We start from the raw sequence: 72,089 nt of genomic DNA on the forward strand, positions 1-72,089 counted from the left end.
TTCATACACCTATGTATTTTTAATCCTAAATGTTGTTTATAAGCATACAGCACCAAGACGCATATCCTAAATATATCCATATAGTATTGCTCCAGTACTAGAAATTTGTAATGTATACTTTAAACTATACTGCCAACATGGTCATGTCTAAGTACAACGGTGCAGAGCCTTAAACGCACCGATCATAAATGATTAATGATGCCAGATAGCGCAAAACACGTTTTACCCATTGGGGGGGGTCTTAATTGGCATGATTACATGTAAAAATTGGTGGGATGTATTCGCCACCATGCCTGTCGAAAAACTATAACAACCATATAGTAGATGTACAAAGCAAAAGAATATAAGTAGATGCAACATACCAATGTTATTTCAAAATCGGTAATATCGAGAAATCCTTTATCCAAAGCCAACAACTGATATTCCACTCTTGTAGTGCAATGCGGGTCATATAAGAACACTCCTGGATCAGAGTTTGCCAGATATCCAGTTATTTCCTATGTTTATGTCCATTAGGTAGATGTGAGCTACAGAGAAAAGAAACGAGATGAAAATAATAAGTACAAAAAAGGAGACAAGAAGAGGATGGTGAAAGGTCTTATCAGAAAGAGGTGGGTGTAGATTGAGCACACCACAAAACCTGTCATGCACAGTAGCATGAATGGGGATAAGAATATATACAAACGTGCATACCTCGAGTTCCATTATGTCGTCCTCAAGACACGGTTATCCAAATACGCTTCCGTATATATTTGCAAACATTTATTCCAGATCCAAAAATATTATATATTTCAAACATAGCATAAACCCTGAACACCTGGCCTGTAAGTGAAGCCTGAACACTCTGTGTCAACCAACTGGAGCGCTGAGGGCAGATACATGAAAGGTTGTCCTTGGAACCACTCTGACAATGATTGTGGTTGCTGCTTCCCTAAAGCCCACACCCCAGTCAATCAGCAACCCATTTAACTCACTGCCTCATCATAATGTAACAGGCACAAATGTCAGTCAGTCAGAATATCTTTATTCGGCTTATTTAAAAGCCATACAAAGAGGAGAAAAAGATAAAAACATTTCATACAAGGTTTTTTTCCTTTTTTTCATAAAAAACGTTAAATATAAACGACGAGTTTAAAAAGTGTTACAGACAATTAAAAAGTATTACATTCAAACATGAGTATAAGTGATAAAACATTTGCTCTAAGGCGAATCTAGGCAGGCAGCTTTCACCCTTGAAGCGGCTACCAGAAAATTAGCTATGCAAAAGGTAATGTGGGGATTGGGCAGTAATTGTAGAAAGAGCAGAGCCGGTCTCACTTGAGTGAAGCTGGCCTCTTTAAGAATAGGCAACAAATATTTTTTCCTTTGCTCTGAATACAACCCACAAAACATGACAAAATGCATTGTATCTTGTACAGAGAACTGGTCGGAGCTACAGGGCAAGGCTAGTTCCGGCTTCTGCCAGTTTTTAAAGGAGCCTAAATAAAAATGTAACAAATTAAATCTGAATTTAGTTAAAAGGAACCTATGGAAGAGAATTGTGAGCACAAATGAGAGAGGATGCGTAGCAACATACAAGCAGACTATGTTTTATAGAAAGCATAATATGGCCAATATGCTGCTCCATATATACTCACTGTGCTGTGATGTTGTATTGTAAAAGCATAGTACAAACATCACATACCTTTACTCATGATGTAGGTGTATTAATGTCAAAGAACCTAATTATGCTCCATCTCCTTCCTCGTGTAGGATTTTACACTGTGCCTGACCAACCACAAGATGAAGGACCTGGAAATGAGGATTTAGGTGGCAACATGGCTTCCCTAGATGACAATACTTTATCCATCATGTTAAATGACTTAGAAACTCCATCACTGCAGACTGTTACACAAAGTGACGATGCTGGAATCACACTGGATGAAACACAACCCAGTCCACAAAGGACAAGAAGGACAAGAAGGACAGAGAAACAGACATCTAACAAAACATCAGAAGTGGATGAATTTGAGGAATAAACTACACAGATCACAGGATCAAATACAGGAAGCAGTGCAGGAAAGATTCTCAAACCTACATGATGTTGTCTTAGGGTGTGATAGTGATGGAGCAGGGGTTCGAGAAAAGAAACCTGCTCAAATTAATACCCCCATAACACCTACTAACAGTAAATAGTAAATGAAAACGAACGTGCACATTACTCAAACATGAGGAAAATAGCTTTGCGCATGTATGCATTAATGTGAAATAATATATAAAAGAACTAAAATGTATTTGGAGTATGCTTTGAAGAAAAGAAAAAGAAATGCATGATTAGGCCACATGTTCATTTCAAGTTTGTATGTTGCATCTTGCTTGGAGGAAATAAATAATGCCGCTTTTTGCTTAAGGCTTAAGCTAGGTAACTCTAATGAGGAATAGTGCAAGGGAGGGGGGTACAAAAGTGAAAACTACGTTATCATATAATTAATGAATGTTCGTTTCCCATTTGCTACAGTGTGCTGGATGAAACGCCATTTTCCTTAAATTTGACGAAAGAGGGAGGGGGTGAACAAAGGAGTGAATCATATCTATCAGAGGTAAGACAGACACGCTGTGCACAGCAGAAGATATGCACGGGTTCAAGGTCAATGTGATGATTGTCTGCCAAGTGTTGTGACCAACTGTGGGACCAGAGACTGATTCCACAGACGATGTAAATTTTATGAATTAAAATATTTAAATGTATCTTGTGTAGAAAACGTGAGAACGAGTTAGGAACCAAACTGTGAGAAAGGATGGGGAACAACAAAATGACCAAATTGTAAGTGAAGTCACCGTGGTGTGACAGAGCCACCTCCTAAACACTCCAATCATTTGTCTAGTTTCAATACATGTTTCAATCAATGGGGGACGGACATGTAGGTTTTAGGGTATAATTGGGGTGCTTTTAGGGGTGTGGTTTAGACTTGGGGGGAGGAAGAGAAGATGGGTGAATGCGTTGCTGATTGTCGGTTTGCAGAGAGGCCTAGCTATTTCCTATCCCTGTCCTGCTCCTGGGTTCTGAAATCTTTATTCCCTGATTCTATTTCAGGGAACCCCTACCCCCCCATCACCTAGGCCAAGGGGGTGGTTTTCCCACAGACCGTTAGGTTTGTATGTTTCTGACTCATTTATGCAAATTTATTTGCAAACGTATTTTGTTTCTGAAACTTTTGTCTCTTCACCTATCCACTCCGTCATAGGTACATTGATACCTATTATATTGGATGAAACTATTGTCTCTTCATCTATCCCCTCCGTTAGGTGTATTTTGTTTTGCATTTGATTTTGCTGAAACTTTAATAAACTAAACTAATTAATCCATCGACCAAGTAGAAGGAAAGTTGATTTATAAATTAAGTAAGCATTTTTATTGCGTCACACATGGATCTTTGAAGGAAAGTATTGAAGGTAAATAAATTGGTCCCAGCGCATCAGAGATTCTGGGTGAATGTGTATGGGCAATTGTAATTGAATAAATTGCGTATTGATCCCCGTCAAGCCATTGGCCTCGCCCTGGATCAGTTTCTTGGTAAAAGAACACTTTCATTATTGATTAGTTTGGTAATGATTATTGATTTTATGTACTTAACACAAAAAAGTAGTGTCCTGTTCTATGCTGTCAAGAAGTACAGGTACAGAGATACCTGAGGAATGCAGGGAATGGAGCTTAGCCTGAAGTAGGCAGAAGAAGAGTGTGGTAAAGAAGCCACACTGCAGAAGCACTCTGGGGTATATTACCAAGGCGGCGATATGAAATTATCGCCGCTTTTGCAGCTGTTTTCAGCCGAAAAGCGGCGATAATTTCGTCGCCTTATCAGCAAAGACATGCTATCGCGTGTTTTGCTGATTTAGCAAGCCTTTCAACAATGCCCAGCTTTGCATCTCTAATGAGATGCAAAGTGGGCGTTCCCAAGCAAAATAATAGGAGAAATATCACTAAGCGACATTTCTCCTATTATCAAGCTGCACGCTAACAAGCACAGCGTTAGGAAAAGTAGCGCTAACCACAGTTAACGCTACTTTCCTAATGCCTGCTTGTGACCTGACTTAGCCATGTAATCCAAAGGGAGGTGGATTACATGGATAAGATTACCCTGCCTATCAATCAGGGTATTGCCATTTTCAATGGAATATCGCTGGAAAACCAGTGATATTCCATTGAAAACGGCGATAATCCCGGCGATAATCCCCGTGATCGCTGGGATTTTTATCTCCATGCAGTTAAGCGTTGTTAATACAACACTAGCATGGAGATTATCGCCATATATAGGCGGCAATAGATTTTTCATGCTAACTCCGGTCAGCGATGATTATTGTTGCTGCTTGTTATTATGCCCAATGGTCTGTTGTAATAATACCTAAAAGCTACGGAGGGCTGTAGGTGTTATATTAGGTACATTTGGTAAAAAAGTGAAGCGTATGAAATAGCTAGGGGTCCACTTCGGAAACTCTAGCCTTATCCCTAGGGGAGTAACAAGATGTCTTTTCACACCAAAATGTCCTTTTGTGAAACTTTGGCCTTATCCCTAGAGTAGTACCAGTTAGAGAACTGAGATAACGCTGGTCATTATTATTGCGTGCAGTGTATGCAAAATCTCTTTGAAAAGTGATGACTATCTCTTTATTTAGTGGAGCAAAAAAGGAAGCATTGTTTTGTGTTTTTACTAACCGAATTTTGATTAAGAAAAATATTGCCGTAATATTTGTGAAGGGAGGGTCAGTAGCAGGAGTAACACTGACGTCAGAAAAGGCTGCGCTGGCATTGTTCAGGCAGCAGCCGTGTACTGAGCTCTGATTAGTTAGTTGGTGTGAGCTGCGCTAGCATTGGTCAAAATAGTAAATGCGTAGAGAGCCGTGATCGGATGGTTGGTGTGAGTTGCGCTGGTATAGGACGAGAGTTGGCCAATAGAACAAATAGAATTACGGAAGAGTTGTTTTTTTTGTTTTGTTGAAATACATTAGCGTAAAAGGTTAGAAAGATGAAGTTGCTTCAGAAAATAAAGAATTTCTTTAATTAAGATAAACCAATTGTGACAAGAGGAAATTCAGATTTGACCTCCAAAAACACCTGATTCCTATATGTTGTTAGAGCGAGGATATCATACGTGTATGTGGTTAGAGAATTGGATGGAGTATACAACAGATGATGGTGTTATAGATTTCCCACAGCATGATACATTTAATGTAAGAATATTGCAAAATTTAAGAAATCGAATGAATTCATTAGAACCGAATCCCAGATTGACACAGTACGAAGCATTGGAAGAATGAGGTATTTGAAAGAGAGAAATACAGAAGTGGTAACTGAAGTTACAGGAATATGATGTTTAGATACTAGATACTCATTTGAGAGTAGGGAAGAAAAGCTGAAAAGATGGAGGAGAGCTGTGATAATGGAAAGGTTGTACCCAGCTTCAACCGCTGATGAGCAGACTAGAGGCAAATGTAAGGATAAAAAAAAAATATATATAGAACCTCCAGGTTTAACGGATGATGTGAACGATTCTGAGGATGATGAATTACTAGAGGACATTATGAACAAAAGACCTCCGCCTTATAAAGAGAATTTAGGGGAGTTGACTCCAGGTGCACCACCAATAGGAACCCCATTAACTCCACAGATTTCAGATATAGCAAACGTAGTGTGGGAAAATGAATTGAATTTGTTGAATAAGACAAAGGTGGAACAGGTCCAGAAATTGAATCACTTGAGTCGGAATGCAAAAGCATTGATGGTACCAGTAACGGTACACAGACAAAATATCGAGTTTTAAATTTCGATATACAATTATATCGAAGTTTAACATAATATAGAAGGTAAGTAATATCGACAGTCTTAATATCGATATTAGTATGATATTAGTAATATCGAAGTTTTAAATATCGATGTCAATAATATCGAAATAAATAATTTCGATGTTACTAATATCAATTTTTAAATACATTTTGTGTATATTATATTGTATTTATAATGTTTTATTATTTATTTTTAATGTAATTTAATTAAATATTGTCTTTTAGTACTGTAGCGGGTTGTGGGTTTATAGGGGAATAGGGTGGGAAGTAATTTAATTATGTTAAATTAATTATTAATTAGTAGGAATTATTAATTAATTAATTGAGAATTAATTTTTAATTAATTTTAATTAATTGATTAATTGATAAATATGTTCTGTAGCGGGTTATGGGTTTATAGGGGAATAGGGTGGGAAGTAATTTAATAATATTTAATTAATTAATATATGTTTGTAAATATTTTTAATTAATAATTAATTGGTAATTAATTAATATTAATTAGTTAATTAATTAATATAATTTTGTACATATTGTTAATTATTAATTAGTTGGTAATTAATTAATATTAATTAGTTAATTACATTAATTAGAGTAATTTTTTTATATATATACATTTTTGTTATTCTTAATTAATTAATTGGGAAAAAATAATATTAATTATTAAATCTAATTAATTACAGCTAATGTGCTAATATATTTACTTTATTGTTATTGTTAATTAATAATTAATTGGTAATTAAATAATAATAATTAATTTTGGGTAAAGGAGTATTTTTAGGGTTCAGGGTCAGTTTTCAGTTTTTGGGTAAAGGGGTATTTTTAGGGTTCAGGGTCAGTTTTCAGTTCTTGGGTAAAGGGGTGTTTTTAGGGTTCAGGGTCAGTTTTCAGTTTTTGGGTAAAGGGGTATTTTTAGGGTTCAGGGTCAGTTTTCAGTTTTTGGGTAAAGGGGTATTTTTAGGGTTCAGGGTCAGTTTTCAGTTCTTGGGTAAAGGGGTATTTTTTGGGTTCAGGGTCAGTTTGGGGTTTTTGGGGTACAGGCGTAGAGGGTAAAAATAAAATAAATTTAAATTAAATCAATTAAATGAAATTAAAAAAAATAAAATTACATTAAATTATTAAGTGTTTAATTTATTTTAAATGTATATGTATTAGTTTTAATTTTTTAATTATGTTTTAATATTTTTATTTAATATTTGTAAAATTATATGTATTGTAAAATTATTTTTACATTATTATTAATACATTTAAAAAAACGATATTTTTAATTTCGATATTTTTGTACTTACCTTTATGAAGATATGACTTCGATATTTTTGATTTCGATATTTTTGTCCCGATATTTTCGGTCCTGCAGTTCCACTGTATGGAGAAAGACAGAATGTGTCTAAAGTACATACATTCCCTGTTCCAGGAAGTAGTACTAGGATTGGAGTGATAGCGAATGAGAATGGACGGGCTAATGCGAATAATACTTTGTTAGATCTTCTGTTTTTTGAGTTAATAACAGAGACCCCTAGAAGAAGCATACAAATAGAGCCAAGTAGCTGGGAGTTCAGCAGGTCTGTCACACGAAGAATTAAAAAATTGGATAAAAGAAATGACAAAGCCAAAACCTCAACCGCAGAGTATAAATGTGAGTCAGTTGAAAGTGGATTTGGAAGAGATGATTATTGGTACTTTTACCGGGATAAACAGCTGTTGTTTTTATGTAAAAGTATCACTTGGAGAGCGAAGAATCTCTATGAGAAGATATCAGAAGCTGCCAGTGAGTATGGAGTAGACATAAAAAAGTCTAAAGTGTTGCAGAAATCATACTGATTGGCTTTAACTGATAAGGATATAGAGAGTTTGAATGCGTCTGGAAAAAGAATGCAAATAAAAAAAATTATGAATATTTTGAAGAAATGGGGAGATGTAGATCGGTGGAAAAATAGATGGACAAGAAAGAAGGAAGAAACAGCTGGTAAAAGAGCATCTATGTTTCCGTTAAAGGAGACAGAGCAAGTTGAAAGGGTGTGTCCAATGAGAGAAGTTACAGGTTGTGGATATGTTCATGTACCTTGGACTAGACAGGATCTATTGTCTTTTACAAATGTTTTTCCAGGTTAAGAGAGAAACCCATCGAGCGGTACAAACAAGTAGATAGATTTGTGAAAGTTTCAAAGGTTTTCTTAAGTGGATTGTTTGAGATTGTTGCTTCAACCGATTTATGGACAGAATGTAAAATCACTGCTGATCGGCCAAAAGATGAATATCCTAGAGACCCTAAAATAGGTGCACCATCAAATCGATCCCTCCACAAACACACCACCAAAATATGGGACCTCCTTGACAGCACTACCCCGGACATTGTATTCCTCACCGAAAACTGGAACAACATCACCTCAGGACTGGACATCGCCATCGATATTCCCCAAGGATACAAAATCTTTCAGAAGGACCGCCCCACCTGCCCTGGAGGAGGAATCCCCATCGTCCACAAATCCACCCCCTGACTGAGCACACTCCCTGACGTACCCACAGACCTGATGGAACACCAACACTTCAAGATACAGGCCAGCCCTACCACCACCCGCAGAGGAACCCTAATCTCCCGACCCCCCAGATCCCGCAGACCGTTCACCCACTCCATCACGGACTTCATCTCCCCTAAGGCCATCGCGTCCACCAAATGCACCTTGCTGGGAGACTTCAACTTCCACCTCGACAACCAACTAGACCCCAACACCACATCCCTCCTGGACAACCTCCATAACATTGGACTCTGCCAGATTGTGACCGAATCCCACACACTCAGCAGGACACATCTTTGACCCCCTCTTCACAACAGGAAACTCCATCACTTTCAGCCACACCACTGAACTCCCGTGGACAGACCATCGATGTATACACTTCACTTTCAGAACACACACCATCCATAGACTCCAGCACCTGCCACCACAAAGAAACTGGAACAAAATCACCAAAGACCGGCTCACTCTGCAACTCCACCCCAACCATTGTGGAAGACGACGACACCAACATCGCAGCCCGAACTCTGCACAGATAGATCTCTGACAGCACCAACACCATAGCCCTCCTCAAGAAGAACAACAACACACACTGCAAGGCAGCCAAATGGTTTACCACCGGATATTTGAGAGGCCAGACGCACATGCCGCCACCTCAAAAAGGCCCGGAGGAAGCCCACAAAAATGTCAACCCCACCACCAATGCCTATCCAACTTATCATAAATACAAGAAAAACAGCAATCAATGACAGAATCTCTCTGTACACACAACAGCAAAGAGCTCTTCAGCATCATCAAGGAGTGAGTCTATGGACATCCCTCCGTTACAAGAGCTCTGTGACAAACTCAGCTCCTTCTTCCACCACTAAATCAAGAATATTTAGGACAACTTCAATGGAGACAGCCAACACACTGATCCCTCACCAACCACCCTGACATCCTGAAGCCAATGATTGACAGCTGGACAGCCCTCACCACCGAAGACACACTGAGGATAATGAAGTCAATCCATTCCGGGACCCCCGCAGACCCCTGTCACTCTATGACATTCCATTTACAATACTCCACTCTATGATCCTCCACATTACGATTGAGAATTGCGGCAAGGTAGGGCATTGGAAACAAGAGTGTAAATGTCCGCCTAGAGTTAATGGGGAAACATACATCATTGAATCCACAGGGGCAGTTTGAGGTAAATCAGCAGCAGTCACAGCAACCGCAGATAGCAAATCAGCAAAGTCAGGTGCCACAACCGCCACTGCCAAATAGTGGACATCAACAGAAGTACAGTGCAGAGAAAGGATTCAGCAATATTGTTTGCAACAAGAGAATGGCAGTGAGCCGGATGAAAGTGTCTGACGGTGCTTGGAGCCACTCTTGAGGTAGATCAGTCAGGTCCATTTGTGAGCGGAAAGGTGAATGATGTGGAAATACCTTTCCTAGTGGACACTGGTGCTACCCGTTCTACTGTTAGATCAGTGGAAGTTCAAAATCTTCCTCTCTCGGGTGAAATGATCCAGGTTATAGGTGTGGCCAATAGACAAATAAATACTCCCTAGACAAAACCAGTTGAAATAGAGATTGGGACATACAAGGATATGCATCGGTTTGTGGTGTGCGACAGTAGTCCTGTTAGTTTGCTAGGAAGAGATATATTGTGTAAGATGAACTGTGCCATATATTGTTCACCGGATGGCATGGTATTGCAGACTCCAGATGAAGATAGTTTGTATAAATTGACAATGCTCATGATTGAGGCAGAACAGGATGAATGTTTCCTGTGTTTGATAAAGAGAAAATTCCTATTGAACTAAAAGACGCAGTAAAAGAAAGTGTGTGGGATTTCACTGGAAAGGATATAGGTTTGATGAAAGGGGTTTATCCTGTGAAAGTGACCATAAAAGAAGGTGCTAGCTATCCGAATACACCACAATACAAAATGACTGCAGAAGTGGTTTAAGGAATTACTCCAGTAATTGACAAAATGATTGAGCAGGGAATTTTAAGAGAAATTGAGAGCAGTCCATGTAATTCACCGATTATGGGACTGAAAAAGCCAAATGGAACATTCAGGATTGTGCAGGATTTGAGAAAAATTAATAAGATTGTTGTTCCATGTTGTCCGATTGTTCCGAAACCAGCAGTGATTTTGTATAAGACTCCTCATTATGCAGAGTGGTACACAGTGATAGATCTGTGCAATGCATTCTTTACTGTTCCATTGCATCCAGAAAGTCAACCAATTTTTGCATTTCGATTCTAAAATCATATTTGTAGCATGGTGTAGAGTTCCACAAGGGTATACTGAAAGTCCATCAGTTTTTAATCAGCTGTTGAAGAAATCATTAGAAACTTTGAGCATGCCTGGAGAATCTGTGTTAGTGCAGTATATTGATGATCTACTGGTCGCATCAAAAACAAAGGATGCCTGTATAGCTGATACAGTGGCATTGTTGAATAATTTGGCTCAAGAGGGTCATAAAGTGTCTCCATCGAAATTACAGTTCTGCCAAAAAGTGGTACAATATTTAGGTCACAAGATTGTGCTAAAGGAATCAGACAAGTTACCATTAAAAGAATTAAAATGATACAAGGAATGCAACCACCAAAAACTCAAAGACAGGTAAGAATGTTCCTGGGAATGGTAGGCTATTGCACACAGTGGATAAGTGGATTTTCATTAATTGCAAAACCATTGCAGAGATTGACAAAGGCTGATATCAGAGACCCAATTGTTCTGACCAAGACAGAGATGGAGGCATTTGAGCAATTAAAAAACAAACTGTGTGAAGCACCAGCATTAGGAATGCCTGAATATGAAAAAGAGTTTGAACTGTATGGCAGTGAGCGGGAAGGATGTGCTTTGTCAGTATTGATCCAAAGACATGGGAGAATGAGAAAACCGATTGTGTATTTCTCCGCTGTTTTGGACCCTGTTGCAAAAGCTTTGCCAGGATGTCTGAAAGTAGTAGCAGCAACAAGTGTAAGGCTGGAAAAAAGTGAAGGAATTGTGATGGGATTTCCTGTGAGGGTGTATGTACCTCATTCAGTAGAGATTCTCCTCACAAGAGCAAAAGCACAGTACATGACTAACAGCAGATTGACACATTATGAGAAAGTGATTATAGGGGCTGAAAATGTGACAATTGCAAGATGTGTGAATGTAAACCCATCTACATTGTTACCTGAAACCATTGAAGCAGAAGTGAAAGGTGAGCTTGATCACAAGTGTTTGGATGTTTTGGAATACTGCACCAAACCTCGCCCTGATATTAAGGATGAGCCCTTGATTGAATCAGATTTTGTAATGTTTGTGGATGGATCATGTTTAAGAACAGAGAGTGGTGTTCTAAGTGCTGCATATGCTGTCTGTACAGTAGCAGAAGTGTTGGAAGCATCTTGTCTGAAAGGAATTCATTCTGCTCAGATAGCAGAATTGATTGCTTTGATACGAGCATGTGAGTTGGGAAAAGAGGTGAGGGTAACCATAGTGACAGATGGTTATGGAGTTGCTCATGATTATGGACAGCTCTGGTCCCAAAGAGGTTATTTGACCTCTGCAGGAACACCTATACGGAATGCAGAATTTGTGAAGACATTGATAGATGTGATTCAATTACCTAAGAAACTGGCTGTGGTGAAATGTTCTGCTCATAAAAAAGGTGATGATTATATTACCAGAGGAAACAACTATGCAGATGAAAAGCTGAAGAACATGTTCCAAGTCCTTTGATGCTAACCACTGTAGTTGAGACCTGGCAGGAAGTGAAACAGATGCAGGAAGAGGCAGGAACAGAGGAGAAATATGTCTGGATAAAATCAGGATGTAGACAGAGGGAAGAAGATGACATTTGGGTTTACAAAAATGAAAGACCAGTAATGCCCGATAGCATGATTTCAGATATGGCCCAAATGTACCATGGTCAGGCCCATATTAGAAGAGATGCCATGATCCGTCTTTTTAGACAGACTTGGTATAATCCCAAATTTAGAATGATTGCTGAAAGTTTGTGCCAAAGGTGTTTAGTATGCCAACAATTTAACCCAAACAGAACAACTGTTGTAAGCTTGGAAACCATAGGACGGAGGGTGGCCCATTCACAAGAGTTCAGATGGATTTTATTGAGCTACCACCATGTAACAGACTTAGATATGTTCTTGTGATAATCTGTTTGTTTTCACGATGGATTGAAGCTTTTCCAATGCAGAGAATTACTGTTGCAAAACTGTTCTTACGTGAGATAATACCACGGTTCGGGTTTCCGGTCACAATTGAATCGGACAGAGGCCCGCATTTCCAGAATGAACTTCTGCAGATGATCTGCGATGCTCTGGTTATTCGCCAGAAGCTGCAATGTGCATATAGACCTGAGGCTTCAGGGGTAGTTGAGCAATTGAATGGAACAGTTAAGAATCGAATTGCAAAAATGTGTTTGGCAATAGGAATGAAATGGCCGGACACATTGCTGCTTGTCTTAATGACATTGAGGAGCATACCTGACAGAAAAACTGGACTAAGCCCTCATGAAATTTTAATAGGGAGGGTGATGAGACAGGCTTATGTACCAGTTAATAAGCTATTAGCCGTTAATGATGACATCGTACTGGATTACTGCAAGAATCTGTCTGATGTGGTAACTTCTGTGCTCCACCAGGTGGGAACTGAAAGTAATTCCAAAGAGAAAAATCCACCTCATGATTTAGTCCCTGGGGACTGGGTAAGCGTGAAAGTTCACCGTAGGAGAAATTGTTTGGTACCAAGGTGGCAAATACCACGTCAAGTTATCTTGGTCAGTACATCTGCAGTCAAGTGTGCTGGACTGAAGAGGTGGGTTCATGCGAGTCACACAATCCGTGTGCCAGAACCTGAAAACCCATACGACGGTGAAAGTACAACTGACTCTGATTCTGAAGGTGAACCAGAGAAGGATCTAGATACTGAAGATTGACAAGAACGTCGATATCTGGAAGTATCAGAAGCTAGTTCTGCGTCTGAAGGTGAAGGTGACAGGGAGATTGTTGAAATACCAGATTCAGAAGATACACTTGAAGATCGAGAATCGGTAGAAGCAAGAACCAGTAAAGATGCAAAAGAAAGTGAAAAGAAAGTTGCTGAAGAGAGGAAAACTGAACCACAAACTGAAGACTACTCTGGAAGCAGGAATGGAAATCCTGAAACAGGGGAAGAGGAAGTAACTCATGATGAAAATGAGATTCCAAGTACCAGTTATGAAGGTGTTCCTAACAGAGTAACAGTAGAGAAAACTAAATCTAATGAAGATCAAGACATTGTGAAAATCATAATTAATGATACAGTAGAAGACACTGAAAGTGAAACTGATGAAAGTGCAGACGAGTCTCCATTCAGAAAAAGCGCAAGAAAAAGAGCTTGGAGAGTGGAACATAATATAACAGAGCTGAAGACTAAGAAAGTCTGTAAAGGAGACAACTGGCCTAAAGGAGCTGGTGGATTGAAATTTAAAATAGTGAATACAGCAAAAGAGCAAGAAGATCAAGTGAATGAGATTACCAGTCAAAAAGAGACACTGGGAAAGAAAATAGAGATTATTCAAAGGCCAAAAAGAGTGAGACGTCCAAATCAGTAGTACAAATCACCTGAATGGACATACATTGTCCTGCCACCAATTGTTGAAGTAAATAGTAGTCAAGAAAATCTGTACAACCCAAAGCCAATGGGGAAAAGTGAGTAAAAAGGTTGATTGCCGCCGTACTGCTTGACTTTGTTTGCTGCTGCCCTTTGAAGCCTGCGGAGAGTCAAATCTGCATCGAGGACCCAGGGGAGAGCCTTTTCTCAGTCTGGTCAGTGGGTGTGGGACTGCGAGTCCCAGCAGGAACTGCGCGTGAGGCACCAGCGCACCTGTGACTCTTCCCGCCCCACTCCTCCCTCACCTGCTTATAACGGCTCGCGGGAGCCGCTCGTAGCCGTACTGCTTGACTTTGGTTGCTGCTGCCCTTTGAAGCCTGTGGAGAGTGAAATCTGCATCGAGGACCCAGGGGAGAGCCTTTTCTCAGTCTGGTCAGTGGGTGTGGGACTGCGAGTCCCAGCAGGAACTGCTCGTGAGGCACCAGCGCACCTGTGACTCTTCCCGCCCCACTCCTCCCTCTGACGTAATAAACCCCCTGTACTTAACTCCCCCCTATCTTGCGATCGCAGGACGTGCGCGGGACGGAGCACGGGGCGTAGCCCGGGCAAAGGGTGGGCCGTTGTGTTGCCGTTAGGTGGCTGTAGGAGGCTGGGCTGGGGCCCTTCGCTTTCATTCCTCCTTTATTTTTAATCTGTTGCATGTTTTGCTGTGGTTACATCGCCTCCCACCTAAAGTACATATTTATTTATTTTCTTTATTGCCTGTACATTGCTGCCCTCCCCGCTGGACTTTCACTTGCACGTGGTATACTGTTTGGTTCACATTTCCCCTTCTAATACCTACATTTTACTGTCCTGTGATGTGGTGCTGCTAACTCAGGATTTATTTTGTATTTAGTCCAAATTTCCCTCTGTTAGGGTTAAGGTGAACATTTTTTTTAGTCTTCTAGATATTTTCTAAGGCTTTATCTATTTTGGGCTTAGGAGGCTTTGCCCAATAGCCACTACCATGGACTCACCTTTGTTGAGCAGCGTGGGGGGAAACATTAGTAAGGGCACCCTAGACAAATACTTTAAAAAATCCATCTCTGAGATAGATAGGGAAAATGCACTGGCTGAACGAAGGGTGGAGAGTCTTCGCTCCATTGAAGGTATCAAAGCCAGACTTTCCTCATCATTAGCACCCCAGACCCTAACTCCTGGTATAGGTGTGGCCCCAGTAAGTGAGAATCCTCTTGCTACCCAGGGTATTCCTGTACTTTTACGGGACACCTCTCCCTCACCCCCCTCAATAGCTGCCTCAAATAGTACTCCTATTAACATTACATCACCATCATGCAACACCGGTGCAGGGCCAGAAGTTTCATCAGTTACCCCGCGTGCAGCTAAAATGACTGCTAGAAACAAACCAAGAAAATTGTCCCAAAAGTATATGGTCCGCCCCCAAATAAAAGACGGAGGAGGGGGGTTCTCTCCAAAAAAGGTAGGATTAGCCATTCTGATTTTGGCAAGGGCAAAGGGGCGAATTCAGCTTCTGCTCCCAAACTAAAGGACGTTCCAACATCTGAAGAAATCTAAATGGCCCCCCAAGAAATACTATCATCTCCCATGTCGTCTGCTCCAACAACTGGCTCAAAATCTCTGAGTGGCAGACTGACGGACTCCCAGTCGTCTGTCCCCTCTCTTGACATTCTTGAGCACCTATTTAGGACGTATACTCTTCCAATCGTAGAAAGATTATTGGGGATAGAGCACCGATTGGGGCAATTGGAAATGGCAATTTCCAATAAAGTGGACCAACAGAAAGATCTTGTTAACCCAACTCCAACCCCTGCCGTTGTAGTTACATCTCTCATTACCACATCTGACAAGGTTAAAGAGTCAAATGCACCCAGTAAAATAGTGAGCCGAAATCCACAAGGGGCTAAATCCTCCAACACCGCTCCCTGATTAGCCACGCATACTTCAGGCGCTATCCCGAAGGGGAGAAATAGTCCGGCTGCAAGAAGTACGTGGGAGGTAAGAGGGAGGGCGTCCCCGAATAGAGTTGAACACCGCAGGGGCCGCCAGGTTGAACTTCCCCCTGAAGCAGTTCCCTATGTGGTGGTGCTAACTGGTGTCCCTACACTTGAGGCTGACAAGAGAGAAGGACCCCTGCAGCTCAAAAATAAAACCATGCACTGGCTGACCCAGAATAGACCGCTCCCTGGTAACATCAACGGGGAGATCGTGCATGTACGCCGACTCCCATGGCTGGGGAGCCGAGAAAAAGACATCAAGGGTGATCTTATTGTGGTTAATTGTAGAGACCCTGAAGCGGTTAGGTACATCCTCAGTTGGATGCCTGGGAATTTAGGTAAAACAATCATGCCCTGTGACCTCACATACTTTTATCCAAGAGCCCTAGTGGCTCCCATGTCATGTCCCTGGCCACCCCCCGCCCTATTGAGTAACCTAGGTACCAAATTTAACAATCAATACTTGTCCTCGATGCCCAGTTTCATGGCCCCAAAGAATGTATATGGGTGGGAAACTGTTCCCCACAGGGGCTATGGTAGTAATCCCGGGAGGCTGGTTCATACACTTGAAACAAGGGGGATGGAACATCTGCTCCCCTTTACTCCTCTAGAAGTTAAAAATAGATTTGAAGCCTTTTCAGGCCTCGAAGATTGCGACTGACGGTTGGGTATTTTCACCAACCCACCTCTACCTCCGAGGAGTAACAGTAACAATATGAAGCTAAGTCGTTGCAAACAGACCTGTCCAACCATTAGTGTGCATGAAGGCCAGGGGAACGCGGGAGATAATGTTGTCAGTACCACCGGGGAAAATGACACGTTGCAGCCAGATAACCCAACTCCCTGTAGTGTGCGGGCCCAAGATAATATCTTACCTGATAGCGCACATGTCTATGCACAGACTTCCCGTGACCAGCCTGACACGACTTCAATATCCCTTGTCCCACTTAACCAGGATTCAACACTTTCATTTGGGTCCCCTGTTTCGCAAGTTGTTATTGATCACGCCAAAACCGGGACATCAGGCTCCAAATCTAGATCTCCACCCAAAATTTTGAAGGTTTTGTCATGGAATGTCGCAGGTATCGCCAACAAAATACATACTGATGACTGGGACTCCATAGTAACTAATAGCGATGTTTGTCTCTTTCAAGAGACTTGGGCTAGGGAATCCCTGTCCAGAATGGGATATTCAATCTTTGAAATCAAGGCCACCTGGAGTGGTAAGGGGAGGCCCTCGGGTGGCTTGGCAGTGTGAGTAGCTAGCCACATTGGATAGACTGCAGAGAATATAGTCACGTCTCCCCAGGACATACAGTGTGTTATACTGAAGTGGCCTAATGCCCGTAAGCTAGCAATCATAAATGTGTATTCCCGTCCTGTTGGTCCAACTATGGAGCCACCCACACTTGAAGACCTTTCGTCCTTTCTGGGTCAGTTACCTGAAGATTGTAAGATAGTGATGGGTGGAGACTTTATTTGCCACTTTGAACCACTAGAGGGGTTGAGGGAAGGTGCACTCACTGCAGAAGATGATTTTTGTGGTGTTCCGGTGTGCCAATCTCCTCACCCCAAATCATGGTCCCCACTTGCGGTACAAATTATGTCTTTGACGCTCAACTTTGCGGTAAGGGCCTGCAACGGACAAACAATTTCAGATACCCCCTCACAATGTACCTTGAATAGGAAGGACCATGAGTCGCGGCTGGACTACATCTTTGTAGATATTAGCTTGTGGCCCAAGGTCGAGGACTTTAAAGTAGTTGCAAGTACGGATAGCGACCATAATGCACTTTTACTACACTTGGTGCATCCTGCAATAGTACCTGGCCTGCAGCCCGCTGAGACTAGGGAGGACCCATGTAATCTGGTACTCACCTCTAATAGGCGTAGGTTTAAATGGGAGAAACTGGCAAATTCGAAAGCAAGCACCAGGAAATTGTATGAGCTAGCACTCCCCAAGTTTGAGGACCTGGACAATTTAATTAATCAACCCAGACCTCAAGACTTTAACAAGAGTTTAGCTCTAATTCATGAAGAGTTAGTGGGTGTTCTGGGTGAGGTCCTCTACCCGGAGGCAGCGCAGCGCAAGCAAAAGACCCGAACCTCTACCTGGTACAACTTAGCCTGTAATATAATAATGAAAGAAGGGGGTTCCCCGGTGGGCTTTTAAGGATGTAGGCAGGCCGTGAGGGGAAGAAAACTGAAAATAGAACAAGGAACATAACCCCGCCTAGTGATGTGGTGGTCCTAACAATAGGATCCCAATATGTATGGGGTGATTAGCCTAGGAGTTAGCATTGCACATAACAAAAATTAGTCAATCCAATTATACTCAAGAGCAAGTATTTAGCAAATATATATATATTTTTATTTTTTTATATACTCCTAGAATTGATGTAGAAAAAATCTTACAAAAATAGATAACATTTTAAATCCACAAAATATTTTTTGGAACATCAAACGACATACATTGGTGAAAGAAGGGATAAAAATAACAGACATTCATCCTACTTTGGGGCCTACCCAGTAACAATTCACACTTCAATCATACTCTCATACTCACAGATTTCCAAATTAATCTACCTAATATTCTATCATTCAACTTTCATTCTTCCCTCTGCAATGCACAAGGTGCAGTCTGCACTAATTTCACAGTGCAGAACAAACCTTTGGCTCTAAAAATCAGTGCAAGCAGCATGACTTAATGCAATCATCTGCCTGGGGAACTCCACAAAGCGCAGTGAAGTTTTTTGGTCACTTCCTGGAGTTCCACATAGTAAAACTCTGTAAACGCTGCCCAGGCCTAACCAAGACACGCAGGCCATAATGGCAGTTAGCATGTGCTTGGTGAGGTTCCCTTAGGGTAGTACAATTCATAAAATTGGCACTGCAGCCTTTGTGAAACCTCATATGGTCAAATGCCTCAGGGTCTGGCATGGATCCTTAAGTGGGCCAATTGTGGGACAATGATACAGTTGTAGGAAAAGGCCACTGGTGCTGGGTACCTGGTTAGCATGAACCCAGCACACTTTCAAATAAAGCTGCATCAGGTACCAGAGAAAAATTGGGGGACTAATGCAACAAAAACCCATCACCCTGGAGCCATGAGAAGTAAGTGTGCCTGTTTGAGTTCTATCATGTCTGGCTGTGTTAATCATGGGCAAGAGAAAAATAAGGACACACTTAGGCCCAAAGGTGGGCACTGTTGTTATCATGAGCTCTATTACAAGTTATTTAAAGGGGGCTAAGTCAAGGATCAATAAAGAGATTGTGGATGTAGAGGAAAGGCTGGGGTATATATAGTGAGTGAGCCTAGAAGTGCTTACCCCAATAGAAGCACCTGAGGTAGGCAGGTCGTAAACTATGAATACTGTAGCGGAGACCACACCAAATGTGAATTTGTGTGTATCAAATGCCGTACAGCACATGCGGTCATCTCAATGGACAGCTCTTATTGCATTCAGCCCTGACTGGACAAATCAAAAGCATCCAAGCAAAGGTGAAGCAGGCCTTAGAGGTGGTGATTAATACATTTGGATCACTTGAAAATGATATTTGGAAATGGCACTGAAAATACTTGAGAATCAAATGGACATACTAGTTACACAACCAACTGGATAGACAAGGAAATATTAAGAATAACTGGGCAAGATAAGGAGATATTAAGGAAAATGGCATGCTAGAAAAGAAAGGAAGTTGATTCTACACTGCACATATGACTATGAACTCTATACATCTATATAATTTTTTGGCTGCCCAAAAGAACCCAGTTCAATCTGAGAGAGAAAATATAATTTCCACTTCAAATAATACCACCTTGGAACTGCCGGGAAACCCCATTAATAACAGGGGGAGGGTGTCCTAGCCAGGCACCGAGTAGGAGAGAAGATTTAAATATTCAGTAGTCTAGCAACACATTACAGCACGACCTTAACATCATCTCCTTTACCGACGACACACAACTGATTATCTCCCTCACCAAGGACCCTCTGACTGCCAAAACCAACCTCCACAAAGGAATGAAAGCCGTCGCCGAATGGATGAAGAACAGCCGTCTAAAGCTGAACTCGGACAAGACGGAGGTCCTCATCCTCGGCTCCACCCCATCTGCCTGGGATGACTCCTGGTGGCCAACAGCTCCAGGAGCAGCACCGACACCCACCGACCACGCACACAACCTGGGATTCATCCTCGATTCAACACTCTCCGTGACCAAGCAAGTCAACGCCATCTCATCCTCCTGTTTTAACACCCTCCGAATGCCCTGAAAGATCTACAGGTGGATCCCCACCGACACCAGAAGAACGGTCCCCCAGGCCCTCGTCAGCAGCAGACTGGACAACAGAAACATCCTCTACGCGGGAGCCCCGGCCAAACTACTGAAACGACTGCAATGCACACAGGAACGCCTCTGCACGCCTGATCATTGACAACCCTCGCCACAGCCACATCACATCCCACCTGAGAGACCTGCACTGGCTTCCCGTCCACAAGAGGATCACCTTCAAACTCCTCACCCACGCACACAAGGCACTCCACAACACCGGACCAGCATACCTCAACAAACGACTCACCTTCTACACCCCGAACCGCCAGCTCCGCTCCGCCGACCTCGCCCTCACCACTGTCCCCCACATCCAAAGAGCAACCACCGGCGGCAGATCGTTCTTCTACCTCATCGCCAAGTCCTTGAACACCCTCCCCATCCTCCTACGGCAGACCGAAGAACTACTAACTTTCAAGAGGCTGCTCAAGACCTGGGTGTTCGAGCAGTAGCAGCACCCCCTCCCACGGGTGAGTAGCGCGCTTTACAAATGTCTTGATTGATTGATTGATTGACAGCTTCTGCCAGAGGACACACTGTATGTTCTGATCCTAACTGGGGTTTTCAGCTTGAAACCCATAGTGAAGGGTTCCTGGGAAGATCCTAAGAATACTGCAATCAATTGAGTATCACAACGGGTAAAATAAAATGAGAATGTAAATGCCAGCCTTTGTAAAGATCTACTGGTGCACAGCTACCTCTGACAGAGTGACATGAGGCTGGGCTAACCTTCCACCGGAGCCGGGCATCAAACCGTGAACCCTGTGGTCTGGAGTCAGACACATTGGTCGCCACGCCACACCTCTTCCACTTGATGAAAATGCCTCATTCAAGGAAATCTTGATGATGAGTAGAGTTGGTGGATTGGAAACACCTAAAAAATTGGTTAAGAACATCCTCTAGTCTCTCTGGAATAAGCATTATTCCAACGGGTGTCTGAAGAGTGACATAAAATGAGTATCCTTGAAATATTTGTATAGGCCTAACTCTCTGGCACACCAAGGCAATGGCCCCTCTCGAAAACAAAAATAATGTTAGTTCAGATCTTCTCTATCCCCACACACAACAGCATTGCAGCTCGAGATGCTTTGGATGAGTTTTATTGACTTATATGCTCTCGGGGGCACTGATATTGTAATAAAATAGGATGCAGCCACAGTGATGTCATTAATAGTCCGTAGCTCACCACTTATACATAAAAGACATAGATATCCAGGAAAAGTGTAATTTCCTTCCAATGATCAAGATCTATCTGAAGTAATCATTGTATCATGGACCATTGCTGCTCTAGTCAACAAAACTACCTATGCGGATTATGTGCAGGGCCAAAGATGGCCTCTTGGGTGTTAGTTTCTGATAGAATTGCATTAAAAGTCAAACGTTTTTTAACCCCTTGCATGCTCATGACGAGGTCAGCTCGGCATGAGCCACAGTGCTCGTGTGCTCATGACGATCTGAGCTCGTCATGACCGCGCCCGTTCTGTGGAACGCTCGCATGCTGGGCTAATTCCCCTGCTGTGCTGAGCGTTCCATTGGAACGGGTGTGGCCATGACGAGCTCAGCTCGTCATGAGCACACGAGTGCCGTGGCTCATGATGAGCTGACCTCGTCATGAGCATGGGGGCGCTGTACGCGCCTCCACCCCCCAGCACAGCGGGGGATTTGCCCCACACACAAGGGGTTAACTGTCACCCTATTACCAATTTATGTTTCTTACTTCTGAAGATAACCTAGATATTCTAAAGATCAACTTTTATAATGATGTCTTTTGACTGCAGAAGTTTTGATGTGGTGAAACAGATTTGGAATATTTCACTGATTTGGTATGATAAAGATTTTTATGTAGTTTGGGCTGCAGATATCAGTACAGCTGACTGCCCTGTCCTTCCTAAAACAGCTGTGTGGCTGTTGCAGCGCTACTCCGAAAAAAAATCTAAAACCATATCACCTTGCCCTGAAGTACCCAGTCACACATTTTCTCACTAGTGGGGCCCATAACACTGCAAGTTTCTCTCAAATCACTTACACCCTACTTCATGGATCGGTGAAATTCAAAGGAGTATTGTTGTAACATTGGCGGAGTGTCTAAACCAAACTAAATATTTATAATATTTACACCTGCAGTTTAAATTAATTCCCCCATGGTTTTATCAGCAATATTATTTTATATTCAGACACACCACCATCGGGTCAATGGATCTGCTAGTAAGAAAAATAGGCGAAGGAAAATACAAGATCAGCTTAATTCTCCATTTATCTAATTTTTATTAAAAGCAAACTTTTAGCATGTCTGACATTTTATTCATTTATTTTATTTCTTTATTCAAAGTAATTCTTAAGGAAAACCTTTATTTCAAAATGATCATTTTATTTATTTAAAAGCTCAGAAGGATAGACATTATCATTTCAGTTCAGTTTAAAAGTTTAGTAAAAGACAGAAAGTTCCCAAAATTAATTCACTCCTAACATCCCTAGCTAACACCTACATCTGGAAAGGGGCGACCACTCGGTCCCCCCGAACGTATGGCAGAGTACCACGATCCCCCCGGGAAGCCATCTTGGGCGGGAGGCGAGTCTCGGCTGGTATGCCCGAAGCGGCGTAGCCGGGGCGCGCCTTTTCCCGCCCTAGAGTGGGTTGGCCTAGACACTGACGCGGCTGGCCACGCCCCAGGGGCAGGCAGGGGCGGGTGTACGCCCGCCCTGAAGACGGATAAAAGGAGAAGCAAGATCCGAAGGAATCCTCTTGTTCCTGTGCTCTGAAGCTGCACCTCCTCGCTGCACGTGAGCTCGAGACGGAACGAAGAGCCAATTTTGAGCGTTGTAATCGTTCTTGTTTGTTTTGCAGATACTCTGTTGGAGAATGCCGAAGAAGGCGGGAAAGCGCATGACTACTGAACAGATGCTGCGCGTTCTCATGAAGGAGATGACCGAACTAAAGAGGCGAGTGGATAAGAACGAGGAAGGGGGACCGAAACGTCCATCGGCAGGAGCAGCCCCGGGAGGGAAAAACAAGAGGCCCAGGAGGGGAGCAGCGGGAGAAGACATCCCGGGTCCCAGTGCCCCGCTCGAGGCACCAACTCCCGTGCCGAAGGAAGGGAATCCGATTCCCGTTGTGGTCACCCCCGTGTCCGAGGAAGATATGCCGCCCGAGCTGGCAGCACGATTGGCAGCGTGGTTGGGAAAAGGTAGCGAGGGCGCCACGGCTGTCGACGCGCAGGAGCTAATGAAGCAACTGCGTGAGTCACGGGAAGCAGCGAAGGTGTCCACGCCGGCTGCAGCAGTAGAGAAGCCGCAGGGGATGGGTTCAGTAGCAGAGACAACGTCCGGTGCAGGTAAGCGGCCATTGCCGATTGCGAGGGATGAGTCGGCACCCTCTCGTAGGGAAAAATTGGGTCAGCATGTTCCTTTGGCTATTAAGGAAAAGATATGGGCAGGGGAGTATGTAAACATATTCTCGTTGCTTACTGACCACTATGAGATGGAGCATGTCAAGGGCCAGAAGGAGCTCATGCATCCGAGTGTTTGGCGCGCAAAAATGGCCGCCTTTAAGGTAAATGAAAACATTGGCAATTGGGGCCAAGCGTGGGGGGTTTTTACATCGATCTTGGGGGAGCGAAGGCCCGATCTGTTACCCGAATTGCCGATTTATCAATCACGAATCATGGGGTACTCGGTATCACACGAAGGTAATCATTGGTTCTGCTATGATAACCTGTTTAGAAAAGCTAAAGAACATGATAAAAACTTAACATGGGATTGTTATGATTCTGTGTCATGGTCAAAAATGAAGGAGACTGGCATGTTAAAATTGCCATTAGTGGGGAGTATCGTTGGCGAATCTTCCCGCCAGTATGCGGGGACGCCCTTTCGGTCAGGTGCGGGTACAGACAATTACTCGAAGCCTGCCGGTAACACAGGAAAAAGGGGGGTTTGTTGGAACTTCAACAGGGGTAAATGTACTAGGCCCCAGGGATCATGCAAATTTAGACACGAATGTAGTGGGTGTGGGCAATCATCCCATCCTGAGTCCACGTGCAGAGCCAAAACGGGTGATAACGGGGGTAGAGGAGGCGCCAAACAGGTCTAACATAGTCCGAGGGGCGCCTTTACCTACCCCGATTGATACCTTGGCAATGATTCCTTGGCTCAGTGAATACCCGGATCGTGCCTCTGCTGGGGTGTTGCGGAAGGGGTTTTCCTATGGTTTCCGCATCCCAGTGGGGGACTTTCAGGGTGCATCGAAATGTAAAAATCAGCTATCGGTCTTTCAGCATACGACTGTGGTACAGGATAAGATCAGGAAGGAGGTTACTCGAGGTCGAGTCGCCGGTCCGTTTAGTGTACCACCGGTTCCTAATTTTGTTTGTTCCCCTTTAGGTGTGGTCCCAAAGAAGGACCCGGGTGAGTTTCGGCTGATACATAATTTATCAGCCCCACGTGGTCTCTCCGTCAACGAAGCGATAGACCCGGAAGTGTGTTCGGTGCGGTACGCATCATTCGATGAGGCCGTAGCCATTTTGAATCGCCTGGGGCCCGGGGCGCTGATGGCTAAATCTGATATCGAGTCAGCGTTCCGGTTGCTCCCGGTACATCCAGACGATCAGCGTCTCTTAGGTTTCATGTTTCAGGGTCATTATTACATGGATAGGTGTATGCCGATGGGGTGCTCTATATCTTGTGCCTATTTCGAAAAATTCAGTAGTTTTCTACAATGGGTCTTCACAAGGAAGACTGGTTTCCAAAATGTGATGCATTACCTGGATGATTTTTGTTCCTGGGGGCAGCCGGGGACCCGGAATGTGGGCAGGCTTTGGCACACTTTTGTGACTTGATGAATCAGTTTGGCGTGCCATTGGCACCAGGTAAGACTGTGGGGCCTTCCACGTGTCTCGAGTTTCTGGGGATCGAGTTAGACTCCGCAGAAGGTTGTTTTCGTCTACCAGCTGACAAAGTGTTAAAGTTCAGGACATCCCTGCAGATGTGTATAAGGGGACCTAAGGTTAGGCTGCATCAATTACAGCAGTTAGTTGGCCAGTTGAATTTTGCCCTGAGGGTTATACCAATGGCCCGCCCCTTTTCCCGTTCGATCGCTCAAGCCATGGTCGGCCTGGAGGAGTGCCATCATCGCACAAGGCTCTCGGCAGAGGTCCGCCAGGACATGCGCATTTGGTTGGCATTTCTGGCGGATTTCAATGGTCGAGTCGTCTGGAACAAACCAGCCGTGTCCTCTGAGGAGCTGGGGCTGTGGACAGATTCGGCAGGGAGCATAGGTTTCGGTGCCATATTCGGCACGAGATGGTCTGCACAAAAGTGGCCGACATGGTGGCATGACAGTGGACTGACAAGTAACATTGCTTTCCTGGAACTTTTCCCCATTTTAGTGGCCCTGAGAACTTGGCCCGAAGGGTTCAGAGATCACTCGGTGGTATTTTGGTCTGACAATATGACCGTGGTCGAGTGTATCAATAGTCAGGCAGCACGATGCAAATGGATTTTGAGACTGCTCAAGGAAATTGTTTTACTTTGTATGCAATTGAATGTGCTATTCAGAGCAAGACATGTCCCAGGGGTAATGAACCAGGCGGCTGATGCACTGTCTCGTTTTCGTATACAGGCTTTCTGGGGTTTCCTTCCCACAGCGGACCCGGAGCCGGCACCCTTTCCCGAAGCTCTCTGGTCTCTCGGTGCCCCGAACTTCGTAACCTCGTGGGAGAGAGTTTAGCACCCAGGACGAGGAAGGCATATGAAGGGGCGTTCCGGTCCTATTTGGCCTTTTTGGGGACTGATAGGGAGGAGCTTTGGGGCCAGGAAGAGTGGGTGGTGGATTTTCTGATGTCCTTACATCGGATCGGGAAATCGGTGGCCACGGCTCAGAGGCATCGGGCTGCCATTTCCTTTGTTGCTAGGGCTCACGGGATCCATGACCCAACAGCGTCTTTCGTTGTACAGAAAGCGCTATGGGGGTGGCAACGCCTTGAGGGTCGCAGAGTAGATGTGAGGCGCCCGATAGGTTTGGATAGGCTGGCTCAGTTATTAGCCAGTCTCCCTGCTACGTGTTCATCTCAGTTTGAGACAGTGTTATTCCGAGCCGCTTTTACGCTGGCATTCCATGGGGCTATGCGGGTAAGCGAATTAGTGGCGAGGAACAAGCAGGATGTGACAGGAGGATTGTGCCAGGAGCACGTCCAGATCAGAGGGGAGACGATGACGGTCTCATTTGTCAGGTCTAAGACCGATCAAAGGGGGAGGGGTGACTGCATAATCATACGCAGGATTCCCGGGTCCTCCATGTGCCCGGTAAGGTGTCTAGAAGATTATTTAACACGAAGGGTGGCATCATGGGGGGGGACCTTGTTGAGACACGCTGACGCCACCCCACTGACAAAGTTTCAGTTTCAGCGGGTGCTTGCGATGTCGATTGCCGCTGCGGGCTTGAACCCGGGCGAGTTTGGGACCCATTCCTTTCGGATAGGGGCTGCTACAGAAGCTACAGCCAGGGGTCTGGATGTTGAACAAGTTAAACGGGTGGGGCGTTGGTCCTCCAACTGTTATAAGAGGTATGTGCGGTTGCACATGTTGTGAAGCTGTAGCAATGTACTCACGCTTCTTGTTTTTGTTTGGTTTTCAGTTACGCAAGCCTACGAGGCGGGGCGGACTTTCCAGTCGACCCTACACCGGGCCAGCGGTCAGACATCACCGGCTGTGAAAAAGGAGGTGTGGGTTGTGGGCCACTCATACGTGAGGCGTGCCGCAGACGTATTCAAGGCAGGTGATATGAGTCACGTAGCTGGGGAATACGGGTACAGTGTGTCCTTCTACGGAAGAGGCGGGCTCTGTATTGACCAGTTTCAATCATTTTTTGAGGGTTTGCTAGGGCGGACGAGGTCACCGCCGTCTGTAGTGATAGTACATCTTGGGGGTAATGATTTGGTCACCACTGGTAGACGACTTCTTCTTGAGGCGATGCTTTCCACTGTAAATTGGTTAGCGAGGAGAGTTCCAGGGTGCACAATTGCATGGTCCCATATGATCCCACGAAAAGTGTGGCGGGGGGCTATTTTGGTTCCTGCTCTAAATCATTCTGTTAGGAAGCTTAATAACAAAGTGAGTAGGTTGTTCCGTTCCAAGACTCTGCATGCTATTTCCCATGGGTGTATTAATGATGACAGTATGTATTTGGGGGATGGAGTGCATTTGTCTCGGGTGGGGAATGAGTTACTCATAGGAGACTTCTTAGCATGGCTAAAAACGTTACACCATGACCTTTAGGTAGGAGTGTTGTGGGGGGTCCGGATAGCCGGTCAACTATCCGGCCTGTGGCGGTAAGGTCATGATCGGTGAGCACTAATTGGAAGATCCCTATGAGTGGGCGTCACCCAGCACGGATGGGAGCGCTCGGGGGAGGTGGCCATTGGCCCCTCAACGGGGAGGCGGTCCCTTCTAAGGATGGGTCGCCGAAAGAAGAGGAAAGGCGGTCAAGGCCCCTTCCTGGGTAGGAGGGGTTACAGCCCCCTCCTGGGGAATTTCCCGGGGCCAGGACGTCTGCGACGGCAGATATGGTAAGTTGTGTGGGGTTTGGGGGGGGGTCTACGCTACCTTCTAGATACCTCACACGAGTCCTCGTACGACCTCTAAGTGGCGACGAGTTTTATTGGGGCCCCCGTCAAGTCAAGGGAAATTGGTAATTGCACTTGAGGTACGCCTCTGGGCCGCCCCTCACAAGTGAGGGCGATATTTCTGGGTTAGGGATCTTGACACCGGTTACGACCTTGCCGTTGGCCCTTAAACGTTAGGATGTACAATTTCAAAATTTCAAGTAAATGTTTTGCAGGATGTTAGTTCGGCTAGGAGAACCTTTGTATTAGAGAATCTGTTAAGGTTAGCCAAACATCGCAATGTGGTAATGAAATTGTACATAATATGAAACTGTTTATTTAATGTTTTAATTTTGTTTCATATTTTAATAAATACGGCCGGGGGGGTTACTCCCTCCCGTCTTCCAAAGACTTCAGAACTGTTTCCGGTTTCCCATCCTTGGGGATTGTGTTGAGAGGGGGTGGCGGGTATCTCAGCCATATAATCCTCAGCTCCTATTCAGAAAAATAAACCTTTATTGAAAGAGTCTTACCTCACAGATATCGATCAGCAGTCTGGCAGCATCTCGAGATGAAATCGAAGAGAAGCATAATCTGAAGTAAAATCAGGGATTTTTATACACTATTTCACTAACTTTATCTATCTAAACAGTATCTAGCAACGCAAACTTGGTTTCTGATTGGACAAATTCTGGGTGGATGAGCATCACCTCATCATTACAATATTAGTTTCACAGTAAATCAGCGAAATTTAAAAGGCTTATTGTCTAAGAAAGTCTTTGGCCTAGGCACATCCTCAACTGGCAACTTTGCCACTCTGTCCCACGTTCAGAAACTCAAATGTCAATCCTTTTGGCAGTCATCAGGACTTCCAGAGCACATTGGCCTTGAACCTCTCTCTCGTCCAGGCACAATCAGCTCACATTCATTCTCGAGCCGAGACCGCGCATGCTCATTTCAGCATCTATTCGCAATTTACCAAAGCAGCCATGTTTTCACTAGGCATCACGGGCCTAAATAGGAAACTATCATAGAAACAAACACAAAACAATGTTAAATATGGATCAATAGCCCTTCTGTTTACCTCCCACCTTACTAAGGTTTCCCCATTAGTTAATACCTAGCAAATAAGCCATAGAAATGCAATTTATACTTATATATCCGACGAGTTTCTGCCACAAACACATGTATAATAAACACATTCATGCCGCGTTTGTTTATTTTTAAGCTTTGCATTAGTTCACATCACAATAACAACACAAATTAATTAGTTATATTGCTTTCTTGCAGGCAAATTAGTATTCCCACGTGTATATGTGTGTGCATACTATACTACTGTTGGGTATTTCATCACACCACTCAATTAGTGAATGTTATATGTTATGGAACATTGACTTCACGAGGGATGTACAACATTTTGCTTTCCCACCTCGCTCCATCATGACCTCATAGATATTAGGGGTAATGATATTAGTCACGTTACACACTGCCCCATTAGTTTGTCACTAAGTGATCTTTTGCTGAAATGCAATCTAAATATTGTGATTTATGTAGCCCTTATTGCCACATACAACCATCAACGTTTACAGGGAGAGGCTGTAATTATTACTTTTTATTATTATCATTATTTATATTTATATGGCGCACAAATCATCCCCAAGGGGCTCTCTAGGCGCCCAGGAGACAAAACAGACCACTGTACAGGAATCCTCATCTAAAATAGCTTTTTAAAAAGAGACAAGGAAGTGCATGCCCGCAGATCTTCTGACAGCGAATTCCAATACTTAGGGGCTAAGTGAGAGAAGGCCCGGCCTCCTGTTTTTACCTTCTTAATTCTCCGCATTCGAAGGAGCTTTTGCCCACTGGATCTGAGCTGACGGGCTGGGACATACTATTCTAGTTCTTTTGTAAGATATCTGGGTCCAAGTCTGTGGAGTGCTTTAAATACTAAGCACAAGAGTTTAGAAACTGCTCTTTTCTTTATAGGGAGCCAATGTAACTCTCTCAGTAGGGGAAGAGATGGGGGTTCGAGCTGAATTATTCAATGCTAACCGTGCTGCCATATTTTGGATGACTTGTAGCCTTGCAAGCAAGTCTTCCCTCATACCTATCAGTAGTGCTTTTCCATAATCCCGTCTACTGACTAGGAGTGCCTGTAACAAGGCTCTCCTGGTGGCAAGAGGGACACAAGGAAAAACCCTTTTCAGCATCCGCAACAATCCGAAGCACTTGCTCGATAGAGTCTTAACATGCTCTTCCATAGAGAGGTTATTATCTCCATAGAGAGGTTATTATCAATTACAATGCCCTTGTCCAACGTTGTAGTTTGGGATACAAAGGAATCTAGTTGTACACATTGTGATCTATCAGATAGAAAGCTTTGTATCCACTCTAATGCTGCACCTCCGACACCAATCTCCAGCAGCCTATCCCGTAGGATTCTGTGAGAGATGATGTTGAAGGCTGCCGACAAATCTAGGAGAACTATCATGGTGGGTGTTCCCTCATCTAACAATATCCTTACAGAGTATGTTACCTCTGTTGTCAGGGCAGACTCCGTGCTATATCCTGCATGAAAGCCTGATTGTGAGGGGTCTAGGAGATTATGATGCTCCAATTACTGTGATAGTTGTTGGTTCACTAGCTGCTCCATTATCTTTGAGCAGCCTGGTAGGAGAGAGATAGGTATATAATTTTGCAGCACGGCACAGTCAACTGATGATTTCTTAGGCAGGGGTTTTATATATGCCTTTGTCCATTTTGAAGGGAAGGAAGAGGTTGATAGTGACAGGTTGCAAATATCTTTCTGCCAGGCCCACCATGATGTAGGGAGGAACAACATCTGATGGGGAGCCTGACTTAATCTGTCTCAACAGGGGTAGAACTTGCTCCCTGGTGATAGTGGCAAAAGTCGCTAATCCTGGTAGAAGATTATCTGAACAGGGACTTGCTTCCTCAGTCTCCCCTTCCTGATCGAATGAGTCATAGATTTTATTTATTTTGCTTTTGAAGTACGTAGCTATTTCATCGCAGAATAACTGCGTGGGTGGACATGAGGACTTGTTAGCTCTTGGAGTAGTACATTCTTTGAGGATGCTAAAAAGCTCCTTTGAGGAGCATTTTGCCTCTTCGAGTGGCAAGATAAGTCAGCCTTGCTATTTTACAGTTTTTAAGGTAAGTTCTGTGTGCTGCATTAAAGGACAGTCTTTATTCCCCTCGTTTTGATTTTCTCCATTTGCGTTCTTTAGCTCTACAAGAGACTTTCTCAATTTTTAAGTGCCGGAGCAACCCTATCATGAATTATTGTTATTTTATTTGGGGCAATGCTGTCACAGGCTTTTGTCATCGCTGTCTCCAGTTTACTTAAAGCAGTATTGCTGTCACTGCAGTCACTAAACAATGGAGGGGAGAATATAGTGCCAAAGGATTTAGGGGTTATTTTCCTCCATTGTCTGCGGGTGACTTCCCGCCCTAGAGACTGATCTGGCTGCTTAGGGCGGTAAAAGAAAAACTCAGTTCCAAGTGGTCAGACCAACTTACTGCTTGTAGTAACTCAGTTATCAACTTATGCATATTAGTGAAGATGTTGTCTGGTACATGACCCGCTATATGTGTCGGGTTGTATGCCCTAGGAAGGAGATCTAACATTTCCATTGCTGCTAGCAGGTTTGACGTATCAATATTAGTGACCAAATCGAAATGGAAATTAAAATCCCCTACAAGAAAAAAGTGTTCTGATTACAGCACATAAGGAGTGAGAGTTTCCAATAGTGAAGCACAAAATACCTTCTTATTTTCCCTTGGGGGATGATACACTACTGCCCCCATAACCTTATGGCTTTGAGCGGGATCTAAAGAAAGGATCAGCAGCTTCATACTGGGGGATAGGATAGTATCCAATATTTTTATATTCAAAGATGGGCGAGTGGCTATAGCCAGCCCTCCTCCCCTCTTGTCTGTCCTATCCAGTCTCGCTTTAGTATATTCCGCTGGGAATGCGATAGATATAGAGGGAGCTGAGTAAGTGTGTAGCCATGTAAAAAAGCAAATGTCTGGTTTCCGGTCATCTAGGAAATCCCAGACTTCTGAGGAATGCTTAGATATGGACCTTGCATTAATATACACCCCTTGAAATATGGCGTCTATGTCCTTCTCTTTATTAGTTTCTTCCCTGGGGGTCAAATTCCTGATAGCTTTGTCATCTATATGAGCTATGCATGGGGCATATTTTCTTGTGAGGGTCTGCTGTCATCCAGTTACACTTGGGACAGCATCCAATATCATCTCCCTTCTCCAAACAGAGCCTACCCTCGCATTTCACGCTTGAGGAGTTGGCCTGTATCTCCAGCAGCTCTTCTCTAGAGTATGTTGGGGCGACATTTTATGCTAACGGAAGTAAAAAGGACAGAGTTTTCTGCCAGCTGACAGCATCCTGGCGCGGACGGGTGCAGACGGGCTTGCCTTTGGCAATAGCAATATGGATCACTTTCCCACTTTGGATAGCAATATAATTATTGGATCCACAGGTGGGAGTAAATGCATTAACATTTGATCTCCGACACAGGTAAAATTGCAAATATTAGCCCATCAGGGCTGCATGGAATACAAATTAATGGGCTGGGATTGATCCCTCTAGTTTTATAAGCGACCCAGCAGCGAAGGTTATGGAGTCCTTTATCACAGACTTTGCTTGGAAAACAGTCGTACAGAGGCACTGCAAGCTCATCCATCCATCTCTATTTCAATAAGCCAATCCTTGGCAATAAGGCCAAAGAATAAAGAGAGGGGATGACGACCAGCCGCCTGAAACTGAACTCGGACAAGACGGAGGTCCTCATCCTGGGCTCTTCCCCCTCCGCCTGGGACGACTCCTGGTGGCCTCCCGCCCTCGGCACCGCACCCAAACCGACAGACCATGCACGCAACCTGGGCTTCATCCTGGACTCCTCCCTCTCCATGACCAGACAAGTCAACAACGTCTCCTCGGCGTGCTTCAACATCCTACGCATACTACGGAAGATTTTCCGGTGGATCCCCACCGAGACCAGGAAGACCGTCACCCAGGCCCTTGTCACCAGCCGACTGGACTACGGCAACGCCCTCTACGCCGGTACCACCGCCAAGCTCCAGAAGAGACTCCAGCGGATCCAGAACGCCTCAGCCAGACTCATCCTCGACATCCCACGAACCAGCCACATCACCGGACATCTAAGAGACCTTCACTGGCTCCCCGTCAACAAAAGAATCACCTTCCGCCTCCTCACCCACGCACACAAAGCCCTACACGACCAAGGCCCGAGCTACCTCAACAGCCGGATCAACTTCTACGCACCCAAACGCCACCTCCGATCAGCCAACCACGCCCTCGCCGCCGTCCCCCGCATCTGAAGAGCGACTACAGGAGGAAGGTCCTTCTCCTACCTGGCCGCCAAGACCTGGAACTCCCTCCCGACCGACCTGCGCCTGACCCAAGACCACCTCTCCTTCAGGAAGAAGCTGAAGACCTGGCTGTTCGAGCAGTAGCGTAACCCCCCCCCCCAGCGCCTTGAGACCCTACGGGTATGTAGCACGCTTTACAAGTGTCACTGATTGATTGATTGATTGATTGATGCTCCCAGGCATCTTATCATATTATTCCACAGAAGCCCCAAAGATGATCAAGTGGTCCGGGAAAGCAGACCTAGATACAATAAGGCAATAGAAAAAAAGAGCTACAAGGAAAAGCATGGGCGAATGTAGTGCAAGCCACAAAGACTAAGGACAGTACTCTTTTTTTGGAAACAATTAACACTGCCCTTTTTTCAAAAAGGTTTGGACCTGACTTAGAATTATCAATTACTCCCGTACAGTGGGTGGTCCATTCTTGCGCAGTCTTTTTCCACACTAGAACATCAAATGAACTTACCAGGATACCCTTAGCTTTCCTGTACTGTATTATTCACATTGGGTGAGGAATTGAGTGCAATATAAAAAAAGCCCAAAGGGGAAGGCCCCAGGACCTGACGGGGTCCTGATGGAAATGTATAAATCTGAATCTGCACTCTGGACCGCCTTTTAAACAAAGGTATTAAATGCAGCAGGGGCAGGTCTTATATCTCATTATTGGACTTGGTATTTAATCATTCTCATCTTTAAGAAAGGGTCAAGGAATGGCCTAAAATGCTATTAACCTATTTCCTTGTTAGATTCTTCAGTCAAAATGTTGGGAAAATCAATCTTGGTAATAACATTTACTATGAGTTGTGGTCAAACTACAAGAAGAACTAATACCTTCTTTATTAAGTGGAAAAAAATCAAAACCACTAAAAATTTCAATTATTTTGGGATACAGTTCTCGTCAAATGGTGGGTTGGAAGCAACATACTGAGACCTGTATGTTAAATATTTTAAGAAACAACAAGGGCATATTCAGGGTTGGTTCAAAACTGGGCTCCAAGTTGTTTAAAGAGATGTTGATGCTCTACAATGCTAATTAGGTCACAACAGCCACATAAGGTCCTGGAATATGGAGTTTGGGACAATGGAAAATTCAAAATATAAGAAAATAGGTTCCCTAAATGGCTCTTAGCAGAACTCCACTTACAGCAGAAACTATTAGCTATAGAGAACTAGGAATTTGTTTTTTATACCATTTATTAGAAACTAAACCACTTCTCCATGGCACTCAGTAAGGTCTAACGTAGAGACACATTTCTCTGGATCTAGCTTGAAAGACTGTTTGGGACTTGACCAGGTATAGAAAATTCCACGGTTAATGTCTAATAAAGCAATCTTAGGGGGATTGGCGGGACAGCGAGGGATCCATGGATATATCCGGGGTCTATATTGGAATGCTATAAAAGGGACCCTAATGAACATATACTTAAAATATGTTCAGAGAAAAGGAACCTACTCAATTACTATAAGGTAACCGTGGCAAGATATGTGGCACTTATTGATCAGCATGGATGCCACCCATAAATTAATTCAAAATACAAAAGATGATACCTTTTAACCCTTTATGGCCTCCTTATTATTCATCGCCTGGTATTATTTCCAAAGAGCGAAGGATGGGGCTCTCTGACTCAAAAATGCCCATGTGATTGTAAATCTGAACAGTCAACCCAACATATAGTGCCTTTATATGTAGCTTTTATTGGGCACAAAGAAGGCAATATCTCAGACCTTCCTGAATCTTTATGGACTCAAGGACATGACAATATGACACTGTTACATGTAGCAGTTTTCTTTTTTTGCAGTTGTATATAGCACAAACTTGGCCCAAATGTATTAGACTGCTTTACATGATCGATCACAAGTTAAGTTACTCAAGGATACATTCATTTTTTTATGCAAGGGGAGATTGAGTGACTCCACCAGAATAGCAGGATGTTGAGTCAATGCTGAAGCTTAACACTGGTTCCTCAGTTCCAAAGTCAGCAGCTCTGGCTGTTACACTACATCCTCTTATTAGCAATGTTTCTAATAAAAGTGCTTTGTACTAGGGAAACACTGTTGAGTATGGAATTTGAAACAATCTAGAGGCTGCACTGTTCTAAGTCAGGAAGTGAATGTATCATTTTCAAACTGTCAATGTCCAGCTGAAAGTATGTGAATATCAGTGCTTAAATTGAGCCGGTGTTTTCTGGTGCTCAGCACCAGCACTTAATTGGTTTCCGGTACTCGGCACTGGCACCTAATTGTCAACACTACAGTTAGGGCAGTCTGCCACAAGGTGGCGCTGCTCATGTAATTTAAAGATGAGCAGTATAACCGTTGTTTAAGAAAATAATATACATTAACAATTACTAATACCTCCCTTCTCAGCCATTCCTTTAGCTTTGGAATAATCTGAAATGTCGCAATTACATGCAAGTGAGATGGTTAGTAGTTGTTTTGGAAGCAATGACAAGGGCGATGGGTGCTGTAAACTGCAGTAGCCTCCTGGTCAGAGCCCTGGCACTTAATATTTTACAAATTAAGCACTGAATATTGCTTTTTATTAAGAACTTTTTATTGAATTGTGTGTAGTATTCTATCACATATAAAGTAATGTGTTTTCACTGTTCATGTTTTATAATTTTTTTCTGATTACACTTATTTAAATGTAAAATGTAATGTAACAATGTGATGCTTTTATGGTTTGTCTTGTTACAAACTGAATAGAGCCTTTGATGATGACAATGATATTTTATCATTTTTATTTGTGTGTCAATGTTATTTTTTTATCAAAGAGATAATTGTTTTCTCTGTCTTGGTGGTGAATTATGTTTGCTGGTGCAGCTTTGGCAAGTCTGTAGTTTGTTGAGTTGTGGTTGGTAAGCAACTAATGTTGTAATATTTTCATCTAATGTGTATCCTTGGCCTGCTTGCATTTCTTTAACTGCTATACTAATGTTTGAATATTTAGCTTTTTGTGTGATTGTCTTTCAAAGTAACATATTGATGTGGGCACATTCTTTACTGCTTTGTGTTATGTGTAATATTTTTAAATGTGAAATGTAATGCAACAATGTGATGGTCTTATGGTTTGTCGTGTTATATAAACTGAATAAAGGCTTTACTTGGGAGAGAATAAAGATGTGATACGTAAGCTACAGTGGGTACACAACTCTGCTGCCAGATTGCTCTGCCATGTTCCTAGAACAGACTCTATTTCCTGCGGCTCCTTGAGGGATCTTCATTGGCTTAGGGTTGAAAACTGGGTCAAGTTTAAAGGTCTGAGCTACATGTTCAGAATTAAGCATGACAGATCTCCCCTTTATTTGCAAAACTTAACTCGCTGCTACCTGCCTTCACGTACCCTTCGGTCTACTACCCATGCCAAATTTCAGGTGCCTAGGGTTAGTCTATCCTGCATGGGTGGCCGCTCTTTCTCGTACTTACGCCGTGTACTGTGGAATGATCTTCTTTTGTCTCTTCGTACCCAGACCAATTTTACATTCTTTTGTAAGTCACTTAAAACTTGGCTCTTTAAACATGTAGGTTCCATTCTCTTTTTTTCTGCCATTTCTGACAGGCGCCAGGAAACCCTTTTTGGTTAGCTGTTGCCCCTATATATAAATTCAAAATAATATTAATAATAAAATAATAATAATGATGTCAATGATATTATATCATTTTTATGTGTGTGTTAATGTTATTTTTTTATCATAGAGCCAATTGTTTCCTTTGTCTTGGTGGTGAATCTGATTGCTGGTTCAGCTTTGGCAAGTCTGTAGTTTGTGGAGTTGTGGTAGGTAAGCAACTCATTTTGTAATCTTTTCATCTAATGTTTATCTTTAACTTCTATACTAAAGTTTGAATATTTAGCTTTTTGGGTGATTGTCTTTCAAAGTAACATATTGATTTGTGCACATTCAATTTTTTTTTCTTTTTTTTTTTCTTTTTTTTATTGAGAATCCATGAGGCACAATAAGAAATCAATGTACATGATTAAAAATACAAAGACAATATACACATATGCAAACCACCTAAATTAACATTACGAAGGTAATGTAGAGGTCGGTTGTCGAATTAGATAGCTTAGTGTCTAATTGAATTTATACTTGTAAATCAAAGAATAATTAGTGTTATTAATATGAATGCAGTATACATTGTGAAGGCAAATGTACACAGAGAGAAAATGAGAAGAGAATATAGCAAATAAGAACATTAGCGTAGCCATAATCCAGAAAACAAAAACAACAACAAAATTCAATGAATTTGCTACAATCTGCTATCAAGCCAGGCAGCAACTGGTGCCCAGGTCTTCAGCCCCACTTCTCTTAATTTTTTACCCTTAAGTTCATACATAGCCGCCTCTATATTGTGTATTCCCAATAGTCTAGACCGCCACATTTGAAAGGTTGGGGCCTCAGTGTCTTTCCAAGCTGCTGAAATAAAAATTCTAAGTATGGCTGTGGAGATAAAGATTAAAGCTTCAGTCTCAATATTTAATTTCAATTTGCTTTGGCATCCTATAATCATGAGTGTAGGAGACAGGGTTATCTGAGCATCCAACAGCCTCGCCCAGAATGATTCAATCTCTATTTTAATTGCTTCAAGTTTCTCACACTCATAGAACATATGGGTAATATCGGCTGGTCCTTTGCAGCATCTAGGGCAGTTGCTGTTCTCCCTCTTACCCCAATCATAGAGCTTGGAGGGGGTGTAATAAAGATTAAATAGTGTTTTGAAGTGCTGAGCTCTTAGATTGGAGGAGCGTAATAATCGTTTGTCCATTACAAGGGCTCTGTCTAGGTCAATGTCTGGGTCCTCTAATTTTAAAGCCCAGGCTGCCTCAGTTTTGTCCATGTCGTCCTGGGATTCCTCCAAGAAGAGCCTATACAGTCCGTTGATTCTAGGTTCTCCCCCCTTCAGATAATCCAGTATCTTACACCTCTCCCTCAAGATGATACGGGGCCTTATTGATCTAATTGTGCTGACCACCTGAGCATATTTATGACCTTGACTACCCTGGAGGGAGTGCCTTTGTCTTAATTCTTCCAGAGTTCTACACTCATCCCTGACCATGACTTGCCCAAGTGTCAAGATACCCTGTCGCTCCCAGTGTCTCCAGAACCCATCTTTACTTAGGTTAGGAAAGAGGCCTGAGTTCCAGAGAGGGGTGTGGTGATTGTATTTAGAGATTGCCAATACTTTCTGAACTGCTACCCAGACCCCCCATATCCCTTCAAGTGTCTTGAATCTAGACTTGTTATAATATCTTCTTTCTGGTCTCCTTAATAGTACCCCAATAGCCTCGCTACCAAGCAGTAATTCAAAGATAGATGGGATCACATCTTGTCTGATCGGGGGGTTTGTACTGTTTCCCCCTGGATCGAATAATATAGCCATCTGCGTAAGAAGACAAGACCAATAGTAGTATCTAAGATTTGGCATTCCCAAGCCGCCCCTTTCCTGAGGCAAAGACATATATTTCATAGATCTTCCAACCTTTCTATACTGCCATGGGAAATTCATGAAGATGGATTCTATTTCTTTTATAATGTTCCCCTCTATTTTAAATGGGATTGACCGGAATTTATATAGGACCTTGGGGAACATAGTCATTTTGATGACATTGGCACGACCTATTATTGAGAGTTGTAATGTATCCATTCTTTTTAGATTTTGCCTCATGGAGTTCATAAGAGGAATGAAGTTATCTCTAATTATCAATTCCGGCTGTGCATTGATCGTTATCCCCAGATAAACCACGGAATCAACGAATCTGGAATCTGATTTATTTACATTCTTAGAACAGAGGACCTGAGTCTTACCCACATTTAAGCGATAACCCGATTGACCACCAAATTTGCTCGTAATGCTCACCACTTCACGCATAGCCACGTCGGGATCAGTAGTAATAACGCCCAAATCATCAGCATACGCCAAGATTTTTGTTTGAAACCCCTTCGTGACTACCGGTGTGATTGCTCTGTTATTAATTATTTGGCATATTAGAGGATCAATATACAATGCAAATAGAATGGGTGAGCAAGGGCATCCCTGCCTTGTCCCCCTCGTAATGAAGATCTTATCCGAACTCTCGCCCATCATTTGAATTTTCGCGACTGGGGTAACATACATAGCCTGAATAGCCTTCATGATCCTCGGTCCAAACCCCCTTTCAGAGAGCGTGCTCCAAAGAAATTCCCATCTGACGCGATCAAAGGCTTTCTCCGCGTTTAGGAGGATCATTGCGACCCCTCCCTCCCCGGCAGCATGTATATCAAACAACGTGATAGCTCGTCTAATGTGATCGGTAGTTCCCCTACCAGGGATAAAACCATGCTGCCAGGGAGAGACCAGGGTCCCAATGATCCATCCCAAGCGGGTTGCCAGGATCTTCGCGTATAATTTATTGTCCGTGTTTATTAGGGATATGGGTCTATATGATCCCGGATTTACCATGGGCTTGCCCTTTTTATGAAACACCACTATATTGGTGTTCATCCATGACTCAGGGATTACGCCTGTATTTATAATCCTGTTAAAAAAGGTCTAACAAAAGTGTAGATGTTTCTTCAAATAAGTATTTATAAAGCTCCATTGGTAGACCGTCGGGGCCTGCAGCCTTCCCTGCTGCTAATTCTTGTATGGCCTCCGAGAGTTCATCCATAGTAATGGATTGTTCTAAAATTTCTCTGTCCCCCCTGAGCCACTTTGGTCCCCAGTCCTGTCCACTCACTCCTTGGTTCCTCAATGACCGGATCTTCCTGAAACAGTGTTTGATAGTATCTTTTGAAGACGTTTATAATGTCCTTTGGCTCCTCATAGGTCCTGCCCTGCTCTTCTATACATGTAATAATATTTTTCGAAGTCGCTTGTCTAATTCGTAATGCCAATGCTTTCCCGGCTTGTTCCCCCATCTCGTACATGTTTCTACTTTGTGCTAGGTATTCAGCAGCTGCTTTTTTAGGGAATTGCTTTTGTATCTCGGCTTTGATTGTGCTCACCCTTTCAAAAGTTATGGTATCCTGCCTTCCCTCGGATATATCTTTCCTGAGCTGTTCCTCGGCCGCTGTTAATTTATTCATTAATTGCTCTCTTTCTGAGTTGAGTCGTTTCCAATTTACAGAGGTATAACTGCTGGTTTCTCCCCTTGAGGCAGCTTTATAACTGTCCCAAACAGAGTTTCGTTTCGCGCTATATCTATTTGCATCAAAAAAGGCCTGTGACCAATTCTTCATATGTGTTATATAAGTGCTATCTATTAAAAGTTTTTTATCGAAAGTCCATGGTCTCATTGGTTTAACTGGCCTGTTAAGAGGTATTGTTAATAATAATGGATTGTGGTCTGAAATTATCATAGGTACTTTACTGATTCCTGCTGTACTGATCTCTGTGGTGGAGATCATAAAAAAATCTAGCTTGGAGTATTTCTTAAATGGATGAGAAAAATATGTAAAACCTGGGTTCCCTGTTTCAATACTACCCAAAACATCTCTCAAGCTATGTGAATCCATCATTGAGCGTACTGCCCGATACACCCGGGGTTTGCGTCCGGTGTACCCGGTTCTCCCTTCGAAATCTGCCGAGATGTTAAAATCCCTGCATACCACTATGGGTGTTGGCCAAGCTGCTAGCTCCTTCTCCAAATGATCGAAGGTATCAGGGTCATCGCTATTAGCCCCGTAGATGCAGCAAATAGTGATGCCCAGATTCATTTCACATAGTGCCCAGCGCCCCATAGTATCAGCCTTGGAACGCTTGGCTCCCCCCAAACCCACCTTACCAATAATAGCGACCCCCCTGATAGTAGACGTTTGGGAGGAGCAAGAAAGAATTTCGAATCCCTTTAGGTTTAACCAATGCCTCTTTCCCCATGGCAAATGGGTCTCCTGCATACACATGATATCCATTCGTGTAAATTTAACAAATTCCTCTAGTCTTCCCCTGTTTTTTCCAATCATTTAGGCCCCCTGTGTTCATAGAGCAGATCCTAAGCTTTGACATATTTCTGTCTTAAATCTTTCCTTCTATTCAACCTTCCATTTAACATAATAAAAGCGCATTTGACTACATACCTTGTTACAGCTTTAAATTTCAGCCTAATTATAATTACGATAATATCATGAATTCTCTTTTTTAGTTTTGCACCCCCCCAGCACCATCCCAAGCCTCCCTCCCCCCACCTTCCACCACCCCGTCCCCCCCGCCACCCATTGAGGCATCCTGGGTCCAGGATCCAGGTGTGAGCGTCTATGTGATCCGTACGCCGACGATCGCTCTCAGAGCCTCCGGCCCCGCCATTAGAGAATAACAAAAGAGCACCAAAGCCAAAAAAGAAGAAGAGGAGAGAAAACTGATCAAAAAGAAATAAAAGCTTGAGCCTGTATCATAGCAGTAGTTAATACGAAGCTCCAACAATTAATTTAATTTGTCCCTGATAGAATAACATTTTTTATTTTTTGAATCAGAGTATTTATCAGTTGTCCTTCCTTGCATTGTCCGATATTTCTTGCAGGTATCCTTCCGCTTGAATTTCACTATTAAAAAAGCGGGTGGTACCTTTGAAGATTACTTTCAGGCGGGAAGGGTTTTGTAAGTAGACAGTAGCACCAGCTTTTTCGAAAGGAGTGAAGAGCTGCCGCATTCTCCATCTTCTTTCGACTGTTGGATGTGCAAAGTCGGGTCTAACAAAAAAGAAGAATCCATTGTATTCACGCTTACTGGTAGGACGCGCTAGGTCATAGATGGCTTCCCGTAAAAGAAAATTACCAAAATACACTAGCATTGCCCTTGGGTATTTAGAAGGGTCCATGTCCCAGGGTTCTAATTCCGGGAACGTTTTTTTCAGAAGATTGCTTATATATCCCCTAGGATCATTCCTCTCCACGGCTTCCGGGATGCCAAGAAAATGAAGGTTGTTTCTTCTGGAGCGGTTCTCCTGGTCTTCAACCTTGAACCTTAAGTCTCTAATGATCCCTTCCTGAGATTTGTCTTGCTTTTAGAGGCAGGCAACATCTTTCCCTAAATACTCAGTACGAGTTTCTAGGGATGTCATCCTTTCCGATATCTCGGTACAGGTACTACCTATTTTGTTGACCACCCCTTCTAGCTTCTGAATTGCAGCATGATTCCTTTCACTGTCTTTCTTTATATCCTTGTGGAGGTCCCTAATAGTCATCAAAATATCTTTTAAAGAGGGCTCAGCCAGTTTCCCTTTTCTTACTGCCGATCCATTTTGTAGTAGGTTGTCGCTCCCGTTTGAATCCTCTTCCCTGTGCTGGGACGGTACAACTTCATCAGAATCATTACATTTGTTCCTACTTTTGCTGGCTTGCTCCGTAATGCTTCCTTGATCTGAACTTTCTTCGAAGTTTGACTTGTTGAGCCGTTGGTTCCTTGTTCTTCTTTTCTCTAGTTTTTTTCCCCGTGGAGTATAACCTTGATCTGTGGCACTGAATTTCTTGGGGTCTAAGGAGTCTGTACCTGCGGGTGTTGAGCCTTGAGTTGGATTAATATTATCGTCACTGATCTCGCTTGTTGTAGATATACCAGTCTCATATATATCTGCATCCGAACCCTCATATGGATTTTCTGCTTCAGATTGTCTCAATTTCGCGATAGATGGATTGCGTAAGGAACTGGGAGTCTCGTTATAGCCAGATTGCTTTAAAGGAAAATTTGTTGATGTTGATGTAGATGTTTCAGGGTCTGGTGTCAAATGTGTCATCATATTCTCCTCATTCTTAGATGATTCCTCCGTAACAGGATGTTTCTAGACTTTTTTTGACCCTCCCTTGGGTATAGGGCTAAAGATACTAGATATACTTGGCTGAAGTGTACTGGCTTGTTCGGTAGCAGTAGCTTTGGCGTTTGCTTTCAAGTTCTTAATAGTTTGAAGTCTCTTTGCTTTTTTTGCCATTAACTCCACATCTTCATCTACTTCAAGGCTCCTCTCCTTCCCTTTATCCTTTCGTTGGACTTTCTCTTTTTCCCCATAGCATTTTTTATTTCTTTCTTTGATTTTTTCATTCACTATTTCTATCTCTTTGTTTTTGTCTTTATCTTTTTCTTTTTCTTTTTCTGAACCTTTGCTCTTTGATTTGTCCTTGCTTTTATCTTTGTCTCTCCCTTGCCCTTCCTCTCGTAATTTATTTTTAATTTCCTTTGCCTTGGCTCCCCGAGTTTCTGGTCCCTTTATCTCTGGTCGTTCATCTGTGTTTTCATCCATCAATTTGCAAGGGTCAACAGCATTTTCAATTTCAGTTCCAGTTTCAAGTATGTAAGGGCCCGCCTCTACACTCTTAGAGGGTGTTGTTGAGCTGTTTAATTCCCTTGATAATTCCAGTTTATTCTCTGATTTTTTTTCCAAGTTGATCTCGCTGTGTTTTATTGGCTCAGTTTGCTCCTTCTGCAGGTTCGGGACTGACAGTGTAACTGATGCTCCAGTTCCTGCTCCATGAACCAAGTCTTCCATAGCTAATCTTCTATGAGATGTTTTGCCTGGCCCAAAAGTATGTAGCGGTGTGCTGCTGAGCGAAGAAAATATGATAGCCACCTCTCCTTGAACCCTGCCCTTTATCGCTTTTTGAACACCTCGCTCTCCCTTATATAGCCTCACTTGGACAGGGATCCTTGATTGCGGATTGGGCTCACAAGGTGTATTGTTTATGCAGTTTATTATATTTATGATGCGATAGACTCCGAACTCGATTTGAATTTGAATTGCTGCTCTCACCGATTGAAACCTAGTAAGGTCATAGGTAAACTGTTTATATTCTTTTGTGAAAAGGGATTTTATTTTCAGTCTCTGCTTCTGCTTCTGCTTCTGCTTCACCTGACCAAACGAGTTTTTATTCTTTACAAACCCCACTCTCATTGCAGATTCTATACTGCTTTGTGATATGTATAATATTTTTTTTTCCTTTCCTCCAAATCTTTTGTGGTGCTTGCAGTGTCTGAGCAGAGTAGGCACAGTTGATCCTTGGTTTTGCTGTCTCTGGCAAGTGAGTGGTATCGCTTTTGAGTATATAGGTCTTTGTGTGCTTTGCATTGATTGACTTTTCCTTCCAGATTACTATATGCCAGTAGTTTGGATTTGTGTTATAAAACTAAAGTTTGTGTATTATTTATTTTACACAGTATTGGCAATCATTGATTTATTTTTTGTGTTAATTTTTTATTAGTAAGGATTATGGCCTACAGCAGGTTTACGTCTCAGCAGGTTTTTGATATTGCAGGGGTTTTATCTGCAACAGAACTATGCTTGGGACCATGAAACATCAGTATGTAGAGATTGAGTCATCATACCACTTCAGTATCCATGTGTGCAAGACTGATTAGCTATAGTCCCTCACTTTTCCTCCCAACCACAGTAGAGAAACAAGGGAATTGGTACCCCCAGAACACAACACTCTCGTCCCTCTCAGGGATAACGGTAAGAGGACACACATGTTTGCTCTCTCATTCATACTTATCAACAAAAAGATAACCAAAAGACACAAATGAAGTTCTGAATATCTATTCACACTACTGTTCTCTGAAAAACAGTATAAGTGCCACAATTAGAAAACAAATGCATAATAAAAATACTATTAGCATGGTTAATAATCCATACACCATAAAAAGTTCTGCCATCTTGTAATACAAAGTAATCTAGTCTACCTCCCCTGTGAGTGAAGCTAAATGATTAAATAAATGATTAAATAACTATCTCTGGGAATATTATCAGACCTGAGGCCTCATTTATGAGAAATGATGCATCACTGTGTGAAAGCAGCAATGTGTCACTTCTCAGTGCGCATCATATTTACAGTATGACGCATCATGTCGCAAGGAGTTACAGATACGTCAGTATTTCTAACGTATCTGTAAGTGCAAAAGTGACGCATTGCTGGGGTGTGTCACAAAAATGACGCAACTCCAGCAATGCGTCCTTTCACATGGGGCAAACCTCAAGTGAAAGGGCCTGCGTCAGTCTTACTCCTGCTGTGAGGCAGGCATAAGATTTTGATGCATTTGAGTCCTAGAAGGGCGCAGTGAAATCTGGTAGATTTCACTGCCCCACTTCTATGACCCTTTCTTGCGGGGGAACACCCCCCCTGCATACATTATACATGGCCCAGGTATAATGTAGCTCAGGGGTTTACAAAGTGACGCATCTACCTAGATGTGTCACTTTGTAAATGTGGCGCAACAAAGAGCATTTTTTACACTGCTGGTGCATCACAAAAAGTGACGCACCAGTGGTGCAAAAGTGACGCAAGAGCTCATAAATGAGCCCCCTTGTACCTTGGCATACACAGGTGAACGCTCTGCATCGACCTAATTATGTCGAGACTAGACTACTGCAAAAGTCTATATCTGAATATGCAGGAGCACTATATGCGAAAACTACAAATGTTGCAGAATGCGGCAGCCAGACTGCTTACTGGAATCCCTAAATTTGCACCGATCTTTAGAGCAATAAAAAAACTTCACTGGCTGCCCGTTAGAAATCAGGAACATTTTAAAGCCCTCTGTTTAGTTTTCTGAGCTCCTTAGGAGCGAAATTAGAGAAAGTACCACCCATAAAAAAAGTCAGGTGGGGAGGCAGAAGTTTTGCCACTGGTGCAGCAAAGGCTTGGAATGGACTCCTCTTTTACTTGAGGAACACCAACAATTTACTGACCTTTAAGAAGGCTCTGAACAGTCATCTGGCAGCAATTGGTTAACATTGGGAGGACTGTAGCAAGTGCCAGGATAATTTAGGGTAACCGTTGTGCTGTATAAGTTTTCCTAACTTAACATCACAAGGTGCTCTTGTATCAGAACTTCTTGTGTGTGTTTGTGTGTGTTTGTGGCTCATGTACCCATTTATTTTCTAGGACAGGTATGCAAATAAACCACAGCTGCTGTCTTGGGTAATGTCTAGGTGCTAGTGCCTGGCCGGCAAGAGTAACAATGGATATTTTTGTTTAACCTTGTCGGTGGTGTTCAGACAATATCCCAGGAAAAGAACAGAATGTGAAAACATATGCAGGCTGTGTTCGAAAGTACAATGTGCAACAAAAGCAAACATGTTAATATAGTAACATGTGCAAAGAAAATGAGGCCAACAATGAGCACAGTTAGGATAACTTAGGGGAAACCCCAATGGGCCATGTAGAAGATGTTGATGATGAAGCCACTATCTGTGTGGAGGAAGTGCCTCAATTGGAGGAGGAACTGATATGCCAATAGTGCAGCAAGAGGCACCTGGATTGCGCACTTGGGCTGAAAGGCTTCCATTCAGTAGCGGCCGGCAATGATCAGGAGTAGTGAGGCAGGTGGTGTGGGGGTAAGGGGATTATAAAAAAAAGAAAACCATATCTTACAGCTGCGTCTCTCCCCGGGAATGAACCAGGAAGCAGTCAGCAATGTTCCACTGACCAATCACAACACTGCAATGCAGCATTGGGATTGGTAAGCACCTAGACTCCCCTGACCAATCGCACCGCTGCAATGCAGCATTTTGATTGGTCTGAGCGCCATCTTCCCTTTGGAAATCTGAACTCTGCGTTGCCCCAAACATGGTGCACCCGGCGTTGCCTGCCTTTAGTGGTGTCACAGGGTGTAGAGTCAATACTGAAAACTTTTTGTCTATACATTTCTGTTAGTTGTTTATGGACGATGTATTTTTGGATGAGATTGTTGCCCAGACTAATTTTTCTTCCGAAAAGTATTTGAAAGACTACAGTGCAATACTTAAACCACACTCTAGAGCTACCCTGTGGACTCCCACAAATCTGGGTGAGGTGAAGAAATTCTTGGGGTTTAAATTTGTTGATGGGATAGATAGGAAAGCCATCACTGTCTTCACATTGGTCCCTTTTAGTCCCATGATTATAACAGCTACATTTCCTGCAACCATGAGGCATGATCGGCATTAGCAACCATGAGAGTAAAAGTTGACTGACTGGTCTCTAGAATTTTTCATTTGTTGTTCAGTTTCATAGCTGAAGGTTGTTTGATGTATTTAGTTAGACCTGTTGTGTTTGTAGCCACAGTTGGGTTTTCACCTCTTTGGTTTGTGTTTTCTTGTTTGTTAAAACAGATGTGATGGCTGTGCATGTGGACTGGTGCTTGGCTAGTGGTGTCTTGAACAGGTTCTTGGCTACCTGTGTGTGTGGACTGGTGCTTGGCTTGAGGTGTGTGTGGATTGGCAGTTGGCTGGCGATGTTGCAGAATTGGCGCTTGGCTGGCAAAGTGGATGGTCAGACGCTTGGCTGGCTGTATGTGTAGACTGGTGCTTGGCTAGCAGTGTTTGTGGATTGTTTTTTGGCTGATGGCATGTGAAGACTGGTGCTTGCCTGATAGTGTATGTAGACTGGCGCTTGGCAGGTGATGTATGTGAACTTGCACGTGGCTGCCAGTGTGTGTTGTGACCTGCAGCAAGTCACTAGACACACACATCACCATTGAAACACCAGTCAACACATTGCATCCGCTTCTAGGTGGTGTGATTGTTGTGTCTGAACTTGCATCTGTAGGTGGTGTTTGTGGGCTGGCAGTGTGTGTTGATGGCTGGTAGCCAGTATGTGTATTGACTTGCTTTAGATGTGCTCGTAGGTTTTTTGATGTTTGGTTGTTTGATGATGTGATTGGTGTGCTAGGGCTGTTGGCATATGAGAGTGATGGGCCCTTGAATTAGTGCTGTTTGTGGGGGATGCAGCTGGCAGTGTGAATGATTTTCTGTCTCTGACTCATGAAATGCATGTGAATGGACCGTAAAGAGGTTGGTGTCTTGACATGGCTTTATGTCTCATAAACTAAGTCAGTAGTTCTTTATTTTGATGTTAAAATTATTAAAAATTACTTTTGCAGATCTTATTTAGTAATGTCATTGGTGCAAAAAGTTTTTGAATCAACCATTTACTTGCTCTCATGCCAAATCCAACCAGTATGCCTGTGATTGGGTGTGCACCTGTTTCAACGCATTTTTTACAACGCACTACTTTTACAACGCATCCATTACAACGCGGATACTGTTACAACTCATGTTTTTAAAACGCATTTTTTTACAACGCAGGTACCCTTACAACGCATACCATTACAACGTAAGTATTGGTAAGTATATGGTTATATTTTAAATGTTATATGTTTGGGGTTAAGGGGTATTTTTAGGGGTTAGGGTCAGTTTTGGGTTTTAGGGTTAAGGGGTTTTTTTTAGGGTTCAGGGTCAGTTTTGGGTTTTAGGGTAAAGGGGTATTTTTAGGGTTCAGGGTCAGTTTTGGGTTTTAGGGTAAAGGGGTATTTTTAGGGTTCAGGGTCAGTTTTGGGTTTTAGGGTAAAGGGGTATTTTTAGGGTTCAGGGTCAGTTTTGGGTTTTAGGGTAAAGGGGTATTTTTAGGGTTCAGGGTCAGTTTTGGGTTTTAGGGTAAAGGGGTATTTTTAGGGTTCAGGGTCAGTTTTGGGTTTTAGGGTAAAGGGGTATTTTTAGGGTTCAGGGTCAGTTTTGGGTTTTGGGGTAAAGGGGTAAAGGGGTATTTTTAGGGTTCAGGGTCAGTTTTGGGTTTTAGGGTAAAGGGGTATTTTTAGGGTTCAGGGTCAGTTTTGGGTTTTGGGGTAAAGGGGTATTTTTAGGGTTCAGGGTCAGTTTTGGGTTTTGGGGTAAAGGGGTATTTTTAGGGTTCAGGGTCAGTTTTGGGTTTTAGGGTAAAGGGGTATTTTTAGGGTTCAGGGTCAGTTTTGGGTTTTGGGGTAAAGGGGTATTTTTAGGGTTCAGGGTCAGTTTTGGGTTTTGGGGTAAAGGGGTATTTTTAGGGTTCAGGGTCAGTTTTGGGTTTTGGGGTAAAGGGGTATTTTTAGGGTTCAGGGTCAGTTTTGGGTTTTAGGGTAAAGGGGTATTTTTAGGGTTCAGGGTCAGTTTTGGGTTTTAGGGTAAAGGGGTATTTTTAGGGTTCAGGGTCAGTTTTGGGTTTTAGGGTAAAGGGGTATTTTTAGGGTTCAGGGTCAGTTTTGGGTTTTAGGGTAAAGGGTAAAAATAAATTAAATTCAATTATAATTTAAATTATTTATTAGCAAATAAATTAAATTAAATTACTTTGCATTATTTTTGGGGTTGTGGGTCAGTTTTGAGTTTTTGGGGTACAGGGGTACAGGGTAAAAATAAAGTAACATTTATTTACATTAAAATTAATTTACGGAAATTAAATTAATTAAAATTACATTAAATTATACTTTTAAAATTAAGTTACTATTATATTATTCTAATTAATATATACTTACCAATACTTACGTTGTAATGGTCCGCGTTGTAAAGGTACCTGCGTTGTAAAAAAATGCGTTGTAAATACCTGCGTTGTTACATGACCCGCGTTGTAAAAACTGCGTTGTAACAGTATGCGGAGTAAAAGTCCGCGTTGTTACATCATACATCCTGTGATTGACTAGGGATAAGTGAGGTGTGCCATCATGTTTTGGTGATTTCTGCTTTTTACTGTCAGTGCATATTCTCTCTGTAGTGAACACATTCTGCCCTTACATCATTTTGGAAACTGGTCACAAAGGGAATAATATGTGGTATGTTTTATGTGGATCCATCAAGGCTAACTTACCCAGAATTCCTTGTAAATTTGATTCATTGCCAAAAACATATTTTCTCCTCAGGTGTCTGTGTGGGAAAGTTGTGGGATGACTGTGGTGGCACACATTTCTTAATGTGTGGTGCTCCCCCAGGTCTCCCGAAAACAGTGCCAACTCACCTGTGTGGGAGAGCCAACTGCCCACGAAAGGGTAGGGTCAAAAATGTATTGTGAGGACTACCAAATTATCTATTACAAAACAACCTGGTTTTGCAAGTAGGATACCAGCACCTTGTGTCCCTAGTTGGTGGCCATCGAGGAAAACAAATTAAACACAGACATTTCCAAAAACAAGACATTCTGGAGAGTCCAGGGACTTGTAGATTCATAGATATCCCAGGTTTTTTTCTTTCCCAGAATAACTTGCAAAGAATTTCCGTGACTTAAACTACAGGAATGTGCAGGGATCCACAAACTTCCTACCACACAACATTCTCCCACAAAAGTTACATACCCTGGGAACAGGCACTGAAGACCTCTGGGATAATGGATGTTCACGACAAAATAAAAGAAATGTTTCCAATAAGATGTGAATACAGGTGAGAATAAAGTTTTGGAATACAAATTAAGGGGTTGTCTCTATGAACAATGGGTTGACAGACTAAGATGACATAAAAGCATGATGTGATCATCTTTCCCCTTTGCCTTTCCAATCAGAATTAGTATTTTTACGATATGGAAACATTAATGGATGGCACATGAATATCAAAGGATATAATTGAGGTAGTCTTAGTTAGTCAGACAGAGATTTGCTGAGTGCTACAGAGCTTGGGATGCTGTTTGAGTAATGAGAGATGCTGAGGAAGAATCGAATGCCGAACCATCTATCTTAAATAATTAACTTGCGGAAGAATCTCAAGGAGGAAGAGAGTGTAAGAGAGGGGTGCCATGCAAGCGTCGGTGTTAGAGAGGTCATCTATCATGTCCTGAATCCTGAATCTTGTCCTGAAGCCTTTGTCACCTGATCTATCCGGGGGACACTTATCAGCCCTTTGGCCAGGGGGTTGGTTTCACACCATCCTCGGTAACTATTATTTCCTGTGAATGTGCAGATGTTCTTTTCTCTCTGTCCACTACTTTCTGAGCATAAGTCATTGCAAGGTTAAAAGTATGCATTTTATGATTGATTAATCAAATCTATGAGTGACAGAGACTGAACCGTACTTTGAAATGGTTCACATTCAAATAATTTAGATAAAGATATAACAAATGTCCTTAGTCTGTGGTTATTTCATTGCAAGAAGAAGATCAATTAATGTAATTTCACCATCAACTAGTTCAACTAATGGTCCATCGACCAGAGGAAAGAACTTTTTGATCAGTGAAAAGATTAGTTTGGAATGAAAGGAAACTAATCTTGAAGTCAGAAACATAAACTTTGACTCCAGCGGTTTTACTAGACTGTTTGTGTTTTTATGGGCTTAGGTGAGTATAGGGTATTGGAGTATGTTGTTGGTATGCTTCTGTATCAGCTCCCTGTCAACAAAAGATTGGTTTGAATGATGCCAGGCATAGGAATTGGATCAATAATGATAGAGTCCTGTTTAGGAGAAATATTTCCTGGGAAAAAGGGCAACATTTATTGTGGTGGAATGTAGCCATATATATAAACAACAACAAAAAAAAAGCTAGAAAGATAATGGCATGAAGACAAATAAGACAGATGTAAGCCTAAACTGAAGAGTCAAAAAAAGGTCCAAATAAGCGAGCCCCCCCCTTATCGGCATGGAAGGCTGGACTGGATTTCTATATGGGACTGGAGAAACCGGTGTTTGAGGCAAGGGGATGCCCACGTAAACATTTCAAAATCTGGAAGAGGTGGGCCGATTATAGAGGGTTGTCTCTGGATCCCCCGGCGGAAAGGGAGGAGGACATCTGAATGTTCTGTGTTATAGTGGCCTGAAATCTGTGGCATGCCTATCACACCGCACCCTTGACTTGCTTGCTGTATTTTGCACATGTGCGAGGGAGGGGGGGAAAGAGGGGGTTGGGGGGTAGTGGGGTAGGGGGAGTTGGTAGGGTATGGGGGGGTGGTGAGGTTGTTCTTATTGGGCTATTCACTCTCTATTGATAAGACATTTCGGCTTATGTGATAATCTGTGCCATGACTGTTGGTGGCGATCTCCTGCTTGTGGGGAGCCACATTTTCCCTTGCTTTGACTGCTCAATAAAACTTTGTTGTGAAAAAAAGGTCCAAATAGAAAATCAAAACTTAATATAATTGAATAAAGTCTCCCAATCACAGAACACCAAGCATACCTTTTTCAATATAATCAGAGATAACACAAACCACAAGATGAGAGAAAGTCCTGTGTCCTCCACAACAAAATGTAACAGCTTCTTTTCATTCTATTCAAACATAATTGCCAATCTTAAAACAGTCTTAGGCAATAAACATTCTTCCTCACTTATCTTCACCACCAAATGGCCAAATTATTGGAAATCATTACACAAGCTAAACATATATGATCTCCACAATAATAAATATATATATAAAACAATAAGAAAAAAATAAGATGTGCCCCACACCTCTGATACATAGAGCCAGGAATGGCATATTCTCTCTCCAATCTGTCTCACAATAATTAATACATTTCTATTGTGACTGGTAAATTTGAATAATGCTGGCCTAATGTACAAAATTTGGAAATTTGAGTTATCCTTGTCACTTGAAATTACTGAAAATAATTATGTACCATTTAAGATAAACTTTTACTATTATTGCACATGAAAAAGAGAATGCAAGCAGCTTTTGTTTAGGGGGCTATATTTAATGTGCGTCCTCGCTCCAAAATTTGACATGAGGACACATTTTAACTTAAAATATGCCATGAAATTGCATTTCACATAATTATTTGTAGTTTTGCTAATATTTCGTGTAATTACGCAAAAGCTAATTTAGTGACTTTGCACACTCCTAATCCCTATCTCAAGGTTCGTTCCCAAACAATCTAAAACTGAGTCAGATACTGCCCATAATTCCTAAAACAAATGGCAAACCTGAATACCTGAAAATTTCAGATCCATCAGGAACCTACCCTGGCTATGAAAAGCTGATCCAAATTATATGCCCCTATCCTAAATAACCCCTTCTATGCTAATGACAGAATGGTTCCGTCATGAGCACAAGTTCTAGTGTGGTCATGACAGAACCATTCCGTCATGAACACATGCTCATGAAATCCCTCTGCTGCAGACAGCAGAGGGAGTGCCCTTTGTTTGTTGCCTAGGGAGGTGGAGAAGAGCTCCCCCAACCTCCCCATGCCTATTTTTGTATTTCATTGAAAAGACGATCGCGCTCATGACGCACCGTCGTCATTACAATGAAATCGAAACTGAAACTTAGTTTCAGTATCTCCGTTTTGGTGCTTGTGGGGCTATATCAGTCCCTCAAGCACCGAAAAAGATCGGAGGAGTATCATTGGAAAGGGGAGAATCTCCCTAGTGGATCCCTGCTTGGGATCACCCACTACCACCAGAGAGGGTGGAGCGGCCCTTGGGCAAGGGCCTTTGCTCCCCCCATTTTCTTTTGGGCACAACAGTCTTTCTGCCCCCCCCCCGTGGGGCAGAAAGGCCACTTGACACCATGGATTTTTTGTATTCATGTTGGGTTGGGGGCTGCCCAATAAGGGCTTGGCAATGCCCAACCAGATAAATGTCAGTCTTTCTCGACCTCCGGGGGAAGGGGCTTAGAAAGCCCATTAGATACCAGGGATTTTTTTTATTGACATTGGGGTGGGGTGGGGGCTGCATGATAATTCAGGGGTATGGTAAGCCCAGAATGGGCATGCCAATGTCCACATCTCCCCCCAAAAATGCCACAGTCTTTCTGCCCCCCTCGAGGGCAGATGGGGGCAGTAGCCCCTGATCTGCCCCGGGGGGGGGGAGGGCAGACAGCCCAATACGTGCCAGTGATTACACTGGCTTTTTTATGCTGCATGGCGGTGGGGGCTGCCCAGGATGGGCATACCAATGCCCCCACCACCATAAAAATAGCCACAGTCATTCAGACCCCATTGGGGGCATATCAGGGCAACCACCCCCCCCCCCCCCCCCGATTTCCCCCCAAGGTAGCAGAAAGCCCACTAGGCACAGACTTGTTTTTAGCAATGTGCCTACCTGTGGATTTTGGGCCCTAGCTCAGCCGGCACATAGGGAAACCTAGCAAACCTGTACATATTTTAAAACTAGACACCAAGGGGGATCCAGGATGGGGTGACTTGTGTGCCTCTCACCAGGTTTTGTTACACAAAATCCCTTGCAAACCTCAAACTTAGTTAAATAAAACACTTTTTCCTCACAATTCTGTGGTGGAAAGTTCTGGAATCTGCATGGATCCACAAAATTCTACTTGCCCGCATTACCCAAAGTCTTCTAAGAAAAATGGTCCCTCACTTGTGTGGGTAGGTCTTGTGTCTGCAACAGGAAATGACCCAAAACACGACGTGGACACACCACATTTTCATAGTCAAAACTGACCCTTTTTTTGCAAAGTGCCTAGCTATGATTTTGAACCCTAGCTCTGCTGGCACCTAGGCAAACGTATAATTTTTTTTAAAACTAAGGGTAAATTTACAATAACTGGCGCATCCCTGCATATCATCAGGGATGCACCAGTTATTGTGCGCCATGCCTCCGCCACCATGGATGCTCCACATTTACAATGAGGGGCACCATGGGCCAAAAACGGCACAGATGCATGACGCATCTGTGCCGTAAAGGTGGAGCATTGCTGGAGTTGCATCGCAAGCATGACGCAGCTCCAGCAATGCTCTGGGGGGCCCTATTTTTACAATGCTGCGTCAATCCTTTCGCCTGCATCAAGAAAGTTGCAGGGTTTTGACGCAGCATGGGCCCAAAAGTGACTGAGGTAAATCTTGTAGATTTCACTCAGCCACTTTTAGGCCGAAACGCCCCTCCTCTGACTAGAACACCTCCTTCTGGCGCAGGGCTTTACAACGTGACGCATCTCCCAGATGCATCAAGTTGTAAATACCCCGCAGCATGGCGCATCCTTCGCACCGCCGCTGCGTCACAAAAGTGACGCAACTGCAGCGTAAAAAAGGGGCGCAAGGGGCTTGTAAATCTGCCCCAAGTTACCCAGGGAAATCCAGGATGGGATGACTAGTCTGGCTCTCACCAGGTTCTGATACCCAGAGTCCCTTGCAAACCTTATAATTTGTCCAAAACAACACATTTGCCTCACATTACCGTGGTGGAAAGTTCTGGAATCTGTGTGGATCCACAAAATTCCACAAAGGCCACATTCCACAAAGTATTCCGAGAAAAATGGCACCTCACTTGTGTGGGTGGGTCATGTACCCCTGACAGGCAAGGGCCCAAAACCTATTGAGGTGACATCAAAATTACCTATCACAAAATAACCTGGTTTTTCGAGGGGGGTCCCATGAGTTTTTGGCCCCGGGCTCTGCAGCCATCTAGGAAAATCTACAAAACCCACACATTTCTTAAAACTAGACACACTGTGGAGTCCAGCAAAGTATGGCCTGTGTGGATCCCCCAACATTTCCCTACCGAGAATCCTCTGCAAACCTCGAATTTAGATGAAAAAAAGTTTTTTTTTTCAAATTTCGGTGTGTGAAAGTTTTACAATCTGTGTGGATCCACACATTTCCTTCTACAATCCATTCCCCCAGGTCTCCCGATAAAAATGGTACCTCACTCACGTGGGTGGGTCAAGTGCCCGTGACATGCAATGGCCCAAAACCTATTGAGGCGACATCAAAATTACCTATCACAAAACAAAGTGGTTTTGCAAGGGGGGGTCCCATGAGTTTTTATTTCTACCTACGGTAAGGGTGCTTGATCTGAGGGAATGATTGCTCTCCACTGGATACTTAGCCAGATAAGTGGTCTCAGTTTGCTGGAGTGGTGTTACTAGGAAAGGGGTGACCCTAACAACCCCTTGACAATGTTATGCTATGCATACATCTACAGTTAAACAACAAGACCTGTGCACACACACACACATATCAAACACAAATATTATGTTGGCAAATATGAAGAATAAAGAAGGGCAGTTGGTTTTCGTTTAACGTGTTGTTTTTATTCCGCCAGCCGACACATGTTTCATTAGAGTGCAATGCACTCCAAATCAAGGCTAGGACAGACAGTGAGGACTCTCCATTTACTACTAAGGGCAAAGATGTATAAAAGGAAATGATTGATGCAGGAAAAATAACATGCTGAAAGAATAGGACTTTAAACTATTACCACTTACGGTTATAATGAATATTAAAGATTGAGTTAAAAAGGCATCGAGATAATCAATTTGAGATCTGAATAGATGTAGAAATAATTAATAGTTTAAAACAAGTCCGCTACATGATACGCCCAAATTGTCCAACACAGTTAAATGCAAGGTCCGCTCAAACTCAAGTACCAATAGGGGTCGATGTGAAAGAACCGCTGCCTGAATCGGAGCTGAGTATAGACGGGTAATCTGGACTGGAAATTAGATAAAAATGGGTGGTAACTAGAAGTAAAGAGTATCTATAATGTGTCGATCACGGGTTCAAGTTATCCAAAAACAAAAAAGAAGGGTGGCCCCAAATTCGCATATATTGTAAACGAGATCTATCACGTACCTCTATGTCTGTCTAGCAACGAGTACGGCGTTCCCCTCGTGGCCCTGGATACATCGCCGAATTGATGTTGGACGCCTGCGCCTAAGTAAGGCAACCACTCAAGGCAATTCTATGGACTAGAACATTAAAAGAATATCCGGGCATGAGCCCCATATCCAACCGGAAGTGAGTGCTCACACCGTGTTAGCGTGGTGCACTCCAACGTTAGATTCACTTCCAGTTGTTGCCCAGAATGCGACAGGAAATGAGTGTATGTAAATGTAAATACAGAAGACCCGCCCACCTTAATAAATGATAATAGGCGTATCGATATGTCAACGGATGAACAACATATATGGAGAATAAAAAACCACAGTCAAGTTGTTATAGGAGCCTTATTTAAGCAGAAATCGCATACCATACTGATCCTTAAATCTGTTTCAGTACGAAATTGTCTGATGGCAAAATTGCAATGATCTTGAAATAGAGTATATACAGAAAAGATAGTGGATGGTAAGACTAAAATAATCCTATGTAGGCTGAACCTAAGACAACAGGCCTAGGCAAGATAATCTAATCCGCGATCCTTGTAACTTCTATGCTGTGATGATTAGTGCTAATGCGGAGTATGAAACTATAAAGAGAATAATCTTTTTCGGTTTATTAAGTATAATTCGAGGAAAAGCACATGTTACCATCACCAATCTGAGGTGCATAGTAAAATAGCATGAAAGGTAAAATCGACGGTTAATGAATTAATATCTAGTTCGGAGCTGGCCAAGTGACCCATACAGTACACGTTTCGTGGTCCGTTGTCCGCAGAAAGTTGGAAGAGGTGGCCCATATCAGCCAAGGAAATAAAAACACAGTACCACCAACATAGTGACTGGCACAGAATGTGAATTGCACAAAGTACAATTGTCATAATGTTTCAGTATTGGTCTGAATGGCCTCATTTCGGCAAAGTACAAAGTCCATTATAGACACGCATTCAGTATGCAAGAGAAGTAACAAAATTAATATAATTTGTACATTTGATGAGGTGATGAGCATATATACATATGACAAAGTTCCCATTATTTGTTACTTACTACCCCACAAGTGCAGCGTCTGAAAGAAAAATATCCTTGTTTTTTGGTACTGTACATTTGGTGAGGTAATGTGCCTATATCCATATGACACGTTTCACTTTATTTGTTACTTGATACCCAAAAGGTGCAGGGTCTAAAGGAATAACATCCTATTCCCGATGTTGATGTTTAGCCCAAAAAATACTGTATCTCAGAATCGCAATTCAAACCATGTTTTACTGAATCTAATTGCATTATCCATAGGGCTTTATCCTGCGTAGCTGTAGCTCCCTGTCCCCCCCCCCCCACCCCCTTGGGTGTTGTTCTATCTGATCAATCCCAAAGAAATACATTTGTTTGTGTGCCCCTTGCGCTGGACACAATGATGCATGGATGGCCAAGGGATATCTTGCATCACCCTGATTTAGTGCTCTCACATGTTCTCTAATCCTTTCTTTTAAGGGCCTTATACTACTGCCCACATATTGTTTTTGGCATTTGCAAGTAATTATATATACAACAAATCTTGAGATACAGTTGATGTTGTTCTTGATGATGTAGGTCTGTTTGTTTGGCCCTTTAAAGCTTTTCACTTTGTGTTGTGCCCATTTGCACATACTGCAGAAGCCACATTTATGAAATACCAAAGAGTGTGGTGTTAGCCAAGTGTTGAGTTGTTGTCCTCTTGGCAAAGTGGGACTTAGGGGCTCATTATGATTGCGGATTTTCCGCATCCTCCGGGCCGGCGGAAGCCACCGCCGGCCCGGAGGATGCGGAAAATCCGCAGCGGACACACCAAAGACCCACCGCCACATTAGGATGGCTGGTGGGTCCTGGTTTCCGTCTGCAGCTTTTCCTCCGCGGTTGGCTTACAACCGCGGAGGAAAAGCACTAATCTGGTGACGGTGTCTCTCAGACACCATCCGCCAGATTAGTATGTGCCTCAAACATGCTTTTCCGCGGCGGCTTTTCTGCCTTGGAAAAGCATGTGTAACTTCCCTGCGGGGGCCCGTTGTGGACCCCTAGGTGAAGGGGGGTGGGGGGTGCACATGGGGGGTACCTATGGTACCCCCCTACATTTGTATGCAGAAAGCGGCAGGCACCGCGCGGTGCCTGCCTCTTTCTGCATGCAAATGCAATGCGTGCATTTTTAACATTGCCGCGGGTGCAGCTTGAAGCCGCACCTGCCGCAATGTTAAAAATAGAGGATGTGACCGCCACCCTGGCGGTCACATCCTAATCGCACAGGAGGGGACTCCGCAGCCCATGCGGACATCCCCTCCTCCTCAATGATCGCGGACGGACGCAAGTCCGTCCGCGATCATAATCGGCCCCTTAGTCTGGACCGAAGGGTCCTACCTCGTCCGAACGTGATCATCGGTTGTGTGGGGATATTCTGTGCCAAGATGTTGTCAGCCTTTAGTAGACCCCAGTGTTTAGTCAGACTTTTTCTTAGTACCACATTGAGCCCATTGTATTCCGTGATCATGCGTACCATCCCATCACTCTTGGTGGTAGGAGTTTTTGTCTTCAGAGTATCAATCTGTTTGATTTTGTTGATTTTCTTTGCTGCTTTGTTCAATATATGGTTTTTGTAGCCTCTGTTGCGGAATCTTTGTTCCGTGTTACTTCTGCACCTTTCAAATTCTGTGTCTTGGCTGCAGTTACGTCTGGCTCTTAGGTATTCCCCAAATGGAATTCTGTTAATTTGATGTTGAGGGTGACTGCTGTTGGCATGTAGGATAGAGTTACAAGAAGTGTCCGTTCTGAACAGGCGACTTTGTAATTTGTTATCCTTTATGTACAGTTCAAAGTCAAGAAAGCTGATCTTTTTGCTGCTGTGTTCCATGTTGAAGACCATGCCATAGTCATTGTTATCCAAGTAGTTCCTAAAGTTCTGCAGTTCATTAGTGGAGCCTGACCAAATCAACAGACAGTCGTCTATGTAGCGACCCCAATAGATGATCTGATTGATCCAAGGTGCACCATTCCTACCCCAAATGTAATCCATTTCCAAACAGCCCATAAAGAGGTTAGCAAAGGAAGGTGAAAACTTAGACCCCATCGCCACGCCTTTCTCTTGTTTAAACAATTTGTTGTCAAAAAGAAAGAAATTATTCTCTAAGACGATCCTCATCATTCCAATCAACATTTCGTTGTGGAGCCATTGTGTGGATGGTCTATTATTCAAAAGGCGTGTGATGGCTCTTAAACCTTTGTCTGGTTCAATACTGGTGTACAAGGCCACCACATCCAAGGTAACCAGCAATAGGTCTGGTTGCCATTGTAGGTCACATAGAATACCCATGATATGCTTTGAATCTTGGATGTAACTGGCCATAGTACGGACCAGAGGACCTATGAAAAGGTCTACATACTCAGAGATTCTTTCAGTCGGCCCACCGACACCGGATACAATGGGCCTCCCATGTGGAAAAGGAAGGTGTTTATGTATCTTTGGTAGGATGTACAAAATGGGATAATTAGGACGAGTAATTTTCAAGTATGCCAATTCATGCGTGTTGAGTATGCCTAGTGTGTACCAACTTTGTAGTTGTTTGTTGCTTTCTGTACAAAGAGGACCCATAGGATTGTACCCAACTTCTTCATAGCACGTCTGGTCATTGAGCTGTGATAATATTTCATTGTTGTAATCAGATAAGTCCATTATCACCACATTTCCCCCTTTGTCTGCCTCTCTGATTATTATAGAATGGTCATTACAGAGTTCAGACATAGCTCGTTTTTCTCCTGCAGTTAAATTAAACTGTGCATATCTTTTGTATCTGGTCTTGCTCTGATTAAAACTTTCAAGATCCTCTAGGATCCTTTTGTGGAAGTTATCAATTGAATTCCCACCAGGTAATGTGGGAGTCCATTTGGACTTATTCCTAAGACCACTAGAGAGGGAATAGTCGGTATTGATATCTATGTCTACTAGTAATTGTGACATGGTGTGTGGGGATTCTTCTCTTTCTGTAATAGACAAAAGTAAGCTGGTGGCTTGTATGTCTTGTATAGAAGGAACATTATTCACATTACTCAAAGCATTGTTGCAACTTTTATATTGATTGAAGGATTACACAAAAAATGTTTTTTGAGCTTTAAGGTTCGTATACATTTAAACAAATCTTTTTTCAGTTTGCATAAATCCCCTGTTTCTGAAGAGTTAAAACTAAGGCCTTTACTTAACAGGCTAGTCATATCTGGGGTCAAGTTTTTGGAGGATAGATTGACTACTTGAACCTCTTCAATTTGATCGCTTACTTCATTGTCCCCTTGCCTGACCTGAGTTTCTGCTTATAGTTTTCACCCTTTGCCGCTTTTAACTCTCCGGGTTTTGCCTGTTCTCCTACTGGTGCACCCCTTCGCCGGATGCCTCTCGGAGCTGTCCTGACCTCTTGAAAAAAAACTCGATTTATTTCTTCTACTCTCTGTGCTGTTATCGGTCTCGCTACCGCTTGAGACTGGTACATTTAAAGAGCTAGAGCTGGTGGAGATGGATATTGTTTCGGCCCTAGAAGTATCTTTGGGTTCAGGATTCGATGCTATTACTGAATCATACTTCTTGGCGTAATGGAAGACTCTTCCAATCTTATAATCTATCTCATCCCTTTTTAGTTGTCTCAGTTTCATATCTTTGATTTCCCTCTGGTGTATGGCTAGTATGTTCTTGTATGTTCTTGAATCCCCACACACCATGTCACAATTACTAGTAGACCTAGATATCAATACTGACTATTCCCTCTCTAGTGGTCTTAGGAATAAGTCCAAATGGACTCCCACATTACCTGGCGGGAATTCAATTGATAACTTCCATAAAAGGATCCTAGAGGATCTTGAAAGTTTCAACAGAGCAAGACCAGATACAAAAGATATGCACAGTTTAATTTAACTGCAGGAAAATAACGAGCTATGTCTGAACTCTGTAATGACCATTCTATAATAATCAGAGAGGCAGACAAAGGGGACAATGTTGTGATAATGGACTTATCTGATTACAACAATGAAATATTATCACAGATCAATGACCATACGTGCTATGAAGAAGTTGGGTACACTCCTATGGGTCCTCTTTGTGCAGAAATCAACAAACAACTACAAAGTTGGTACACACTAGGCATACTTGACACGGATGAATTGGCATACTTGAAAATTACTCGTCCTACGTATCCCATTTTTTACACCCTACCAAAGATACATAAACACCTCCCTTTTCCACCTGGGAGGCCCATTGTATCCGGTATCGGTGGGCTGACTGAAAGAATCTCTGAGTATGTAGACCTTTTCATAGGTCCTCTGGTCCGTACTATGGCCAAACATCCAAAATTCAAAACATATCATGGGTATTCTATCTGACCTACAATGGCAACCAGACCTATTGCGTGTTACCTTGGATGTGGTGGCCTTGTACACCAGTATTGAACCAGACAAAGGTTTAAAAATCATCACACGCCTTTTGAATAATAGACCAGCCACACAATGGCTCCACAACAAAATGTTGATTGGAATGATGAGGATCATCTTAGAGAATAATTTCTTTCTATTTGACAACAAATGGTTTAAACAAAAGAAAGGCGTGGTGATGGGGTCCATGTTTTCACCTTCCTTTGCAAACCTCTTTATGGGCTGTTCGGAAATGGATTACATTTGGGAAAGGAATGGTGCACCTTGGAGCAATCAGATCATCTATTGGGGTCGCTACATAGACGACTGTCTGTTGATTTGGTCGGGCTCCACTAATGAACTACAGAAGTTTAGGAACTACTTGAATAACAATGACTATGGCATGGTCTTCACCATGGAACACAGCAGCAAAAAGATCAGCTTTCTTGACCTTGTACTGTACATAGAGGATAACAAATTACAAAGTCGCCTGTTCAGAAAGGACACTTCTTGTAACTCTATCCTACATGCCAACAGCAGTCACCCTCAACATCAAATTAACGGAATTCCATTTGGGGAATACCTAAGAGCCAGACGTAACTGCAGCCAAGACACAGAATTCGAAAGGTGCAGAAGTAACATGGAACAGAGATTCCGCAACAGAGGCTACAACAACCATATATTGAACAAAGCAGCAAAGAAAATCAACAAAATCAAAAGGATTGATACTCTGAAGACAAAAACTCCTACCACCAAGAGTGATGGGATGGTACGCATGATCACGGAATACAATGGGCTCAATGTGGTACTAAGGAAAAGTCTGACTAAACACTGGGGGCTACTAAAGGCTGACAACATCTTGGCACAGAATATCCCCACACAACCGATGATCACGTTCAGACGAGGTAGGACCCTTCGGTCCAGACTAAGTCCCCATTTGCCAAGAGGACAACAACCCAACACTTGGCTAACACCACACGCCTTTGGGATTTCATAAATGTGGCTTCTGCAGTATGTGCAAATGGGCACAACACCAAGTGAAAAGCTTTAAAGGGCCAAACAAACAGACCTACATCATCAAGAACAACATCAACTGTACCTCAAGATTTGTTGTATATATAATTACTTGCAAATGCCAAAAACAATATATGGGCAGTACTATAAGGCCCTTAAATGAAAGGATTACAGAACATGTGAGAGCACTACATCAGGGTGATGCAAGATATCCAGTGGCCATCCATTCATCATTGTGTCCAGCACAAGGGGCACACAAACAAATGTATTTCTTTGGGATTGATCAGATAGAACAACACCCAAGGGGGGGGGGTGAACAGGGAGCTACGGCAACGCAGGACTGAAACCCTATGGATAATGCATCTAGATTCAGTAAAACAAGGTTTGAATTGCGATTCTGAGATGCAGTATATTTTAGGCTAAACATTAACATAGGGAATAAGATGTTATTCCTTTAGACGCTGCAACTTTTGGGTATCAAGTAAGAAATAAAGTGAAACGTGTCATATGGATATAGGCACATCATCTCACCAAATGTACAGTACCAAAAATTCAGGATATTATTCTTTCACACGCTGCACTTGTGGGGTCGTAAGTAACAAATAATGTGAACTTTGTAATATGTATATATGCTCATCACCTCATCAAATGTACAAATTATATTAATGTTGTTACTTCTCTTGCATATTGAGTGCGTGTCTATAAGGGACTATAGTACTTCCCCGAAATGAAGCCATTCAGACCGATACTGAAACATTATGACAATTGTACTTTGTGCAATTCACATTCTGTACCAGTCACTATGGTGGTGGTACTGTGTTTTTATTTCCTTGGCTGATATGGGCCACCTCTTCCAACTTTCTGTGGACAATGGACCACGAAACTTGTACTATATGGTTCACTTGGCCAGCACCGAACTAGATATTAATTCCTTAACCGTCGATTTTACCTTTCATGCTATTTTACTATGCACATCAGATTGGTGATGGTAATATGTGCTTTTCCTCGAATTATACTTAATAAACTGAAAAAGATTATTCTCTTTATAGTTTCAAACTCCGCATTAGCACTAATCATCGCCGCATAGTAGTTACAAGGATCGTGGATACGATTATCTTGCCTCGGCCCGTTGTCTTAGATTCAGCCTACATAGGATTATTGTTGTCTTAATATCCAGTATCTTTTCCGTATATACTCTATTTCAGGATCGTTGCAATTTTGCCATCAGACAATTTCGTACTGAAACAGATTTAAGGATAAGTATGGTATGCGATTTCTGCTCCTATAACAACATGACTGTGGTTTTTTATTCTCCATATACGTCGTTCATCCGTTGACATATTGATACGCCTATTATCATTTATTAAGGTGGGCGGATCTTCTGTATTTACATTTACATACACTCATTTCCTGTAGCACTCTAGACAACAAACGGAAGTGAAGGCAACGTTGGAGTGCACCACGCTAACACGGTGTGAGCACTCACTTCCGGTTGGATATGGTGCTCTTGCCCGGATATTCGTTTAACGTTCTCGTCCATAGAATTGCCTTAAGTGGTTGCCTTACTTAGGTGCAGGCATCCAACATCAATTAGCCAATGTATCCATCGCCACGAGGGGAACGCCGTACTCGTTGCTAGACAGACATAGAGGTACGTGATAGATCTCGTTTACAATATATGCGAATTTGGGGCCCCCCTTCTTTTTTGTTTTGGGGTAGCTTCAACCCGCGATCGACCCATTAGAGATACTCTTTACTTCTAGTTACCACCCATTTTTATCTCATTTCCCATCCAGATTACCCGTCTATACTCAGCTCCGATTCAGGCAGCGGTTCTTTCACATCGACTCCTATTGTTATGTGAGTTTGAGGGGACCTTACATTTAACTGTGTTGGAGACTTTGGGCGTATCATGTAGCGGACTTGTTTTTAAACTATTAATTATTTCTTCATCTATGCAGAACTCACGTTCCTAGGTGTCAATCGTGTTTTCACGCAATACAAGTGAATGTATCATGTAATACTATTGCAATGCATTGGTGCATATAGATTACAACTATCTTCTTGATACGAGGTACATTGCATTGTGGGCAAGTTGCAATCATTTAAAGTAAATGCACACAACCATTGTAGATTTTATTTTCTGTATCAGACAAAGAACAAAATGTCACCAGTTTCACATGTGGCATTTGTGCCTTGTCACCGATAATTCTATCATAAAAACACACTGTATTTTCTGGTATGCACGATCACTGCTAAATCTCTTAAGCTATTCGTAGAAATGTGAAATGTTGGGATTTGTTTATTTTTCCCACAGTACTGTTGTAAATACTTGTATTCTTGTAAAATTTCACTCAAATTTCCATTTGGGTTTGAGGTATAACTGACATTCTGGCTAGAATAGTCAGTTAGATTATTCCTTTTGTTTCTTTTCAGCCCTGAAGATTTGGAGTGCATTGCACTCTAATGAAACACGTGTCGGCTGGCGGGATAAAAACAACACGTTAAACGAAAACCAACTGCCCTTCTTTATTCTTCATATTTGACAACATATTATTTTTGTTTGATATGTATGTGTGTGCACAGGTCTTGTTGTTTAACTGTAAATGTATGCATAGCTTAACATTGTCAAGGATTGTCAAGGGGTTGTTAGGGTCACCCCTTTCCTAGTAACACCACTCCAGCAAACTGAGACCACTTATCTGGCTATGTATCCAGTGGAGCACAATCATTCCCTCAGATCAAGCACCCTTACCGTTGGTAGAAATAAAAACTCATGGGACCCCCCCTTGCAAAACCACGTTGTTTTGTGATAGGTAATTTTGATGTCGCCTCAATAGGTTTTGGGCCATTGCATGTCACGGGCACTTGACCCACCCATGTGAGTGAGGTACCATTTTTATCGGGAGACCTGGGGGAATGGATTGTAGAAGGAAATGTGTGGATCCACACAGATTGCAAAACTTTCACACACCGAAATTTGAAAAAAAACACCTTTTTTTCATCTAAATTTGAGGTTTGCAGAGGATTCTCAGTAGGGAAATGTTGGGGGATCCACTCAGGCCATACCTTGCTGGACTCCACAGTGTGTCTAGCTTTCAGAAGTGTGTGGGTTTTGTAGATTTCCCTAGATGGCCGCTGAGCCCGGGGCCAAAAACTCATGGGACCCCTCGAAAAACCAGGTTATTTTGTGTTAGGTAATTTTGATTTTCTTCTTATTTGACTACATATTATTTGTGTTTGATATTTATGTGTGTGCACAGGTCTTGTTGTTTCCCATGAGTTTTTAGCCCCAGGTACGGCGGTCACCTATGGAAACCTACCACACCCACACATTTCTGAAAACTACACACCCGGGGGAGTCTAGCAAGGTATGGCTTGTGTGGGTAGCCCAACATTTCCGTACCCAGAATCCCCTGCAAACCTCACATTTTGTTGAAAAAATCATTTTTTTCTGTCATTTCTGTATGGAAAGTTGTAGGTTTACCGGGCTAACACAATTTCCTACTACCCAGAGATCCCCCAGGTCTCCCAATAAAAATTTTACCACACTTGAGTGGGTAGGCATAGTGGCTGCAACAGGTACTGTGGAGACTTCAAAATTACTTATAACAAACAACCTGGTTTGGGGGGGGCACCTGGGGTTTTGGCCCGGGCACGCCGCCATCAAGGGAAACCTACTAAACCAACACATTTCTGAAAACTAGATAGCCTGGGGAGTTCAATGAGGTATGTCTTGCATGGATCCCTCAACTTTTCCCTACCCAGAATCCCCTGTAAACCTCAGATTTAGCTGAAAAAAACACATTTCCAAATATTTGTGCATGGTATCACTGTGGCAGCACAAATGTCATACCCCGCTCTAATTAGTGTTCCGAGTAAAATGATATGTCACCTGTGTGGATGTCAAATGCAGCATTGTCTAAAAACTTTTTTTTTAAATGTAGCGCATAGAATTATTGGTGTTATACCCTTATTCCCTATGTTTTGGGCTCTTCCCAGTCACAAGCCGTTGCCCCACCCAAACAAGTTAGGTATCATTTTACTAGGGAGACTAGGGGGAACGCTGAGTGGTAGGAAATGTGTGCCGACACGGTAATTCCACCCAAACATTTTGGAAAATGTGTTTTTTGCTGCTATATTTTAGGTTTGCAGGGCATTCTGGGTAGGAAAACAGTGGTGGATCCATGCAAGCCATACCTCACTGGACTTCCCCGGGTGTCAAGTTTTCAGAACTGTATGGGTTTGGTAGTTTTCCAAGATGGGCGCCGAGCCCGGGGCCAAAAACACAGGTGACCCATTTTGCAAAGCCGCTTTTTTTTGTTATAGGCCATTTTGATGTCTCCTCAATACATTTTGGGCCCTTGCCTGTCGCGGGTACTTGACCCACCCATGCGAGTCAGGTATCATTTTTATAGGGAGAACTGGGGGAAGGCTGGGTGGTAGGAAATTTGTGGATCCACGTGGATTCCAGAACTTTCCCACACAGAAACTTGAGAAAAAGGTGATTTTTTCAGCTAAATTTGAGGTTGCAGGGCATTCTGGGTAGGAAAATGTTGGAGGATCCACACAAGCCATACCTCCCTGGACTCCACTGGGTCTATATTTTTCAGAAATATGTGGGTTTGGTGGGTTTGGGCATTTCACTCGATGGCTGCCGACTTGGGACCAAAACCTCAGATGGCCCCTTTGTGTCCTAAAATGACCTGGTTTTGCAAGGGGGTGGGGGGGTCACTGTGAAAATAGTAGATGATTTGTTTCTCAATGCAGGAAAATTCTGCCTACTGGTCCTTTTACCCAAATCAGCTGCCATTAGCATGATGGACCATAATCTCCTCCTCAAGATCCTCAAACTTGGGATGGGTCCTAGAGGAACAATACTAATGTGTTCCATTTCAGCCTGATGGACAGGTCCCAACTCCTAAAAGTGGCTAATTACATCTCAGTAACTCAACAAATGCACAGCAGCATCCTACTAGGTTCCACTCTCTCCCTTTCCAATCAATCTCTACTTCGGACCAACCAAGCGGTTTCTAAACAACACTGATATAAAACATCATTTGTGTACTGAAGACATATAGCTATTTTTAAAACTATCATCAGTAGAAGACTTACACGTCATACTAAACGGCACAGAAATAATTCAGGTATGAATGCACATTTTCCCAAACTGAACCAGTCAAAAACAAAATTCCTCCTCACTTCCCTCAAATCCACCTGCAAAATTGATCCTACTCTACTCTTTATTTGAGCTGAGTACAGCTCACAACAACAAGGTCAAATCTGTTCATTTACAGCAAATGCCACACTGTGCCATTGTGTTTGCTTGTGCTGACAAATACAATCTGCTAACTTCCACGTTCAACATCTTAAGGAAATCCAAAACTTCTCTCCTAAGATCAACTAAGATTAGCAGTCCACATCTTGATCATCTAAAAAGTTGACACAGGCAATGCCATCCTAGCAGGAACTCCCAGATCAACATTGGTTCCTTCTCAAAAATGATCTGTTCGTTATTGGTCTTCTTGGAAAAAGAGTCCATATGCACCTGCTAGTCGATGCTAAGAGTATACATTTTAAATGCAATGCCAATCCAAACGATTAACAAAGTTTGACCATTTGTTTTGCACGCTAATCGGAAAAACAAACGCAAAAAAGTAAATCAAAGTATGGATTGAAATTTTCATGGTGATCTCATTCAGTACCTTTGAGATTTAGTATTGCCATCTTTTTCTGCAGTTTTTGGACTGTTTCAGCAGGATTGCAACCAAGGTTTTAAACCCCTAAAGATGACCAGAATTTATATGCCAAAAGTTAAAGTTTATAGTACTTCATGTAGGTATATGAGATTTGGGGAACCAGTGGCCTGTAAATCAGCATGAAATTCTACGTAACTATATTCAATGTATTGCTCATAAGAATGACTTCTCTTTCAGAATTCAGTAGTTGAAGAAGGGCTTTGATTTTCCATGTGTTATGCATGATAATTATTACACTGCTTCATTTTTGTTCAACTTCCTCATCCCAGAAAGAACCCCTGACTTCAAGTTGATGAATACTCATTGCTAAGTGTGTTAGTGTGCATTACACAGCATGACATTCATGCGAGTGTTTCAATAAGTTTTTAAATAGGTATCAAAAGACACTTTTGCTTACAAAGGAATTAAGTAGTAATGATTATTCAAGTCAAGTCAAATAGGCTTTATTTCGACATAAAAAATATCTTAAAAAGCATACATACATAGTAAATTCAATTTTTAACATTGCTAGTTAAAAGACATAAAAACCCCTACGTGCTAGGAAACAGCTATTTTTTCCCTGCCATTTCTGTTAGGGGGATTAAATAAATTACCTAAAAAAAGATAGGCCAATAACGGACCATAAGTTTAAAATCATGATTAAACAATTTGCCTAAGTCTTTTTGACCGGATCCGCCATGCCCACCCAAGATATTTCGAGGTGGCGCATGCAAAAAATGTACGAGTGTCTGTAAGTAGTATTCTTAGTGCCACGTTGCAATGTCTGGTGCCCAAGGTAAGACACATCGGTTTCATCCATTTCCTGCGAGGAACCTTGTAGGCAGGGCACTCGAATAGCAAATGAGGGACAGATTCACGCCGCTGAGGGCAAAAGGGGCACCATGGAGCAGTCTGATAAGAGATTTTCCAGCGGCATGTGAGCTCCATTACAGGGAGAAGACCTAATCTGAATTTAAAGTACAAAGATCTTTCCCATGGGGCAGAGATAGTATCCAAATACAATTCTCTGATCGGGACATCTTTGATCTCCAAGAAGTTTCTAGTCGATTTGCATGACGTTATCGAAGAGTTTCTTCTGTTTACCACCCACTGCCAATAAAGTTTTTTTATTGTGGATTTAGGCGGGGCTGTTTGTTGGTGCCACGCGTCTTCCAGCCCCAGGTTGGCAAGTAGGGCCTTGATGTCCCTTAGCCATTTTATTTTTGCCCAACCCGGGGATTTGATTATTTCTCGAAGGCCATCTGCGTAGCTTGAGAGCTCAGGTACTCTCCAGATGCGGGCCCACAATAACAGGGGACGTAACTTTGCTTGATCTTCGATCGCCCGACAGCCCATATCCAGTTGTAATGGTAAAATGGGGACAGATGGGCCAAGAGACATTAGACTTCTCAGGAAGGTGTTCTCCGCTCGTATTAGCTCTTTCATATTTGACATCCCCCAGAGCTCTGCTCCGTAGAGTGCTGCGCTTACTCCTCTAGCTGAATAAATGTCCATTACTGCCGCTATTGGTTTTGTAGAAGCTGCTCTCTGCTCTTTCAACAGGACCCCGGTCACTCTCTTCAAACTCAATAGCATTTTGGTCAAGTGACAGTCCCATTTCATGGAATCCACCAACCGGATGCCCAGGTAGTCGAACGTTTTAGTCCTTTCCAGTGCAACGGACCCCAGTGTTGGAGGGGGTCCGAGTTTTTGCGGGGGATTCAGAATGAGATATTTTGTTTTATCTGTATTTATACAGAGACCTCTTTGTTTGCAAAAATCGTCAAATCCAGTAAGAAGCAGCTGGAGGCCCATTGGGGATTTTGACAGTAGTAAAGTGTCGTCAGCAAAGAGCAAAGTAGGGATTAGGCGGCCTGCCAAACGGGGGGCATCTGCTGGTAACTTTGTTAGGAAATCCACCACCCCATTCACATAGAGAGAGAATAGGGTTGGGGCCAGTACGCAGCCTTGTCGCACACCTCTATTCACCTCTATTTTTATTGAACCTTTGGGCAGAAAAGATGCTGGGAAATGTTGTTCTGAGGTGGGAGAAAAGACAGTATGAACTTTGTGATGTAAGGTCTATGTCGGATCCCACCTTTTCCGCACGCCTGGATAGCATGGATGGTGGCAGTTGGCATTCAGGAGCAGAAAGGAGCAGGCAAGCTTGACTTTAATGCAATTATGGCACACGTACTGTGCATCCAGGATGGAAGATAGAATAAGTAGTGGACAGGTGTATAGGGATGTCGAAACTTGATTGGTTCCCAGGCATCTTAGACGGCATGCATTCATGGCTGCCAGTGATGACAACTTGTCTTGGAGGTGCAACTCAATTTCTTCCAGAGGTTGTTGAGTTTTGAAGCAATTTCCTCCCTCTAACATTATTTCATGTTGCCAGTTTGCCTAATGACTTGTATTCAGAGATGCTTGGACTAGTGCAATTTTAGTAGGGAAGTTGTGCATTTAGTGCCCCAAGTGCAGATGGTAAGCATGTTTCACTGAATATCTTCTCTGCTACACTATACCTATCTTATATGGGTTGATGCATGCTGACATACTATCCTGGAATAGATCACAACTCAAAATACAATACTTAAGTGACAATTCTTTCCAGGGGAATTCACCATTACATCTCAAAGGGGTATTTATCACTTGACATCAGTGTCAATGAATCAACTAGCAATTCATTTGTATAAACTCAAAGATCTTTTTGCACTTTCAAGGGTCAGGGCTGTGGAATTCCACACCCCTCGTTCTAACATCTGTTTAGAACTATATAAAGTTATGAAACAAATCTGAATACCCTCCTTCTACACTAACCATCAATGCTCAATTCTAATTTGTTGTCAAATGCCGAAGCCTGATTATGGCTTATTATGGTTTATTGGACTAAAACCAGGGATTTTCCTTTTAGAAAACTCACAATAACTCCACTATCCCACACGCCAATCTATGAAGCAATCCTTAGGCATGAGACATTCAACTAGTATATGATTGCCACCCAACAAACTACATGGACCTAATAGCCTGGCTTTTATTTTTGCAACCCATCTTTGTCAGCCTGAGGTTGCATTATATGGTGGGAAGTGTCTTACAACAACCAATAACAAATAAATCAATACATCGATGAATTAGGTGATCTATATATCACAAAATGCACATATTGACAAACAGCATCATTACAGAAACCTAGACTAGTAAAAGATAATTATGTACTTGGTGCACTAGGAAAACTTCTACAGATCACATCACTGTATTGAACTGTTGTGCAAAGTATTATACATGTTATGTTAAGTGTGTTTGAAGAGCGTGTCTCACCCGGGAGGTTATCCTGGTGTGGTATGCAAAACCTAGCCTTACCTTTATTGGAAATGTCAGCTCTTTAGCATTTTGTGCA

The sequence above is a fragment of the Lissotriton vulgaris genome, chromosome 3_1 (assembly GCF_964263255.1).
Source record: "Lissotriton vulgaris chromosome 3_1, aLisVul1.2, whole genome shotgun sequence".
NCBI lineage: Eukaryota > Metazoa > Chordata > Amphibia > Caudata > Salamandridae > Lissotriton > Lissotriton vulgaris.